Source organism: Callionymus lyra, chromosome 4, assembly GCF_982586985.1.
Source record: "Callionymus lyra chromosome 4, fCalLyr1.hap1.1, whole genome shotgun sequence".
NCBI classification, from domain to species: domain Eukaryota; kingdom Metazoa; phylum Chordata; class Actinopteri; order Syngnathiformes; family Callionymidae; genus Callionymus; species Callionymus lyra.
Window position 1 is genome coordinate 21,385,591 of NC_141821.1, and position 72,089 is coordinate 21,457,679.

At 36.5% G+C, this 72,089-nt stretch overlaps 1 long non-coding RNA gene across 1 annotated transcript; it reads left to right on the plus strand.

The window, feature by feature from the left end:
• Positions 1-27,816: 27,816 nt before the first annotated feature.
• Positions 27,817-34,175, plus strand: LOC148082062 (uncharacterized). Its single transcript, XR_015710909.1, has 3 exons — positions 27,817-29,028; positions 29,866-29,965; positions 30,097-34,175. It is a non-coding gene; the product is annotated as an uncharacterized LOC148082062 (long non-coding RNA).
• The last annotated feature ends 37,914 nt before the right edge of the window (positions 34,176-72,089 follow it).

Sequence of the window (72,089 nt, forward strand, 5' to 3'; positions counted from 1 at the left end):
TCAACATTCCCTCATCTATATATTGATTTCTAAATTCAACCAATCAAATAGAACCGTCCCACGACGACTGACATTGTTTGTTACGAATACTGATCCGCATAGAAACCTCAAAATGGACTTGGCAGAGACAAACCATTGGCAGGGTAACACTAACGCTCAGCATAGAATAAATGAACAAAAACATTTAATTGAACACTTTCATCGTATCAAATACCAAAACTCAATACATAAAAAAAGTGTTTTCAATTAGTTTATATATTTATTATTGTAATATATACAGATAACACAACCTACTGCTTGTAAGTGACTCTTCTCCCCCCGTCTGCGGAAAAAAAAGTGACTCCCTGCACCGCATCCGACTGTACCGAGCTAATTAAAGTGATGTAGCTGTTGAAGAGCAAGAACACAACTCCTGGATATTGCAATTAGAAAAGTCATTAACAAACACTTTGGAACACCGGGGGGTTCTGCATTATTTATTAAGCAGAGGAGAGAAAGGAGAGATTGGCGAAAGATAAGGAGCCAAATTCATTTCTTTATTGTCCTGCTTATATTTTTCTCTTTTGTTGTAGGAGAGTTTTGCTTCCAAATATTTGCTGCTGCTGGTTTTCATCTGTTTGTCCATGAAGGAGAAAAGTTGTGTTGACCATAAAAAGACTGTGGGTCACATCGGCCGTCTTTCTTGGTAAATAAAACATGATGAAACAAAAAAAAACAAGTACAATGCTAGCTGATCCTCCAAAGGGATAGAAGCTGGACCGTTATTTACTTACTTACTTACTTACTTTATTTCACTAATAGCTTGACCTACTTGTTTTCTCAAATATTCATTTGCATGTATTATCTTTTACTTGTAAATTTTCAATTTTATTTAAATCCCCCTAATTTTAGGAATCTGTCTGTCACATGGACAAAGCAGTCGTTGAGAAAACAAAGGCAGGAATAAAACTTGACTTTATTTCGGAGCAGCAAAAATGTTTTCTATTCATATTTATATTGTATTTCTTAGGTTGCAAGGGAAATATACCTTTCATTCCATTTTTCTAAATTTCTTGTTTAGTATATCCAAGACAAGCAAGTAAGATGCACAAATATAGGTATATCTCTTTAATTGTCCTAACCTTTACATTATACAATACATTCTAACATATTTTCCTTTCATCGATATGTTCACTAGCCCTCCAATTCTCCATTTAAAGTTTACATAGGTCCAGTTTTCTTACTTACACTAAATACACTGGTTCGAAATAAAATGCAGTTTCACCTCTTCCACAGGTAAACGATAATCTTTTTCAACTATCATAATATTTTATTTAAATTGATTCTCCAATTAATTACCAAACAAGATTTTTGAATTCTTATCTCAGATAATATTCTTTTATCCCTCAAGCCCCTGTTTCCAAAAGAATGAATTCAACAACATTCAGATGTTGAGATAATATGATTTCCCAGAGGATCTTATATGAATCCATTATAAAAATTTACAAAATAAAAACATGCCCTAAGTTTGTTTTCAGATTTGGCCCACCATTTCCCAGTTGCTAGGATACCCATCTTAAAGACGATTCAGATCGTCTCATAACCGAACAAAATCTGAGGTTTATATTCCCTTGAAGACTGAAGCGACAAAGAAACTAAACACAAAATCAGTCGTTTAGCACAGTTTCATATATTCCTGCCTGAGACAGCAAAGCAGTTAAGATCAGATGGTTGTAAGTTCACATTACACTTCAGGCACTTTTGTGTTCAGTTTGCACGCTCTTTTTTCACCTTTGTGTCTCCCTAGATACGCTCAAATTCTAAAGCTTCTCTAAAATGTTAAATCTGATCGCAGGCGAACGTGAGGTCCAGCGGACTGAGGGAAGGTGTCTCCGGTGGAATTGAAGCTGAACCTTCCGAGGGGATCAAAGCTTTGGTTGGAAAGACAAATATTGGTCAGATGACCTGCATTAAAAATGTATTCAATTAAATTCTTGTGGCCTGAGGCAAGGCGTAATGAAAAAACCTCTCCTGTTTTTTCGAATCGCATCAAGTTTTTTCTATCAAAGATCCTTTTGTTTGAAACTTTATGACAGACGCAAAAAAATATTTTTCAACTTGAAAACTCCGAACAAACATTGTTGTTTGATTTAGTTGATTAAATGGTCAAATTAACCTTAGTAGTGCTAACAGTTGACATGAACTAGCTTTCTGGAAACTTGATTGCGCATCATTCTCTCAGTAGGATTAAAAAATCTGTACTTAAAACACTAACTGTTACTTGGTTTTATAAGATGGACGCAAAAAAATGATCCATATTTTGGGTTGATGAACGGATGATAAATGGATGGATTTGCTTTATTTTATTATGTGAAGGGGCCACAAAGGCATGTGCAGGGTAACAGCCGTGGCAGTGTGTAGAATCAGTTTGACAACCGAGATCTGCAAGGGCTTTTGATGGAAGCGGCTCGGGATAAGCTAATCTCATTGTAATGGTGCTGATAGACTTGTGCATTAACACTGTTACAAATACCGTGAAATATCGGTGTCAGCTCATTTTATGTGGTTATAGGATGGACAACATTATATTCCCACCATTGATGTTGTTATTCCAAGAAGTTATTTATTCAAAATTTTGTTTTTATTATTGAATCCAAATAATTGGATGTATGATGGCTTAATGGATGAATGGATGGTTAAGACAGACAAATGGATTGTTGGATGGATGATGGACAGATGAATGGGTGGATTGGTGGACACACAATCAGATGGTTGGATGGATGATGGACAGATGGAGGAATGAATGAATGGATAGATGGATGGATGGATGGATGGACAGATGGATGATATATGGACAGATGGATGGATGAATGGATTGATGGATATATGGACAGATGGATGGATAAATGGATAGATGGATATATGGACAGATGGATGGGCAAACAGAAATGATTTATGGACTGATGGATGGATGGATGGATGGATGGATGGATGGATGGATGGATGGATGGATGGATGGATGGATGGATGGATGGATGGATGGATGGATGGATGGATGGATGGATGGATGGATGGATGGATGGATGATGGATGGACATTTTTACTTTCTCATTTTAGAAATGGCTTGCATGCAGAAAGTACAGCTGGTCTAGATGAATATATGGATTGAAGACAGTAGGTTCAATTGACGTATTATCTAAGGAAGTTTAAGGGAAGGATTTAAGATGGAAGAATACTAAAATATTGCTGCAAGAATAAAGGAATTTAAGAAAAAAAATGGATAGGTTTTAGAGTACTAATGATGGCCAGAAGTTAACTACTTACTTACTTAGTGGTTTGGGTGACTTGGCTAGTTGATCAAAAGAATGGATGGACATAGAACATGGATTAAGTCATTGAATGTGTTAATGGAAGATGAATATAGGGATGGATTAGCCGAGCTCTTCTAAAATGGGATTATGTATAGCCCTAGGGGTCCTTGAAGGCACTGCGGGAGAAAGGTGAGATTAAAAAAAGGTTAAAAAAAAATCACTCAGCTGTTAAGAAAACGGAGAAGAGAAGAAAAAAAACATAAAAGGTCACTTTATCTCACGTCACAAACTAAATGTAATCTACAGTGGTTTAAGTCCTTCTTGGGACTGAGGTTTACGTGGCTGGAAAAATCACACAGACAACAGGTTGGATGAATTATTGTAACGGTTTATTTTCTTACCGGCTCCAGTAGAGGAACTCACATTTCCCTGATTCTTAAAACTCTGCATTGGCTTCCAGTTTCTTTCAGGATCAATTTTTAAATTCTGGGGCCTCATATATAAGAAGTTCGTAGATCTTCTACTAAATATGTCCGGAAACTGAAATCTAGAAGATGAGACAAAGAGACAAAAATATTTGGATGTATGAATCTGTGTGTGACATGAATTTAGTCACTTTTCCTTCGTACATTCCAATCAACGTAGAATGAATCCCAGACTTGTTCGTCCCTTTCCACGCCCTCTTTTACATATGCAAATCATATTTAAATGAGTGAGAGTCCATTTTTCTGTCCACGATCAGAACAAACTAATAAAAACATGAATATAAATTGGTTTAACCGTTTATATTCGTTCATTTAAACATTTCTGACATGAACCACAATTAAATAGTGAAGAGAGCTCCGGTTTAAATGTTTATATTTTATATACACAGTTATTAACACAAATACTTTATTTACTGACGATCAGGGGCTTATTTTAAACGTATCAAAATGAGTTTAACAAGAATAAAAGTTTAAATCAGTAACTTTAAGTGCTGAGTATTGATGATGAAGATGATGAAGGTGATCTAATCGTCGTATAAATCATGTTCACATGATCGCAACACACACACAAGTTCTTATTACATTCACAAAATAAAAACGTTTTGTGTACAAATGACAAATCATGTCACAGTGTATTTTTAAAAGTGTGTTTATCAAAGAAATCGCTCCGATCACGTGATCACACGGCTTCAGCTGCTTTCATTCTGCAGCTTCACTTTGATCAAACGTTGTTTCAAAAAAATCTTTGTGATATTATTTGACTTGAAGCATCAGACGCAAATCATTTTCTTTGTTATATTATAAAAACAAAATCATATTTCCTTCTTTTTTTTCTGAATAGCGTAAAATAGCAGATAAAAATATTCATTATAAAATGATCGATGTTGTCTTAATAATTACAGATCATCAATTTGGTGAATGAGAACATATTATTAAGTTTGTGAATACTTCCACTCGTGTAACTACAACTACTGTTTGTTAATTTATGATCAATATTGATCTCTAATGTACATCTCTACGTGACTAGTGAGGCTGACATGCATTTAAGCAGCTGATCCAGGCGTATGCGAACCTACAGACCTTGCGGGAATGATGAATTGTTACCGCTCTTTTCAGTATTGATACATATGGACTTTGACATAAAAGGTGGCTCAGCACGTTTTTTTTTAGCGTAAAACCCTTTAGTACATGAGGCCCCTGGTTCTTACTTTCAGATCTATTCATGGTCAGACCTTACATCAGTGATCTGATCCAGCCTTACACCCCAGCTCGGGCTCTGAGGTCTGTGGATCAGAATCTACTGATGGTTCCTGAACACGCTTCTGGACCAGAGGAGAGAAATCCTTCCAGGCTGTTGTTCCTAAGCTTTGGAAGGATCTTCCTCTCCCTCTGTGTTTGATGATCTACTGACTCCTTCAAGAAACATCTAAAGACATTTTTATTTGCTCAGGATTACTCTTAATTATTTTCGGGTTAGTGTGTTTGTCTATTTTTTGTCTTGGCCTTTTAGAGCATGTATTTTAACCGTATATTGTTTTTGATTGTTTAGGCGCCTTGGGACCCTGGTCTGAGAAAGGCGCTTTGCAAACAACTATTACTTACTTACTTAAATAACTCTATCGATTCTAGTTGGGTTTGGGAGAGATGAACAAGTAACTCGTTAAGTCGGGGTGCCAAGATAAATAGAAATTAGTTATTTGAATGATTGAAGGTGAATGCCTTTGGTGATGGTTGATCAAAAAGATGGATGTCTACAATATTGAAAGATGCATAGAAGGGTTGATATAATGTGAATGATGTCACAGCGATGTAAGAACTTTCACCCACACAAAAAAAATATGCTTAAAAACACCCGAACACCTCCATACTGCTCATCTGGAATATCCCTCTTGTATAAACCCAACATTAGAAAATTACATAAGTCATTATTTTACTTTTTATTCTAATGGAAAATGTTTAGACATCAACTCCTGGATTTAACTTTTGAGAACCATTTTTCTTCTTCATAACTAATTTGCCTTTAGTTGTACTAGCCTAGTAAGGACATGAAAGATTTGAAACAACGTGCTCAAATACATTCTGCATGACTGTATACAAGGAAAGTTGGATTGAAAACAGTTGTTTGAATGGATGGATGAAACTGATATGTGCCAATATACACTTGATAGAGAAATAGACCAAAAAAGAGAATTGTAGGAAAGTAGAGATGGATGGGTTTAGATGGATGCAAATAAAGATCACATCAGTGGAGTCGCGCTACATCACAGCCAAGCCAAAGCTAAAAATACACGAGTGGATTATTTGGTCAGAAGGATGGACCGAACAAAAGCTATTTAGTTTGATGGCGGGACAGAAAAATGAATCGATGATACTCAAACAGAGGTATGTTGCATCTGCCAGCAGGTCGCAGCGGCAACAAGCAATCATGACATCTCCATGTTTATCTCACATCTCTTTCCGTTTTCCTCGCTGCAGCACCCCCCCCCCCAAAACAGGAAAAAAATGCCACTATTAAATTAACTGGAGTAGCAAAGCAAAACATCAGTATTTGGGAGAGCCAGAAAACTGTTTTTGTTACCTAGCAACAATAAGTGCTTGAAAGGAAGAAAGGCGGTTGCTGGACTCGCCTGTTGGAAAAGAGCGTGGAGTGGACACAGAGGCTAACAAGCTCGAAGGCTAACCTCACGTAACCCGGCGTTATCGTCGTGACAACATTGCATCATTACTAAACACCAACGCATTGTTGGAGCGTTTGGAAAAAAAAAAACAACCTTCACCAACAACACTTTTTTTCATGAATCCTCAGCTGGTCCTTGATAACACAAGTTTGTTTAATACAGACACATATTCAGATATAGAGACATTTCAGGAGGGCTGAGGATTAGCGATGCCCTTTGTGGAACTGACATTCACCAATTGGACTCAATTAGCAGTGCCGAGGCCGCCGTGACCTTTTGTCATGCCACCTGTCATTGAAAACCTTTCTGTTGACTCGAATAGGAGATGTTTGTAATCAGAGCTCACTGGGCTCAGGCGGCTGCATACATGTATCACTGCAGAGCGTAATGATACACACCTGCGCAGAGAAACACACCAGCGGACAGTCCTCGACAAACACACCCTGAAGCTGTGGTACAAGTCTGCGCATAGCATCAGAATCCAACATTAATCAGTTGCCATTTCGCATCTGTAACATAACCAAAACCAAGCATTACTCATTTTCTGTTCGCCCTCATGTCGATTGAGGGTTGAGATTATTTTCAGAGTAATCTGTTCCTTTTTAGAGTTATAGGAGAATAACTGAAGTCCATTTTAATTCAGATACTAATAAATCTCTGTCCAAAAATACACACTTAATATATAAACATTCAAAATCCATGCAGCTCATCTGTTCCTTGAACCTAAACAAGTCTATATTTAATGTTTGCTAATAGAAGAAGGTTAAACAATAACATGCTGCAACAGAAAGTAGTCCAGGTAAACAAAGCAAGAGCATCCAGTAGAGAGTGATTTTGACATCAGACTGGAAGTGCTTGGGATGTTTACCCAGAGTACTTCATGTCCGTGTAGCACGTTAGTCTTTAAGCTTCTGCTACAAACAAGCATAAAATATAGACTTGTAAGTGTTTTCCCGGGACTATTCCTCTTGTCGAGGTGCGACAACAAAAGGAAAAATTACAAATGAGCAGCATGGAGGTTTTTTTTAGACTTGAACTACCACTTTAAAGTACGCTAGCAAATCCTTCTAATGTAGTCCGCAATGTTCATCCGTGAGTGGATTTTGTAAAACCTTTTCCTGAACTCCAGAGACAGGACACACTGTATTGGTTCACTATATTTCTGAGAATACACCATCAGTCACAATAACTTTGTATTCCAGAACGTTTCACTTCATCTCTTTTCATTAATATTTTCTCCCCCAAACTTTCTTCTCCAAACTCCTGATTTGATGAGAGAAGATGAAGTAAAAAAAAGAATAAGAAGAACTAATAAGAACTGACTTGAGCCTTTTGTCAGTGTGAGTACACACAGAACACTGTTGTGTCTTCAGCATAGCAAGAGGAAACTCTCAAAAGATACTGCAGACAGAATTCTCATATCCTCAGTGCCAGTCGAACACGATAGAAAGAGATGTTGACTTGATGTTCTCTGGACTTAAATGCCTCTCCCTCCTCCCCCTCCAGGTGTAACCCTTTTGTGGACTACTGCTAAACCTATCAGTCGGCTTCCGTCTCCAAATCAATTCTCACCAGCTGGAGTTTCTCATTTTCACAGCCTGAGTAAGTACAGGCTTGGGTGCTCAGCTGCTGTGGCCTTTAAGGTTCGAGTAATATTTCAACATTCTGTCATATATCGAGCGCAGCAAGCCTGTTGCACTCTAGAGCGGGAATTCACTTTGTGTTTATCGGGAATTCGGATAGAGGTTTAGCATACGCCAGAGCGGTGGCAGTGATGGAGAGTTATTATTCTGTCAGTTTGTCACTTGGGCAGGAATGAAAAAGACGGGAGGCAAATGAGCGTTGAACCAGGAAATGATGGGAGTACTGCTCTTCCAGAAGTCACTAGTAAGGATATAAAACAGGTGTTGATGTGTTGTAATCTATTGATTTGAGATTCTTCTCAACCAGTCTTCTGCATGTAGAGGATGCTGTACTGTAGACTGGTAGTCTTTGGACCACGACAATTCAACCAAGTCAATGTTTCGGAAATTGATTTCGAGAGGGTAATAAACTCAAGGTGGTAAGATACTTGACTACACATAGTTGGGTAAAATAAAGAATTAAACTTAAATAAATACAAAACAATCTAGATTACTTCATATTGAAATCACAATTCCACAGCCATGATTGTTCGTAGCTTATTTTCCTACAAAAGATCGTGTTGCTTCTCCAGAGTTGAAGCGGACGATCGACTTCTGTCAAAGTCATTGACTGGTACAATACTTTTGATACCTCTTCATAGGTACTTATATCTGATAATAAGACCATCTTCAATCAAAGAAACGTCAAATTCAAAACGCTTTGCAATCAGCTCGGAGCTCCGAGAGTTTTTTTAAAATAGAATATTAAAGAAATTAACCTCCACATCTGAACAGAGGTGGTTTTTTTTTTCAACTTTTTCTTACTGAAAGTCAAACAGCTTTGAGGGGTTTGATATTAGATATGTATGTGTATATAAACATACAACTACTCTCGCAACGATTCAAAACTATATTTGCCAATGAACAGGTGGAAACTGATATTGGTCAGCCGGCAGGACATCTGGTCATCAATTAACACATTTTCAATCTTCATCGATCTTTAGTTGTTGATCTAATTCAAGAACGCTACCTCTGTTGTTTGCTTCTGTTTCATGGGTCCCTTCTCCATGAGTCTACAGTAGATTAGAACCATGAAAATTGTTTGAGAAAGCTAATTCAAAAAGGACAAATACATCAAGCTCAGTTTACTGTAGATAAAAGTAATATCAAATTAGATTGATTGTAATGTACAACAGTCTTGTTACATTACATTATATTATCAAATGTTATACTTTTATACATTTATTATTTCCTTGTAATTTCTGTGAAATGCAAAAAAAAATGTTCCTGAAGTTTTACTGTCATGATGTTGTGTACTGAGAAAACTGGGTCTTTTTTTAGGGAGATTTAAGATCGACTCTGTTTGGAACCCTTATCATTTTTTGTGTACATCTACTTTTTCCTGTTTTCATTTCAGGGTTCTACTTCCTGTGTGAGGCGCCCAATGAAGTCAAACAGTGAGGCATTGTTACAAGGCCACACAGAAAGGAAAATCATTTTTAAAGTCTATGTTTGTGTAGCCTTGAAAACTATCTAGGTCGGTCTCTCAAAAAGCCAAACATATGACAATATTTGCAAAACCAAAGTTTGTAAAATACCTGAATAAAAGCTTCCAAACCTTTATATTGGGGTAGTCGGCATTGAGTAAAAGGTTTTTGTTGTCCTAGTTTCCTTTGGATCACACCTATGCTTTCTCAGAGTGATACCTTCAAATCTACCTGGTAAGGTGTTCAGTCCAATCTTGGTCAACTCCTCCATCTGGGAAATCGATTTTCATTTTGTATAGGGCAAAACTTCCAGACCAGGTTCCTGTTCCAGAGGAAGGAGATAAATTACCAATTGGCAAAGTTCACAAGAAGACTTCACTTGTTGATATCCACAGAAAAGGATCAGTGCAGCAGACTTTGTAAGGATATGGCGGGGGAAGTGCTAGGTACACGACCTAGTCCATCTATGATTCGACTGTGATCGAAAGGACGCAAGAAAAAATGGTTATCACAGGCTTTTAGAATGGAGCCTTGAAGAAAGACTCAATGTTAATCTGCTGCTTTTCTAAACTGAAGGATCTATGAGTCTCGGTCTCAAAGCCTTGGAATCACCCCGATGTTGGTAGAGGTATCTAGGGAGATGCAAGCATGGCCTCTGTACTTTGCCTTGCCCCACACACACACATTTTGACCCTGGCTACGCGGAACAGAGCAAAAGAATAGATGGAAAATTTGGCAATATAGTTGTGCCTTCGGATTTTTTGCATGGCTCCAATATTCCGCCCACGCATGTGTTTTAGATTTGCTCATTAGCTGTTTAAAATGCCAACATAAAACTGCACATCGCTTCAATGCCCCAAAAACAACAGCAAAAAAACCTAAGAATGTTGTAACCACTACTATAAAGCTTATTTTATTATGTTCAGAGTCTTATATGCAAGACATAAAGCATAGATGAAAGACCCACAATGCAAAACATGAAGTAGACAGTTGAAAGGACATTAAATAAATAAATACAAATAAATGATCAACAAAATGAAATAAATAATCAATAATACTTAAATAATTAACTAATAAACAGAATATCAACAAAATTTACAAAGTTAAGGTTCAAGCTGAAATTAAGAAAGAAAATTCCTAATCATTCCTTTCAAACCAATATTACAGATTTTCTTCCTTGTTTTTCCCGTTCTGGATTGTGATCTTTGAAGCATCCTGCCTAAAGAAATATAAATAGTTTCTAGATCTTGAAGTGAAGCGATCATTAAACAAACCCAGGTAACGTTTTATGACAGAAGCACTTTTGAAAATATTGATCGTCCCTGTCGCTGTCGCCGTGTGACCCTTGACATTTGCAGTTGAAAATGGCTGTGATTCTTCTGCTTCCTGGAGCTCCGTGATGGATGCCTCTGCTCCTCTGACACTGATGTAATGTTGTGAAGGAGCTCGTAGAAACAATCGCACGGACATCTACCATCGTTTGTGTCACAGGATTTGTCTTGTTTATGTTCTGGTTCGAGAAATCTCCCAGACTATGAGACGTGACACACAAACACACATCATCGAAGGATACTGTGTTGCCCTTTTTTTTCTTGGTGGAGCACAGCGGAGTAGAAAAAGACAGCGAGAGGACACGGCACCACAAGACCAAGGCAACTGCTGAGGAAAAACGTGATTAGGTCAAATCATTATAATTTTCTTTCTCTTGTTCCCTTGATGGAGTCACAGTTGTGATAAAGTCCAAAACACAGATCATCTAAACGTTTTCAGTTGTTATATATTTGTATTTCATTTTATTATTTTCATTAATCATTTCGTAGTTATTTGTTTTAAGGACTCATTTCAAGAAGATCAGTGCCATCACAATATTGAATTGTTGAATTCATGATTTTTGGTTTTTAACCCTTGTGTTATCTCAAGGTGACCCAAAGGCCAGAAGACAAATGTGTTTGTGGTATCCCCTGTGTTGTCTCTCGGTCAAGGTGAATGACCTCCACCACTGCATATGTCTTGACCTTGTGATGACACAATGGTTAAATATTAATAATGCTTATATAATTTTTTTGTTTTGAATCATTTCATTTTTTTTTAAATGCATACATATTTTTACACATAGAGTTTTATATACTTGCAATATTTTTGAATTTGAAGCCTTTTTAATTCAATAAAAAAAAAAAGTTTAATATTATCACCAGACAAAACCAGAAAAGGTTTTACAAATACCTAAAAAAGCCAATCTTCATATTATTTTGACATATAATAACATGTATAGATTATTTTGAGATAACGTGATACAACTAGTCTTTGTAATTTCCCTTTTCCCATACCGTCTTCTTCTAATTCATTGCTTTATTTTGAGTCTGACAGCCCTATACCAGTGTGTGTATATAATATTGCCCTAAAGAAAATGTGGCCAACCCACCACCCTGACACGTGGCCAGTCTAGAACAGATCACTGACAACCACACACACACACACAGTTACTTGGAATGTAGGAGGAAACCAGAGTGTTCATAAAAACACAACAGAGAACATAAATTCACTTTAAAGCAAGAAAAAATGGGGCAAAGATTGGACACATTGTTAGTCATTTGGAAACTCATCATTTTGAAATTGTCATATTATTTGAAATACATATTTTTAATCCACATTTCCATTGAAAAGAGCCGGAGACATCAAATCTCTGGGGAGATCTAAATCCTGCGGCTCCCTGCTGTGCAGGGACGGCAGTGGAAACGTGGACTTATCGAGGAAAACAAAGATGTCAGGTGCAGCGTCACCCCGGACTTAAAACACCCAAACTTTGAGCTGTGATATTTGGAGGGAGTCGGGACAAAAGAGCCATTCACATGGGATTAGCATCCCGGGGAGGTGATGCCACGTTCAATGTTCCTCAGTTTCACTCTTCGCTCTGGACAAAGATCCAAAACAATCACTTGACAGAATCAGAGTGACGCACAAGGGAGGCAGCTGTGTGCTAAAAGATGATCTGCCATCCTTCCCATGTGTCAGGAGTTATGTAATCCACCCCCAGATTATTATAAAATTAGCCCGACAAAGCATTTTTCTAAGAAAATATTATTTGAAAAAATGGTTCCATTTGTTAGCATTTTCAAACGTGTCCCTTTATTTTAACATAGAGGAACAAAATTGTCACTATGATATGATGAAAACCCAACCTGCGACAATAAAAACATCATTTATCTAATTAATTAAGACATTTTTAGCCCTTGAAAACTGACATGTTAGATATATCACATGCATTATTAAAAGAACTGTGACATCTAAACTTTTCTTTACATAGTTATGAATAGTATTATTGTTATTATAAATACTGTTGTATTTATTTTTGTTATTATTTATCTCTCTTTCAATGTTGGTGTGTGAATGGGGTGTGTGCTGGAATAGTGGATTGCTTTGTATTTTACTTCATTTTAAATGTTGTCTAATTTTGCTTGGTAATACTACTCAATAAATACATAATAAAATGAAACTTACTTGTTTACTTAACTAAATAACCAGATAAATCGGATTTCAATGTATTTATTTCAAATATAAATCTAGAAAAAAGTTCACGTGTCAAAAAGCATTGAAACTGAGCTAAAGTGCTACTTTACTTTATTATAATCTAAAGTGGATTTACTGGAAATGCATGAAGAGTGATGGACATCGAGGCTCCTGTCTATGGTGGTTTTATTCTTCCAATCCTGAATTAACAAATTCCTTTAGAGGTTGATCACTGCCACCCTCTGGTCTGGAGTGTGATCTGAATATTAACTCATTCATATTATTAAATAATAAAAGACATGGCTTTGATTTTAACTTTATTACGTTTTCTTAAAGTTTCGGGGTTCACATTTCTTTTTCAGAGTGTTAAAAAAAACTATTTCGGACTCTTCCAAAATGGGTTTTAATCCAGTGTGTGATGAATTACAATAGTCTAATAATGTCTTCACATCCTGGCCGTGCAGTTGCAGTTGCAGTGCTGTAATCAAACCCATATGTGATTAGAGCATACATAGTTACACAATTATTTGGTTTTCTTAACTTTTCTTCCACTCATACATAGGGTTGAGGAGCTTCTTGGGGGGCGGACCCTGACCGTCTCTCTGGTCCATCACAGGAAACACTTCACAGACCATGACGTTCTAAGAAACACAATTTTACATCACTCTGATAGTAGGCTACCACAGGTAGTAGGCTGTGAAGTGGTACTTTTTTGTCATAAAGTTGTATACATTAAATTACAAAAGTGTCCACTACAGGGCACCCACAGAAAAGAACATTTCAATAAAAGACTACTGCAGGATGATGGTTGGGATGTTTTATTTTTCTGATGTCGGGGCTTAGTTTCAAACGTAAAAGCTCGTTCAACATTTTATATCTCCATGTCCTTCACTGACGGTTTGGACCTTAAACCATTCAAGTATTTTTTTCTCTTGGATAAGAGCATTGAGTAACTTGTCATGATCTTTATCTTTTCAAAATATTTTTTTTTCGACATTTGCAGAACCTATCAGAAGCTTTTATTGCATTCATCCGATACGTGTGCGCTCCTATACAGATTCTTCTTCAACCTTGACTCGACTCCATTAGTGTGAGGCACAAAACAACACAAGATGGAGAAGAAAAAAAAGGAAGGATTTCTAAAGTCGCTGAAAGACTAAAGAGAGAGCGAGAGCTACTAAAGGCATTGAATTCTGACTAGAGAGTAGAGCATGGTGGAGCAGACAAATATTGACAACACAAAGAGAAGTAGGTTAGTTGAGTGTGTTTTGCCCTCGTGTATATGCCATGAACCTTCTACTGAACCAAGGTTTTTCATTGTTTGAACCAGAAACTGGGGACACCCTGGAAAGGTTGTTGATTGACCCACAAGAATGCAACGACGCACGTTTTAATGGCATCACACTCCAAAGTTTGATCAGGTAGATATTTTCAACAGGGCTTCCCTCCTCTTGAGCAAATCGTGTACTTGTCAAAACATAAGTTCCACCTGGATTCACCGCACCGTCATCCCGCTCTCTTGCTGGCCCAGGACCGACTCCTTCTCTGGGTGATTCTTCACGGGTAAACACGACCTAAATGTGCCTGTAAATAATGAGTGGCGATTATGCTCTGTTACACCACGGAGGGAGAGACGGTGACAGAGAATAAATAAAGAAGAGAACAAGTGGTGGTGGTAGTGGAGGAGGAGGGATGTGGGGGGTAAAGCTTTGACAGTTAATTATCTGGAGGATATGGCAATCAGAGCAGCAAGAGTGTTTCTGAGTGTCTCTGTGATATTCAGTCCTCGGGGATGTGTCATCGAATTCATACAGACAATCTGTTAAAGGCTGAAGGCCTCTCGGCTCGCTCTCCTCGGCTGTGTTGTTGCCAAACTGCTCGGCTTCCTCTGATTATTCACCTTGACAGAAACGTCTCTCCTGCTGCCCCGAGTCAAGCGTTCTTACTAATTAGTTCAGGTTTGAATCAAATACGGGTCTTAAGACGACACGTGCTGCCGGAGCGCCGAGAGAGTAGATGAATATTATGACCGGCAATCAAAGCCGTGTCAGGGTTATTTATACTTTAATCTATTTGTGTTTCTTTCTTTTAACCAAAAACTTTCTTTTATTTCTTTACACATAACACGTTCTCATTCAAATGTCGGGTATAAAGGTGAATAAATTAAAGTCTCCTATACTTTTTATTGTGGACTTTTAATTTTAATCAAAGTTCAAACATGTTTTTTTTTTGATTGGAGAGATTAACATGATACAAAACATTTGTATTTCCTGCGACGTCAACATTTTTTGTTTCCCTACATACAGTGTATGTCCTAAACACACTTTTTTGTTGTTGCTTTGTGTATAATGAGAAACGTATATGTTAGCAACTCATTCATAGCTTCTTCACTTTCTTCTGACTGTGTCCCAAATATTTTACATGTCAGTTTTCAATCATGCTAATGCTAAAAGGTAGGACCAATTTTTCTAGTTTTGTAAGGACTTTTCTATTTTTTGTAGCCCTTATTGGACTTTTTTCCTACTTTTTGTTGGTTTTACTTTTTTTTTAATGGTCAGTTTTTTTGGAATGGTTGTTCAACTTATGCTCCTTTTACATTTAAGTTAATTTACCATTTTTTTCACAGCAAACTTTTACTCATTGTCACCTTTTGTACTGTGTGTCTCTCATTTTCCCTTCAATAATATCTTATATTTTAGTTTATTTTCAAGTTTATTTCTTTTGTGAACAAAACTAAAGTCATGAGGAAAATATAAAAAAAAATAGACCTTGACATTCAACCAAGCTCAAATAAAATGTAAGCTGCCACGCTGAGAGTAAAAAAAAAAAATATCCATTCTCAGCTGAAAGACGTCTCACTTCCTCCACTTTCAGGTACACTGGAGATCAGCCCCCCACAATTACTCCTAGAAAATACCCACATTTGTTTTTTTTTCATTTGCTTTCATCTTTTAAAAAGGGATATTTTCTCGCTCTGACTCGCTGCTGTAACACATTTTTTGTGTGCACGTTCGTCCATGTTTGATCGTTTGTATTTTTGTTGTTATATTATTTTCCAGTGCGGCTGAATATATTACAGGCGTCCTGCAGTGACTTGATTCTTAATCACGCAGTTCAAATTCAGTCAGTTAGCTGCAGGCCTGGCTGCCTCTCCTTAGGCTCGCCCCGGGTCACAGCCCTTCATTTGCTTTTTGGTTTGGAGCCATTGTACACACACACACGTAAGCACACACACACTTTCTGTCAGATATGAATAGAGCCTGTGGCAGTTAGCAGGAGGTCACACTTTGGGTCAATATATGAGTAATTTTGCCCTCAAATCAGTGAGAAACAATCCCCGGCTGTAGCAAGTCAACTTGTACTTTCTTTCCTTGAATGCTGATGTTTAGGACTCGACCTCTTCCGCGGGTTCACATCGAGTCATTTACTTCCTCCGCACACTCGCCTCAGTAAAGGATCACCCTTAAAATATTTCAACCCTTAAACAATCAGGGCCAGTTAAATCAATGCACTTAAATGTGCTTATTCATTTGACACTAGTTTGACCTTCACCGTAAAGAGAATACGCTTCGGTCATTTGTCACATTTTTCTATTTTTCACGCCTGACTTCCTTTTCTTTTTCCTTTCAAAAAGTTGACCTTTTTCCCTAACATTCATTTCCCTCCCTAAAAGATATCTATTTTTTCCTAATGTTCTTTTATTGTCTTTCCCCACAATATTTCCCTCAACTTCATTTATTTTCATCATCTGGTATTAAAAAGTGAATCCATAGCAGACATACAAGGCAGACAGTCACATACACATCCAGCCAAAAAACAAAAAAAAATGACAACATAAAAACATATTCACAGCCTGGTTCACTATACAGACTTGTTTTCTTTCCTATTATTTCACTCACACCCTCATGTTTATATTCCGTGTAACAGTTTCACTCAATTTGCCAAAAAAAAACAACAACAACCCTAAAACGGGTGCTATCGAAATGAAGTATTAGCCTCAACCAATCACAATTTATCTGGTCGAAACTCCGCCTCTTGACTGGAGCCTGGCTCAGCCGGAAAAATGGCTTTTCCAAAAAGGTAGCGTCCACAAATAGTCTTCAAAACCGTGGTTCAGTTACAGACGGGTGACAACAAAGCTACGACGTCCATGTCTTATATGAGATACGACATTCATTAGAGTCTTAACCACTAGGACATCAGTGACGTTGTCTTGGTAGTATTTCGTTTGGTGATATTATCTAGTGATTCCAAAACCATTATGGAATTAACAATAACAACAGAGTTTGTCCCCACAGTCGCATGAGATTTATTGGAGTGATGTGATGGTTCGCTTTGTTTTAATGAAGATGATAGTTCTGGAACAGAGCACATGGGCGTCGTCGTTAGAAGCCGCAAGATTATTCAAGGACTTTTCATTGTCTTTTCCTTCACTAGATGTAGAGTCAATGTGTGAGGCTTTGTGTAGCAAAGCAAACAGAGAAAACAAAGCAATACACATACAAGAAGCACATAATGTGTACAGAACTGCAACCCTGGTTATCAGAGTAGATGCTAAGGAAACACAAAGGTCAAACAATAAGACATGGTCTGGATGAAAAACACATTTTCTCATTGTCTTTTTGAGCCAATTGCCTTTTTCTCAATGTGTTTTCTGTTTAGTATGGAAGGTACAACAAGATCGATTGTTGAACACTTCAAAAGTTATTATATCGACAGATTCACCTGGTATGAGGTCTTCTTGAAGTTGGGCGTTGCTAATGCAAGTGGTTTGCTTTTTCACTCTGTTCTACATCACACTCGTTCTGTGCCTTATCATGACACTTTTAACACGGACGGATGGACAGACACATAGATGGATGGCGAGAAAGATGGATAGAAGTACATAGTGGCTGAGAGGCATGATAGCTAGATTGGCAGATTAAAGGGTGTAGGGGGCGACAGATGGATAGCTAGATACTGTAGCTAGATGACAAGACAAGAGTAAGAAATGGATAGCTAGATCTGTAGGTGAAAATGGAATAGGCAGACGATAGAAAGAGACCAATGGCCTGATAGGCAGGTAGAAGTATGGATGGACAGACGGATAGATAGCTGGACAGGTAGATGGACGTACAAAAATAGAAAGCTAGATTGGTATATAGAAGTATGGATGGATAGATAGATAGATTGCTGGACAGGTAGATGGACATACAAAAATAGAAAGCTAGATTGGTATATAGAAGTATGGACGGATAGATATATAGATAGATAGCTAGACAGGTAGATGGACGGACAAAAATAGAAAGCTAGATTGGTATATAGAAGTATGGACGGATAGATAGATAGATAGCTAGACAGGTAGATGGACGGACACAAATAGAAAGCTAGATTGGTATATAGAAGTATGGACGGATAGATAGATAGATAGCTAGACAGGTAGATGGACAGACAAAAATAGAAAGCTAGATTGGTATATAGAAGTATGGACGGATAGATAGATAGATAGCTAGACAGGTAGATGGACGGACAAAAATAGAAAGCTAGATTGGTATATAGAAGTATGGACGGATAGATAGATAGATAGCTAGACAGGTAGATGGACAGACAAAAATAGAAAGCTAGATTGGTATATAGAAGTATGGACGGATAGATAGATAGATAGATAGATAGATAGATAGATAGATAGATAGATAGATAGATAGATAGATAGATAGATAGATAGATAGATAGATAGATAGATAGATAGATAGATAGATAGATAGATAGATAGATAGATAGATAGATAGATAGATAGATAGATAGATAGATAGATAGATAGATAGATAGATAGATAGATAGATAGATAGATAGATAGATAGATAGATAGATAGATAGATAGATAGATAGATAGATAGATAGATAGATAGATAGATAGATAGATAGATAGATAGATAGATAGATAGATAGATAGATAGATAGATAGATAGATAGATAGATAGATAGATAGATAGATAGATAGATAGATAGATAGATAGATAGATAGATAGATAGATAGATAGATAGATAGATAGATAGATAGATAGATAGATAGATAGATAGATAGATAGATAGATAGATAGATAGATAGATAGATAGATAGATAGATAGATAGATAGATAGATAGATAGATAGATAGATAGATAGATAGATAGATAGATAGATAGATAGATAGATAGATAGATAGATAGATAGATAGATAGATAGATAGATAGATAGATAGATAGATAGATAGATAGATAGATAGATAGATAGATAGATAGATAGATAGATAGATAGATAGATAGATAGATAGATAGATAGATAGATAGATAGATAGATAGATAGATAGATAGATAGATAGATAGATAGATAGATAGATAGATAGATAGATAGATAGATAGATAGATAGATAGATAGATAGATAGATAGATAGATAGATAGATAGATAGATAGATAGATAGATAGATAGATAGATAGATAGATAGATAGATAGATAGATAGATAGATAGATAGATAGATAGATAGATAGATAGATAGATAGATAGATAGATAGATAGATAGATAGATAGATAGATAGATAGATAGATAGATAGATAGATAGATAGATAGATAGATAGATAGATAGATAGATAGATAGATAGATAGATAGATAGATAGATAGATAGATAGATAGATAGATAGATAGATAGATAGATAGATAGATAGATAGATAGATAGATAGATAGATAGATAGATAGATAGATAGATAGATAGATAGATAGATAGATAGATAGATAGATAGATAGATAGATAGATAGATAGATAGATAGATAGATAGATAGATAGATAGATAGATAGATAGATAGATAGATAGATAGATAGATAGATAGATAGATAGATAGATAGATAGATAGATAGATAGATAGATAGATAGATAGATAGATAGATAGATAGATAGATAGATAGATAGATAGATAGATAGATAGATAGATAGATAGATAGATAGATAGATAGATAGATAGATAGATAGATAGATAGATAGATAGATAGATAGATAGATAGATAGATAGATAGATAGATAGATAGATAGATAGATAGATAGATAGATAGATAGATAGATAGATAGATAGATAGATAGATAGATAGATAGATAGATAGATAGATAGATAGATAGATAGATAGATAGATAGATAGATAGATAGATAGATAGATAGATAGATAGATAGATAGATAGATAGATAGATAGATAGATAGATAGATAGATAGATAGATAGATAGATAGATAGATAGATAGATAGATAGATAGATAGATAGATAGATAGATAGATAGATAGATAGATAGATAGATGACAGACGGCTTGGGAGAAGATTAGCTAGATCTGTAGATAGAAGGATAGAGGGACAAAATAAAAAGGTAGATAGATGTACGGATGAACAGATAGATAGACAGGTGGAAATAGAGAGAGATAGCTCGACATGTAGATGGATGGATGAAAAGACCAGTAGTTACACATGTAGATAGATGGACGGCTAAATAGACACACTTTGTTTGTGTCAATGTTGCTGAACATGAGCCACACTATCATGACACTGCTGTACGTGTATCGCCAAAGGAGAGTGTTATTGAATGTGTGGGTAGATTCTTGGCACAGGGTCTTCCGTTTGTTCTGTAGAGTCCACTTGTGGCAGGTCGTATGAATGATTTATAAAATGTATATACAGTATCTACAGTTACATAGTGGCAGATTAACATATCCAATAACAACTCCACAGCCTAATGTTTTGGATTTGAACCGACAACTTTCTCGTATGGGTTTAACACTCCTTTTTTCTTTGTTTTAGTGAAATATTCAATTAATAACTGAACGAGCAAATGAAAAACTCAATATTATATTGGTAAATTCTTAGTGTGTGTGTCTTCGGTCGGTTGACTTTTCAACACTCCTGTGTCGACTGTATTCCAGAGAAGAGTGAGGCTTGATCTGAAACTTCCGCACCATTAAGACGCCGCTGCCTCGGGAAAGCGATTCATCATGTCAACGTTCTGGTGTTCCACTCGTTTAAACACGAACCCCTCTCACCACTAACACAGTTGTCATTAAAACGTCCGCACACGACGGACGTTTGCATTCTTCACATCACAACCCTCTTCTTCATCCTCGCGACCTCCTGACCCCGCAGCATTTCCAGAACCCCCCCGGAGTACCTGCTTGTTAGGCGACACTCCGGGAGATGAGGTCAGAGGTCAGTGACTGACAAGCAGCGGTGGAGATGCTTTAGTTAAAAGGGGCGACCTGCTTCTAAGCGCCCCAGTACGAGCGCCCATCCTCCTTTTGGAGGCAGGAGCGCATAGAAATGCTAATCAAGGCTTCATCTGTGTTCACCTTGTTAGGCTGGAATAGTAAACAGCATATTAGGGCTGATGGTGTCCGGGATGTTTTTAGCAACACATTTCATTTGAGTAATAATAATAAGTCAGAAATCTTTCTTTTGATTGCCAAATACAGAAGCAAATTAAATTACTTTTTAATGTTTCTCTCAAGTCATTGACGCTGCGCTGTGATTTGGTTTTATTTGGAGTTATTTTAATTTATCTGTGAGGTTCCTGAGCGTCAAGATGTTCCTCAGGCTCTTTTCTGTTTGAGATCGTCATACTTAACTCTTGTGTGGTTTTCCGGGGAACTCCAGTTGCTTCTAAACACACAAAGAGATCCATTGATGAATCTAAATGAGTTGTTTTCTCTCTTTAAATGATATTAAACTCATTACAAAACACATCATGACAAGGGGCGCTCAAAACTTTCACTCTCACTACTAGGACTGTAATATTGTTCTCAAGTACGATGTTAAGAAAAAGCATTGTCCTATTTTTCTTATCACATGTATCCCGCCATGTTTGCTCAATGTAATCTGATCATGTGACTAGGTACATCCACCCAATCATTCAGAGAGGTTTGTTATTAACTGTTTCCATTCATGTTTTTTTTAATTGCGTAATTTCAACTCATCAAATGGATTCATGGGAAAAAGAAAAATAAATACACAGATTAATATTGATTGTGTTTCACCAGTATCTGTATCGACTTTATTTGTTTTCACCTTTTTGGTTTATTTAAATTCAATTAAGTGTGTGTAAAAAAATAACTTGTAAAATAAGTGTTTTTATTTACAATAAGTATGCAAATATTTAGGGTGTTTGTACATTTTTGTGTTGCAATTATACCTCCAGCTGCCAGATGGCAGGACGAGACAATACAGTCGGTTCTAAAAACTGTTACTAAAGTTACGTAGGTGTATCGGAATATATTGTATGGAATCGTATCGTAAAATGAATACATCTCATCATCTCATCATCGTATCCTGAGCTCAAAATATCGTATGGAATCATATAGTGAGATTAGTTTTTTGCTACAGTCCTACTGCTGACACCATTTCAAAATCTTCAAATCGACTTTTCAATTTTTTTTTTAATAATAATAATAAGAATAATAATACATTTTATTTAAAACAGCTTTCACGAGACTCAAGGTCGCTGCACAATAAAATCAGGATAAAAACAACAAAGTGCCAGCAGTAGATGAAAGGGGTTAAGAGTTTGTTTCTAGGCCTAAAAACAAATCACAATATTTGCGAGCGTCCGTGTTTCATCAGCTATTCAGGAATATGTCTCTACATAACAAGCTTCAGATAACAAATCTTCTCTTTCTTTAACCCAGCGGCAAGAATATTTCTCTGAATAGTCTAAAATTTTCACTTCTTATCAGACGTTGCTTTTTCTTTCGGGAACAGTTGGTTAAGTTTCATTTTTGTATTACTTTTGAACCAAACCATAACAATAAGGTTGAAAAAAATGATATTTGTAAAGGTTTTCAGTACAAATTGATCTAAGGTTCAACTGTATCTTTTCCACTTGCTTACTGACAACTTACTTAAATGATCCAAACCAGTCTCCTTTAAAATAATCAACATTGAAATGTCACCTTCAATATTATTTCCAGAGAAGATTTTGAGATCTGTCTGCAGACGGACGATGATTATTAAACTTTCGGACACACGTTCTCAGAGAGAAGGGCATCCAGAGGACAGTCGAGGGGGGTTTAGACGGAGGACAAAGTAGTTTTCATAACTTCATATGTCACGACAGGAGACGTAAAGTCAGAGAGTTGCTGCTAGACCAGTGAGTTTCTGGGAGCCGGTAACCTAGCAACTGCACACGCTAGAAATGATATTGGAACTAGTGCACGCTGGCCCTTTAAATCACGTATCAGAGCGGAGACTTTATTTCTGAGCTGCGGTGAACTGAAATTATGACAGAATGATGATATTGAATCAATCATTTTCCTCGGAACATTCTTGTAGTGAAAAACAGAAAATCCCCTCATTGTCTAAAACAATACAATTCATGAAAAACTGACAATATGAATAAATGCATTTGGTTAGAATGTAAATTTGCCACACCACAAGAGATGTCCAGATCTGGAAATTCTGTTATACAAAACCTATTTATGAATCATTTTAAAATCCAATTTATATGAATAAACTCAAACCTAAAGATAAAATAAGAACACGACTACATAAAACAGTGAAATTGAAGATGCTAGTCTCTTCAATCTTTTTTCCTGGACGTGTTTTCAGAGGTATAACATGTAATTTGATTTTATTCATTTTCCTTTCATTAGAGTTTTTTCACTGACCATCTGCAGATGTGTTTGAATGTATAATTTCTCAAATAGCAGTTGCAGAAAACCACATAAATGAAGATAAAATAACAACCATTAAGTGCTAGAAAAGGTCAGAAAAACATTTAACGAAACAAATGCATATCATCATTTTCCGCCGTTTTTTCTCTTTAATGGCATTAGCTGGAGCCTGTCCTGGCTATACCAGGAGAGAAGCTTGGTACAATATATATTCCAGAACAGAGGACATATGGAGACAAATACATTTACTCGTAAATTGATTTTAGCGTAGACATTTATTTAAACCTATTTACAAGGTATGAACATTAAGGATGTCGCCACTCCTTAATCATTGTTGCTGGACGACAGCAAATCCCCATGTATGCTCTGGGACTCAAACCTGCAACCTGGTCGTGGTCATGCAGTTTCATCTGCATGTTACCCAGCATGCCAACTAGTTAGTTACGTGAGAGGAAACTCAATTCACGTTTTTTTAAGCTGCTCTGAGAAATGCTCATAATTTTTTTTTTTTTTTTTTTTGTGATGCTTGTAAAGACTGAAATAATAAAGTTTCATTATCAACAAGACACTAGTGGTCTGAAATGTTTACGCAGCGATAACACCATTTATCAGGATAAATTAATCAGCTTTCCTAATGGGAGTCATTTCTCCTCAGATGAATATACATTTTAATTATTTAGTAGTTGCCTTATCAGCTATTATAAACTTTATTATTTAGGAGCTGCATTATCAGCCGTTATCCATCGAGGCGTGAGACTCTCTCTCATATCTCTGCAGCTCGACCTCCAGACTCCTGCTGGGAGGATGAAGCGAACGTTCCCTCCGCTTCTACTAGGGGGCACTAGACTCCTGTCGACGCAGCGTGGCTCCTTTGTCCTTTTTTTTACATTAACAAGTCCATTCAAGATAAAATGAGACATGTAGATGTGAAACCATGTCAAAGATTTTCATTCCCTTTGACGGACAACATGCAAATATAATGACTTTGTTGCATTTTTTTTTCCCCCTTCTTTTTTTTTTCTTTTTTTTTTTTACGGTGACTCTTGCTCCAGTATGATAAAGAGCTGAAGGAATGAGATGATAACAAACAGAATCATTATGACGCATGGGTTGGTGGTAGCGACAGAACGACTTCCACTGAAGCCAACGTAAAGAAAAAGAGAACATGAAAGCTTGTGTGATGTTTGTGCCATTTCATGTCCTTCCCGCTTTGAAAAATAATGGCACGATATCACAAGTCCCTGCACCACTGATCTCTTCTTGTGTGTGTGTGTGTGTGTGTGTGTGTGTGTGTGTGTGTGTGTGTGTGTGTGTGTGTGATCTCAGCACCTACCAGGAACATGACACAATCCAGCCATTAGCTGGGAAGAGAGTTTCTCCTTCCTCACATTATTTTAAGCATCACTAATTGAAAATGTCATCAGTCAGCGGTGGGACTTGTTGCTGAGACTCCTAATGGCGAGAGGAAATTTAACCTCTTTTCAAATTCTCTTCTCTGTTAAACTTTACTATCTTTTCGGCCTTTTTTTTTTAAGTGACAATGCGTTGAAAAGCGTGTTCCAGGAGCATCTCCATGTGTGCGCATCGATCACGTGATCACAGTTTAGTAGTGTGAACTAAATCTTGCAATATATCATAAACCCTCCAAAAAAAGTAAAGAAAATGGAGAATATTAAGATTAAAATGCATGTTTAAAAGACAAGGTATTTGAGCAATTCAATTTCAACATATACTGTCAGATAAATATATGAAGCAGTGAGGTCAAAGTTTATATTTAGGGATTGAAAGTGGAGGAGGTGTTGCAGGACTCATCCTGGTTTCAACTCAAAAACTTTAAAAAGAGCAATATTTTACCGCAGATCAGCCAAAGACACTGACTAGCTGGCTAGTGTTTATGTGTCAAATATGTGTCGAAAACCCACATTGTTTGAAGAGCACTTTTAATCACCATGGGAAACATATTAGACCACTCTTGTCCATCTCTCTTGTCCATCACTCTTGTCCATCACTCTTGTCCATAACTCTTGTCCATACAACAAAGTAGTAACTTCTGTGTGTATCATGTGATTAACAGAGAAAAAATAATACATGGAAGGCCAAAAAATTTGTCGGTTTAATGTCCTAGACACTACTGTAGGAGCTATCATGGAAAATAAATAAAATATAACTTATTTAATTGACAAGGTTTTTTTTATAGTAATCATTATATTTGTACAGTAAAATGAACCTTTATTCATGCATATTGATGAAAAAACAACAAGAAGAACAAAGCTCTATATTCACGGTACAGCAAGAATTCATGTATCTGATAATGTCTCATTTTATTAATCATTGTAAATAATAACAAAATTTCCCATCAATAGTCTATATGTTACAAATACTTTGAACAGGGTTTAAAATCACATGTATGCATTTGAAACTTAGTAGTTAAACAAGGTCCACTTCCACGTTTTACCAGCACGACACCGAGGTTTTAAGTCACGTGTAGAACTGAAAGTATCTTCCTCTCGTCGCCACAGAATCTGTGGTAAATGCTCTGTTAGCGTGGAAGGCAGATGAGTTACGGTCATTTAAATTATGCATGTCACTTCCTGTCCCCGCTGACATGTTGGCTTCACGTCGGTTAAATGCAGTTGAAGTGTTTTGGATCAAAGTCTGTTTTTTTTTTTTTTACAACCTGTGCTTTGGGAAACACATATTATTTATTTTTGTAACAACCACTAATTTTTTCCTTTTATGCTCCCATTTCCAGTTGATCTCAGGAAGTCTTCAGCATTTCTCACAGAAATATATAAACCATTTAAAGCACATTGTGATGCTATTCATAGACCTCTGCCACAAATGTAGCATTTTTGAGCAAAATAGAAAATATAGGTACGTTTTTAATTGTATATAGTTCAAATATTTGAACATTCGAGACATTCCAAGACTGTTCTTGGAGTCATCAGTTTTAGATGTTTATTTTAATCTCTTCAATTCTTCATTAATTTAATACCTAATTTAAAAAAAAAAAACAGATAACAAGCAGGGGACAATATAATATTAAAAATAATACTCTAGTCGTACGAAACTAATGATGATCATTAAACCTGTTTTATGATGAGAAAAATAAAAGTAATTTTATCTGCAAAACAATAATAATAATGTTGATGATGATAATAAAAAATATTAATAATAATAATAATAATAATAATAATAATAATAATAATAATAATAATAATAATAATAATAATAATAATAACAATAATAATAATAATAACAATAATAATAATAAAAATAATAATAATCATTAGTATTATTATTATAATGTTGGTAATACAAATATTAATATTAATAATAACAAAAATAACAATAGGATGAATCCAGTGATAAAATATTGATTTAAGACAACTACGAAAATAGTTTTTAATAAATATACATTACTTAAGTTAATATTTTAATGGAACAAAAAAATGAAAGAGAATATGAAGGTAATTCAATTTTAAACTATTCATATTAATATTTTTGATAGATTTTTCTCTTTATAACTAAACACAGTCTAATATAAATCATTTTAATATTTATAATTTCAAAAATAAATGTCCTTCATTTTCTTAACCTGTATCATTAAGTTTAACCCTTGTGTGTTGTCTCTGGGTTAAAGGGAACAACCTCCACCATTGGTAATGTATTTCAGGAAGCCAGGAGGCCTTCGGGTCACCTTGACCCTGAGATAACACAAGGGTTAGGTAAGTAAGTAAGTAAGTAATTTATATTTATAGAGCGCTTTTCTAGACCAGGAATAACAACCTGTTGAAATTAAACACGTGTTACCAAATTGTGTGTCGGCCTACAACTGTAGATTAATGTAAATGATTTAAGTCTGTATGCTTTAAAAAAAAAGGCACATTTTTACTGAATAAAATCTTCACAAATGAAATGTTTAAATACTTTATATTAATATATAATTTAGATAAACACATAAATAAAACAGATACATCTTTTTTTTTATGAATGATTGCAACACAGCGGCCTCCGTCTCAATATAGAACCATTTATGTTATATAAATGAATAAACTTGTAAATGTGTCGTTAGATTTGTGTTTTTCTTCATCATCATCAATACAAATTTAGTTCTGGTCATTGTTGACATGATAGCATAACAATGACCACAATAAACAAGTGTTTTTGCTTTTTTTTTTTTTTTCGTTCGATTTGCTGCCTATTTTTCCTCTTACTCTGGATGTTTGTGTGTGTGTGTGTGTGTGTGTGTGTGTGTGTGTGTGTGTGTGTGTGTGTGTGTGTGTGTGTGTGTGTGTGTGTTCGTTGTGAGTTTGTGCCTTATTACGCATCACATAATCATAATTCTGCTGCTGTGTATCATTCTTATCAAGATTTAAGCCACTTCATTCTCATTCATCATCATCATCATCTTCATCATCATCATCATCATCATCATCATCATCATCATCATCATCATCATCATCATCATCATCATCATCATCATCATCATCGTCATCATCTTCATTCGTTTAGTTTCTACTTTTTCCTGAAGGAGTAAATCTCCACAATTAATCTATAATTTCAGTGTGTGTTCATGTTCCTTTTTTTCTCTGTGTGTGTTTGTAGTGTGTGTGTTTGTATGTGTGTGTGTTGCCTGAAGCGTCTCATTGCTGCAATCTCTCTCTCTCTCTCTCTCTCTCTCTCTCTCTCTCTTCTTTACATCTCTCTCCATTTCCTCTTGCTTACTCTCTCTCTCCCTCCCTGTCATCCCTCCTGCATCCTGCCTCACCCAACCTCTGTCTTTCTCCTCCTCCTTTGTCCATCCTCTCGCTCCCCCCCCCCCCCCCCAACCATGTCTACCTCCGTATGCCTCTTCTTCCTCTCCATCACTCTCTCGCAGATGCCATATCACACCACACTCTCCTCCTCCCTCCTCGTTCTCTTCTCCGTCTGCTTCCTGCGCTCTCATTCGCTCTGCCGGTTCATTTGTTTCGACCGAGCCACTAAAGCGGCTGCTGAACGGAGAGGAGGAGGTTTTTTTTTTTTTTCTTTTTTTTTTTTTTCCTTCTCTGTCGAGCATCTCTGCCGCCGCAGCATCAGCACCAGCGTCTCCTGCCGGGATCTGCCTCCTCCTTCTCCTCAGGGAGCTCTTCCTCGAAACCAGGAGGGGGGAGGAAGACCACCACTACCTCTTCCGTGGACCCTTGGGAAGACGTCAGGAAGGAAAAAAAGAATGGTGGAAGGGGAGGGAATTTTAGAGGAAAGGAAGAGGAGCGGCAACACCCTGGGCTACAGCAAAGAGGCGGAGGAGAGAGGAGGGTAAGAGGCCGACACACTGAGTAAACCTGTTGTCTTCTCTTCTTAAGCTGGCGGGAAAATTCTTCTTTTTTTTCCAGGGTTAACATTTTCATAATTTGTGTCTTTTGTCTAAGTTTCCGTGACTTTCCATCCGTCATCAACTTTTCAGTGGGAAAGAATTGTTAGTCGGACAACCTGTGGTGTTCGGAAGTTTTAGGAGAAAAATGTTTGATTTAAGGCTTCTGGCCGTTTTTTTTTTTTTTTTTGCCAACATTTATTAATCGATGTTGGGTGTGTGTGTGAGTGAGGAGCCCCCGGGTCGTCTCTCCACAGATGGCCTGGGTGGGTCAGCGGGCGAGGAGAAGTGTTTGGCTGTGGGTGGTAAATCCCAGCTCTCTCTGCAGCAGGTTGGGCGGGGGTCTTCTCAGATTTTTTTTTGGCTCGGGATGTGCATGTTTGTGTTAGTGTGTGTGCTCATGCGTGAGTCTCTGAGGGCCAAGTGGTTCTGGGCGAAAAAGCAACTTTGCATCTCATTATTCCTTTTCTTTTGTTTCCACGAATTCTCTTTTTTTTTTTGGGGTGTGAGTTTTGATTTATGGCTGAGAAATGATTTATTGCAACTTTATTGAGGAATAAGAAGATGTTTGAGATGGTGATGTAACATGTTGATCGCTGTCAGGGTGTGTAGGGGGGTGATGTGAGGTGTGGGGGGGGGGGGGGTTCGGTAATGGAGTATATGGAGCTACTGTCACACTACAACGCCTCCTGGCCTGACCTCCCTAACCCTGCAACCCTTCATCTCCCCTGTGTACGCTACCCCCCCCCCCCCAACCACCACCACCCAAACCCCACCCTCAGCCCCTCCCCCCTCCCAGTTCCATGCAGAGAAGGAGCGCCGGCGTCAGCGGGGTCCGTCCTCGGCGGCAGGGAGGGGAGACCGAACGGGACCGTGGTCCAGGTAAGAGTCTGGCTGCTTCCCTTCTTCAGCTTTTTTTTTTTTTAATTCCCCCCCCCCTGCCCACCCTCACACACACACTCTCTGCTGGCTCACATTGAAAATGCCACCATTCTCAATTTTCTCATTTGCAGACGAGCCATTGATGGAGCTTTGCCTCGCGCTGCAGCGAGCGGTCTTCAATCAATGCGACCCCCCCACTCTCTCTGTGTGTGTCTGTGTTTGTTTGCCACTGGAGCCTGAAGAGGGGCTGCTTCTGATGGCCTTGCTGAAGCTGGTGATGATGCGTTGGCAGTGGCTCCTCCCCCGTGGTTTCTGGCTTAGCCCCCCTCCTCCCTTCCTTCCTCCTCTTCCCTCCCATGTTCACTGACTCTCTTCGGTGACGGGTATTCTTGGGTGGATAATACGGATCACGTTGTTATTGCTTAAGAATACGCGTAGTCGAGGAGAGTCCTTTCTTCGCCCCCTTTAACACCGGCTCCCCTGGCCCCCCAAACACCCACCCACTCACCTCAACACACTCTGTCTCTTACCCCCCCCTCCAACCCCCACCACCAAAAAAGAGGACTTTCAGATTGGGTGAATCCCACTCTGGCGGGCAGTTGAATGTCTCTTTTGCATCTGTGTTTCTGTCTCCGTGGCGATGGACAGAGTGTGTGTGTCTCTGTGTCTCACATTGCTTCTGTGTGTATCCCGATCGTTTCGTCTCGTCGTTTTGGGGAGTAGTTTGTGCATGAAGAGTCGCTGCGGGTGACGAAAACCAAAAACCTGTCCGCTCTGGATTTACTGTTGGTTTTGCCCAGGTGTGATTGGATGCTGCTTGAGTTGCTCCATCTTTGTCAACCAATTAGGTGCATGTGTACACCAGTCGTGACCCCTGACCTGTTGCTTGCTGTGTTTGAGGCCTTAGATTTCCCAGCAGCCCCTTTGACATGCTACTCATGGCAGGATTACCAAAGTAAAATCCCTTCAGCATGGTGCTGCACAGTCTGCCCTTTGACCCCTGCAGGATGATTGACAGTTGATTCTAATTTCAGTCTTTTAAATGATATCTAATAATAATTAAATTGTATATAAATGTAAAACAATGTTACATTTTTTAAATATATTTTTTATCTATAAAATGTATCTATTTTCAATTTAAATATATAATTATAATCGTAATAAAAAAAATGAATTAAACTCAATTCCATTCGATTTTATTTAAAGTGTCAAATGATAACAGCGTTATCTCAAAACACTTGACAGGTTTTACAGGATCGTTACAAAATAAATCCAGACAATGTTATTGTATCCATTTGTAATGCCTATAGATTAACCCCATTATTAACCTTGATACGTTAATAGAATACTGCTTATGAGGTAACATTTATAAAAATATATTATCGCCTCAACTAATGCTATACTAAAAAGATGTATCTCAAATGAAGTCATTTATTAAACTCATATACTTCTACTTACGTACTTTATATATATTATGGCCACAATTACAATATAAAATATAACATATTTAATTGTTTCATCTCGTCATGGCTAAATTTAGAATACCAGAATAGACATAAAAAATACAATATTTTTCAACATTTTCTTTTTTAAATCCATTTATTTATGTTCATGTACATTGCGTTAAAATAAAATAAATGCACTGCTCAAAATCCACTCGACTCTTCTAATTATTGTGTATTATTGTGTCAAATATGTGCATTTATTGTAGTTGTTATACTACTATTGACTGTGTATTAAATATTCGTATTATTTACTGAATTGATTCGGAAAATAAAGTGATTATTTTTCATTTATGAACTATAGAGTATCTGTGCCATTTGTTTTTTTCAAGTGTAATATACTTTTTAATGATTTAAAAGCCATTTTTGTTACATTATTTAAAACATAGTTTCGAGCAAACAAATAACAGCAAGCAAATAGAAAAATATATTTCATACATTTATTGTGTATTGTCAAAGGAATAAAGGTAAACAAATAGAAAATAATTATCTTTAAATTTATTTTAAATGTGGACAAAGTTTGTTGTGTTTTGGGGCCTCTGTCGTAGGCCTCACAATATTTCCACGGTCTGTTAATGTAAAGCTTTATTAAAAAAAATATCTATATTTGTACTTGAATCTCAATGAATAAAAAAGTGGACTCGTCACATTGTATGATCTTTTCTGGGCCTCCACTCGCCCTCTTCATGCCCCCTTTTATATGCTAATGCTGCTCCAATGACAGTTATCATAGCTCTCTCACACACACACACACACACTGAGAAAACAAAATGTCCACCATGAATGGTGGACAGCTCAATTTATGCATCGAGCAGAGGCGTCTAGATAAACAATTACCTCGGCTCATACGCTTCATAAGCAGCTTTTTTCCTTTTTTTTTTTTTTTTTCCGGTGGCGCATCCCAGCGACGCTCCATGAATATAGATGCCCCGTCCATGTCTGACAGCACACTCGGAACTTAACAGCCATGTAAAATCCATTTTAACAGCTAATAGGATCAACTTGACTCATACAGTGATATCCTCCAGCATGTCACCCTGCACCCCCCACATCTCCCCCCCCACACCCCCCATCCACGCTCGGATAAATGCACCTCGTGAGATGGAAGAGGAAATGATAGACCCGCTCTTCCAAATGGTTTTATTGTCCCGCAATATTCCGCTTCAGGATTACTCACGTCTGTCTGCTCTCAGACGCGCTCTCAGGATGTATTTAGATTTCAGCAACGTCATCTTGGAGCTGGCTTTTTTCTTTTCTGAAGACAAACAGACACAAACGTCAGGGAAAAAAACGAAACATTCAGTCCAGCGTGAGGGTCAGTTTGTTGCTAGAACAAGATGAAACCTTTAGACGTTCAAGTCATTCACGGCCGACGGCGGATAAAGATAAACCCAGATCGAGGCCTGTGTAATATTTTTAAAGAAACCAAGATTTAATCTTGTATTTGTTACATCATCATTTGTATTTTAAAAAAAACTAAACTTTAAATCATTTGAAATTTTTTTCAATTTGTCACAATAAATTAAAGAAATACTTTCTGTTTTTGTTGCTATAATCTTAAAAATAAACACATTCTTTAAATGTGCTACTGACCCTTTGTTTCATAGACTAAAACCAAAACTTTTTTTAGGAAAAGGAAAATAACAAAACATTATTCTGTTTATTCTTTGTCACAAAAGACACATATAATTATAGTGTTGTGCAGAGGGAACTCACTGAGCTAGCATGCTAACAACGACGTGCCAACATTCTTTTCCCCCCCTTTTTACTGGTTAAAATATGTAATTCTTAAAGTAGTACTACTTTATAGAATCATATAAGACAACACTAATAATGCAGGTTAACCTGAGTAGCAACAGACTTTTACAAATTAAACTAAAAACCTGCAGGGCTAAGCTAGCATGCTAACCTGTTTAAGTGTATTTGACCCACAGTTGTTTCATTCTCTAGCAAGTATATAATTAAACTTCAAATATCCTATTTTTAAGGGAAAATATAGATCTTTAAAAAGAAAGAAGCTTCAAGAAAAGTTCTAAATTCCTCCAACAGTATTCATCAAATTAAATAGAATGTTGCATACAATATTGACGAACAATAACAACCAAGATTTCTCACGCCCGGCCTTCTTCTTGAAGCGCTCTCGTCGGCCATCTTTGTTGTGTTGCAGGAGGCCTCGGCAGCTGCCGCGGCGCCCGTTCATGATCAAGCATCCTCATGATCCCCCGGTGTGTCGATGCATCGTGAGCTTGTGCGCCTGGCGAACGTAGCCGCGGTTGATCCTGATTTCGTGGCCCTGAATGGAAGGTTGTTTAATATTGTATGAAGCCATCAGCGACGATTACACCATGTGTCTTGCTTGAGTGTTGTGAAGAGCCGGCATGCTCCGTGTCATCCTCCCTGTTGATCCGGCCAATAAGGAATGCTCGTCGCTAAGTGTTGTCATAGCTGCTAACGGCGGTCGGCCGTCTGCTAATGCGCCCGCCGTTGTTCCAGCCATGCTTCTGAGGACTGTTGGGGAAATGGGACTGATGTTTACTGCTGTGCTCTAATGTGACGCCATCATTACCGCCAGGATGTTGTGAGGCTAACCTGGGATGAATCATTTTAATAACAGCACCGTGTGTCGTTTCCCCTGTAAATGTGCATAATGTCTTTTTTTTTATTGTGGCTCTGATTTTGAATAAACTGAAATGAACATTTTATTAATATCACGTGTCCAGAATTATTTGCACGAGGCCTCGACGCGCTGCCTCTGCTCGGAACAAAATCCAAGACTCAACGGCCTGGACTTGATTTTAATTATTTGTAGGGATTTATGGAAACAAAACATCTATTTATTTTTGTGGCTTGTTCACCAGTTTTAGATTGTAGACTTAAAAAAAAAAAAAAATATATATATATATATATGGTTATTAAAGGTAATTAAAAAAATTTACAGGAAAAATCTTATGCAAATCAAAGTGAAATGTTTTCTTTTTTTCCCAACTTTTCAATTAGGTTGTTTTATTGCATCTTCTTTGGTTCCTAAATTCTAAATGTTTAATTAAATCAGTCACATTTTTAAACCTTTTTATGTCTTTTAAAATGGCCCTTCTAAAAAATAAAAACACTTTTGAAAATTAAGCTCTAATGTCAGTGGATAATGTTTTACTTAATTTGTCTACTATATAAGAAGTTTAGCTGAAAGTATCAACCTCTTCCATGTTGTTTAAATGTTTATTTTATTTTCCTTTATAACAGAATTGATTGCAGCAGATACATAATTAACTAATATATTTACTAAACGTGTTTTTGACTTTAATAAACAAATGATTGCAGCAGATACATAATTAACTTATATATTTACTAAACGTGTTTTTGACTTTATTAAACAAATGATTGCAGCAGATACATAATTAACTAATATATTTATAAAACATGTTTTTGACTTTATTAAACATGTTTTTGACTTTAATAAACACATGATTGCAGCAGATACATAATTAACTAATATATTTACCAAATATGTTTTTGACTTTATTAAACGCATGATTGCAGCAAATACATAATTAACTAATATATTTATTAAACGTGTTTTTGACTTTTATTAAACACATGATTGGAGCAGATATAAAATTAACTAATATATTTATTAAATGTTTTTTTACTTTATTAAACACATGATTGCAGCAAATACATAATTAACTAATATATTTATTAAACGTGTTTTTGACTTTATTAAACGCATGATTGGAGCAGATATAAAATTAACTAATATATTTATTAAATGTTTTTTTACTTTATTAAACACATGATTGCAGCAAATACATAATTAACTAATATATTTATTAAACGTGTTTTTGACTTTATTAAACGCATGATTGGAGCAGATATAAAATTAACTAATATATTTATTAAATGTTTTTTTACTTTATTAAACACATGATTGCAGCAGATACATAATTAACTAATATATTTATTAAACGTGTTTTTGACTTTATTAAACGCATGATTGGAGCAGATATAAAATTAACTAATATATTTATTAAACGTTTTTTGACTTTATTATAGACATGATTGGAGCAGATATAAAATAAACTAATATATTTATTAAACGTGTTTTTGTCTTTCTTAAACACATGATTGGAGCAGATATAAAATTAACTAATATATTTATTAAACATGTTTTTGACTTTATTAAACAAATGACTGCAGCAGATATAAAATTAACTAATATATTTATTAAATGTTTTTTTGACTTTATTAAACACATGATTGCAGCAGATACATAGTTATCTAATATATTTATTAAACATGTTTTTGACTTTATTGAACGCATGATTGGAGCAGATATAAAATTAACTAATATATTTATTAGACGTGTTTTTGACTTTATTAAACAAATGACTGCAGCAGATATAAAATTAACTAATATATTTATTAAACGTGTTTTTGACTTTATTAAACAAATGACTGCAGCAGATATAAAATTAATTAATATATTTATTTAACGTGTTTTTGACTTTATTAAACAAATGATTGAAGCAGATACATAATTAACTAATTTATTTATTAAACGTGTTTTTGTCTTTATTAAACAAATGCTTGCAGCAGATACATAATCAACTAATGTATATAATAAACATGGTTTTGACTTTAATAAACAAATAATTGAGGCACATTAATCTCTAGACCTCATGCTAGGTAATAGGAGCATCTGAGGTGCGATGAGGTTTAGTTTGAAAATCCAAATTGTAGTTTTGTAAGTATTAAAAAATGTAAGTCTCAGATAAAATCCTTAATTGACTCCAGATATTGCAGGAGATTTGTTTGGCCTGATAATTTGACAAACCTTGTGTTTGTTTCCTCTCCTGCTTCTAAACAACACTGAACCAATTTCCAACGACTGCTGAATAAAGAACTCTCCATCTGAGCAGAAACACAATGATTAAATAATTGTTTTTATTCTAATGTTAACTTGCTTTTTGTGTCTGTAAACGAATGAAAAGATAATGTAACTTTGATGTATAAAAAAAAAACCTGAGTTATTTTTACTACATATACAGTTATAAATGTTTCGTAAATACACTGGTGCTATATATTCCTAAATTAATTCCTACTATTTAAATTATATTTATTCACTAGAATGATATAAATGTCAACAACTGTTGTGTTTCTTTTTATTCTTAACAGCAGTAGGTGAGAACTACAAGTAAATCTATATCACAATATTATCATTATTATCGTTAAATTATTATTATACATCATAATGGAGTATACTTTGTTTCTGTTTTAAGTGATAATGACAATAATAAAATAATTTGAGAAAACATTAAACTAATTTGAAAAAAATACAAACTCCTGAAAATGATAATCGATACTCTTATTATGAATGATGAATAAAAACAAAGAATGTTTAAAATTGTATTTAAATAATGAATAGAATCCAGTTTTTGTATTTAATGCTATGTGACATACTAGAGATTAAATGATTAAATTCCACTGATCACAAAATGATAATAATAATGGTTTATCACTACCTTATTTGTTAAGAAAGCTTTTAGTATTTTAAATTTTGAGAAACCTATTTCTGTTGTGAAGCGACCACATACACCAGCTTTATTCTGGCAAACATAATGCTAACATAATTAATAATAAAGTAACTTATCATTGGAAAATTAATCCATTCAGTGCAGAAAGAAAGATGATTTCATTTCACCAGCTAACATTCTCAACAGAACCTGCTTCATGGGCCATTTGCCCATTTTCTGGACACCCTGGGCAGGTGGCCAGTTCAGACAACCACTCATACACACATAAATCTATGACAAAAAGACAACTTTTTAACCTCTGGATTTTGGCCGTGGGAGGAAACCCACCCAGGCGAAGAAAGACCCTCAAAGACTTGAATACGCTCTGACTCTCATCTACACCTTCACGAACGATCAATATATTAATTTTCCGAACCAAATGTGACCTTTTAAACTCATTAAACTTCATTACCCAGCAAACACCTGCAGGGAGAGACCAGGTCGAGGAGGTTTTTTCCACACATGACACCACGAGTTTCTCCAAACCTCTGCTGAGAACCGTTCCTCAATCCTTCAGATTGTATTTTCTCCAACATGACGTCATGGCGTCTGTCAGGGCAGGAAGTGCATGTTCTTGCTCAAAGGCGCTCCATGAAATTGCTTTAAACGACAAATTAAGATTGTTCTCCTCCCAGGCCTCGGAAAGGAAAAAAAAGCCGCCTCCCCATTGGTCCAGCCTGGTGCGGGAGGGGCTTGATGATAATCCGATTGATCCAGTTGTCCATTACAGAGGCCAGAGTAGCTCTCACAGCTGCTGCCGTCAACTTCCTTCAGAGCGAGGTGGATTTCCATGTTCAAAATACGATTAAGAAGATTTCACCAGCAACGTAACTGCTTGTTTTTGATGGTGATCTGTTCGGAGGATTTCGTTTCAACATCACCTGATGATTCTGTTTCTGACCTAAACCTCACAAATGTGTTAGTTATTTGTATTTCCTGGTTGGTGTGTTTAACTGGCTCTCCTTTTAACCTGAACTCTAAACTTTATGTCAATCCCATTTTTAATTCTTGAATGCCAATTCAGCATTAACATTGATCTTTTCTTCTTTTTTTTTCTAAGAACATATTAATTGTCCTTCAACAATATTTCATCTAATATCACAAATAAAAATACTTTTTATAAATTCAATCTCATGTTCATATAGTATTTATTATTAAATTAAAACTCATTTTTTGCTTACTTTTCATGTCAATTTTTGGATATACTCTTTTTTTTTGCAGCCGATCTATTTGTTCTACCGACTTTTTAAATGTAATATTTAGTTTTGTTGTTTTAACTGTCGTTGAATTTTGTCACAACTGTATTATGGTTAGGTGTAATTACAAATATATTGTTGTAAAGATGCGATAATTACCAATTAATTTATCTCTTTTTAAACAACAAGATAACATGTTTTTATTGAAGGGATACATTTATAATCTTTTTTTTTTTAACAATCACTAACATCAATAATGTATTAATATTAACATTACATAACACAAAAGGCACTCATTACTCTTCGATCCATCTGTTCCAGATTAATCATGAACGTCCAAGATCTTCACTTGGAAAACCTCTCTGATGACAAATCTTTAACCTAATCCGAGAGCATCGTTACTTATTGACTCTCTTGAAAATATATTCTTTAGTACATTTTCAAAACCCAATTGCTGCCCATATAAAGAGAGTTGGCAGACATGGTCATGAACTTTGAAAAAAAAAAACATCTGGAAAAAACAAGTGGTCAAAAGGATTTCACTGTTTCTGGACTGTCTCTGAGGGATGAGAGGCTAAGAAGCTGGTCGGGTCAACCAGGCAAGTCCATCTGAACCACCGCCTCCATCAACCAACCTTGGATGAACAGCGGGGACTGGATGGATAGTCGCACAACTGAAACAACCTTTGATGCTCACAGGAACTTGATTTACCATCATTTTTATAAAGAAATTCTAATCTTCTTTTTCAGGTACTCTTTTTTTTTCAGGTCATCCCAGGTACAGAGATCAGGAAGGTAGGTCTGCATGGATGTATTCTACCTTTATATGACATTTGTAGATGTAATTCTAGTAAACTGGACCCTCATTTGTCTGTCACTTCAACTTCTACTTTTATTTTTATTTGGTCACCAAGAGCAGACAACATCACTTAAATACCCTCCAGGAGCCAAGGATTCAAGCAGGCAGGTTCTCAACCACTTTAATACAAGTTATTAATGGTTGTTGGTTTGAGTCTGACTTCACCACCCTTTTAACAGGCAGTTGTTTTTTCAGTTTAATATGAATTAAAATTCCTTTTAACCCGAGTAGTTTACTTGTTAGCGTAGCTGGTTAGTGCTAGCTGCAGTCTGAGGGTACTGGTTCTAAAGCTTACTACTCCACAACACTTATATATCAATATATTCATATTTCTGTATATATTCAAACAAATCCATTATTTCTAACATTAAATTGAGACTGTTTTTTGGCTGCATTGGAATAAAATATGTCTCAAGTGAAGTACATGTTGTTTGTTATGTGGTTAAGTCATCATTTCTTTCTTTCTCAATGTGAAGATGAAATGGTTTCAACCAGGAGGGTTTTGTTTCACATAGAGGATGATGTAAAGCTATTGTGCTGCTGCTGAAGCCACAGATTCCTTCACCACATACCATCCCCGGTTTACTCTGGACCCCGGCTCCTGACGTATGCCTCGCTTTCTTCCGTGCATATTGATCCGTTCGAGTGAATCTGGTTGGAAATCCTTCTCTCCCGGCGTACGAAGGCGTCGACGAGCGCGATGCAGATCTGTGGCTGCAGCTGATGCACAAGTACTTCGACAAACCAACTCTTCACACCAGATAACTGATCTACTGTCGGTTACAATTTACATCCCATTATCACCACGCGGCAGATTACCATATTACAACCGATTACATTTCCCCCGCCCTAATACATTTTATCTCTGGTAATCCTGTTAAAACTGCAGTAATTAGATTCCCAAAAGCATCCCTGCAGGATTAGGCTCTCACTCCGCCGCCAGAGCACATGGTATTGTTCCTCTCCAGTGTGGATTTTTGATATCAACACAGCCTATCCTTCCTTCACCAGACAGAATCTGTGATTTTTTTTTTAATTCTTGAATTCCTCAGTGTACTCAGTTACCTTTAGAAAAAAGAATGTGCTGTTGATTGGCCAGATTGTGGGAGGAGCTTGGATAATGATGCAGCAGGAAAGGCCTTCATTATTAATGACGGTGTTGATGAGTTGGCTGTAGACGCCTGGACGCAACAAAAAAAAAAATAAAAGAGAAAAGAAAACGGCAGTTTTTTGCATTCATAAATTATGTATTGGCTTCATTTCGCCCTCGAAGGTCCTGCGGGAGACAAAGAGGGAGAGGAGGTGCCGACGTGTCCTTGATTTGATTACTTTGTCCGAGTAAAACTGAACCGTGTTGAAAACGTTGAAGACGGAATATATTCAGATGAAAGTGACCTCTCAATTCCTGCCTCTGAACTCGCTGGCTACGATAGATCCAAACTGAAAAGATTTAAAAAGAGTGTTTTATATAAATGAAAGAAAGTTAGAGGATATATGGGAAGATTTAAATTAGAAATTGAAATTAAAGATGGATTTGCTCAACATGTTATTTTGCTATAAAGACAATATTAATGAATTATAATTATTTTTTAAAAACCGGCATCATTCAATTTTTGCAAGTATTTTAACGATGAGCCTTTTTTCTATTTAAATATATAACTCTTGATTTGTATCATTAGAAAGTGCTTTAGAGTACATAGTTATGTTATCTGGTTACAAAATAACCTATACAATGATGAAAGTATTACAATTATATTTTCATAACATAATTAGAAACCGATTAGAAAAATGTGTCCTTGGCCTGTAATCTTTGTGGATTATTACTCTCTGAGGGGATTTTTTAAAAGAGACTTTAAGTCACACTTGCCTGTGACTCTTGATCAGTAATCACACTATTTTCGGGAAATTTTACTCAAACAATAAGATCTTGATCATTTGAAAATGAATAAATCACTATCTTTAAACGGGACCATCTTTTTGCAGTGTTCTCTGCCGTCCGTGCAATTTTAATTTTTGCTGCTACATCTACATTGAACTGGTCTGTGGCGCAAAAAAAGTTAAGGAACTGTTATAGACCAATTTTACTCTTTCCTAATTCACATGTGCTGCAGTCCAGCTCCAGTGAGAAAATAAGCAAATAAAACAACTACCGAATAGAATTTGATGCACTAAAATCTGGAAATGTATTTTTTGATTGTAATGGTTTAGTGTTGCCAGACATACATAATAGAAAGAATAGAAAAATATTTGATCGAATGCTGTCGATGCTTAAGTGCTGTAACTCCCAAAGAGCAGTTTGAATCCCGACCAGGGAATCTATTTATTTCCCTACGAGCAAAATAATTTAAAAAAAAGATGGAATTTCTGTTCTTGACTGTATTCTGTGATTCTTTATTTATGTTTTAATAAAGTCCGTGTGAAATGAGCTTCTTGACAGTTCGGTCTCTGTTCTTTCCTTGCCTTCACACCAGGGTTAATTCTTGATCATAGTCAATCCTCTTCATGTCCTCATGAACCACATCCTTGAAAATCTTTATTGTCTTCCTCTTCTTCCACCTCCATCATTCCTTTTCCCCCGCTGTTTTCTTCACTTCACTTTCGCTCATATTGGGGTAACTAATGTCGGCCACGATGGAAGTGATTGTGCTAAAAATAATTATTTTTAAATCATTAATACATGTTTAAAGAAGGAGAATTAACCCTCAGACTTCATGGGAATGACTCAACATGGGCTCAATATCAACCATCTTGATACTATTAAGACAATCATTGTCACCATCATTTAAAGACAATCAAGTCTATTTTTGGCTTCACAAAACATTTGATAAGTGGCTCAGCATCTGCGCTTGAAGGATAAAAATGTGATCAACCTTCTCTGGACAAAAGAAGGAACTTGTCTGAAACGAAAGAAAAATAAAGAAACTGGTGAATCTGGTCCACCAACGTCCTGCATAAACCGTCGAACAACGCTGACTTTGGATGGGATTTTTTCGGGGGTTGTTTAATTTTCTATCAATCACTGCCTTGTAAATCCACTTTAATTGGCCGCAGGGCTTCGTGGTCCGCTCGCATTAAAAACTCATAACCAACCATGTTGTTGCCATGGGAGACAGTTCCTTAACAAGCGGGAACACATTCGGCGGCACACAGAGGTGAGGTGGTGGTCGAGAACACTTGCTTCACCTCTTTATTTTAACTTTTGCCACCATCTTGAATTCTCTGTTGAAGGGACACTTATGAAAAACTAAGCACATGTTCAAAGTGAGTCTATAATAAGACATAAAAGACATAAAATACAAATGGCATGTTCATAATAATATTCCATCCAAAACTGTAAAATTATTAATTTAAAAATGTATTATTTACTTTAGTAGTGAAAAAATATCATTCAAAGTTGTCATTTAATGTCACTTTTGTAATTATATTATCAGTAAAGTAACAAAAATGTAACTTCATTTATCTTTAAACGTGTGTGTGTACCAGAAATGATCTAAATTATGCAATGTTATATGATTATTATTATTATTATTGTTATTATATTGTTTAATTAAAAATATAAAGACTGAGATACAATACTGTCAAATCTAGAATAAAATAAAATGAAAAAATCACATTTCTGGAGATCATTTTACAAACATTTATTTATTGTTGATATGTTTGTTGACATTCTTTTTACATTACGATTTATTTATCTATTTTTTTTTTTAATCCCTATTTTTTACCTTCTTAAAGGAGCTGACGAGGATCTGACCTGGATTAGTTTGTTGTTTCTCTAAGAAGAGAACCATGAGAATTTCGGAGTCATTGCTATTTCAACTAACCCTCAGCACTGATGCTTGTGGCCGCTACTCTCCACACAGAGAGAAGAGGTAAAGGTATTAAAAGGATTTGCCACGATACTAATATCCAGCCTGACCCACACCACCTTGTGAAGTTTCGGTCTTAAGACGGTTGGTGATCCTTGACATCTATTACATTCCCATTATGTTGAGTTTCAAAGCATCTTTTTTACTTTGTTTCTCTTATGTTTTATTACAAGTTTCAACTTTGTTGCAGTAATATTCACTGAATCCTTCTCTGAATCCTAAAGCTGTAGATTATTAAACCCTAAAGTTCCACTAATGTGTTAAAATAAATGTGTGCTAAATAGATCTTGGAGCTCTATTGTACTCATCAGTGTCTGTTTGTACAAAACTCTCTTTTCATTGAAATACTTACATTAGAAAATGTGCTTAAGCCCCGCCCACTGAAAATGCTGCTTTTTTTTCTGGAGATGAAATCTCGTTTACTATAACCACACCCACTCTGCTGTGACTGTTCAAACATCGAGGTTTGTCAATGCTTGTGATCAATCCAGGAAGTCTCCACCTCCGAGGGACTTGTATAAACAAAGCAGGGCGTGATTACAGCTGGCTGGAGGAGGACTGAAGCCATTATTACATCATAATGGACTTTGCACTCGTAACCTCTAGTTTGTTGAGATTTTAAATGGGGTAGAACTTTATAAATAATAACTTGAACACATCATCAAGATGAGAGACTTTGTTTCAATTCAAATTTAATGTATTTAAAGTATCAGATCATGACAGAGTTGTCTTAAGTTCTCAATTGAACTACACTTTATAAGAGAAGAGAAAAGTAGGTCCCAGAAAGCATTTGGAAAGGTAGCAGAGAAAAAAACTTTTTTTTTTTAACAGAAACCTGGAGCTGATCCAGACTCAGTGTGGACTGCCTCCTGAAGTAATTTAAGGATTACAAATATATATATATATTGACAGCATTGCTTTAGGAAAAGAAAGCTATGTCATATACCATGATTGAGACAAAATACAAATACTCCAGATATAAACACTTCAAACGTCCTTCATAACCAATATATGTTATACACATGATTATGTATAGTCACATGATTATCATCATGTTCCTATATAATATAAGTTACTAAGAGAATACATGTGGATAATTACTAATAATTAACTAGTTTCACACATGCTTAGTATTAAATATGCTTAGTATCATACATGCTTAGTATTATACATGATTAGTATCATACACGCTTAGTATCATACATGATTAGTATCATACATGCTTAGTATTATACATGATTAGTATTATACATGATTAGTATCATACATGCTTAGTATCATACATGCTTAGTATTAAAAATGCTTTGTATTATACATGCTTATTACTATAGTTATAGGCTACCGCTATAAAAGTAAAAACTACTTTAACAGAAGTGTCAGATTTTAAAGTACGGTAAATCCTTTTGTGAGATAAACGGCAATGGATCAACAAAACACCAATATGATCATCTCAAGCAGTTTATGTCATGCTTTGAAAGTGTTTGTGACATAAAGTCATATTTGGCTAAAGGCAAGAGGAAGGTTATCTTCAAGAAGTTGATGGCTCCAAACTGAGATATTTCTCTATCACTTTTAGAAGCATAAACTTTCAGTATTTTATGCTATTTTTCATCCTCCTCCTATGAAGTGGCCACAACTACACCCTCTCTTTATTTGGTGAGGATGACAATCGACCTCTAACAACACAATAAAGATTTCAAATGCAACAAACATGCCTTTCACTCCTTTATCAAGGCCGCTGATGATTCTTTTCCTTTCTTTCTTTGAGAACATGAATACATGTTTGATGAAAGGCCGACACTTGAAGGTAAATAACTGAAGCAGAAATGTGCCATGAAATTATGAGTAGCGTTCGCACAAACCCGTATTGTTGTCGTGTGGTTGGTGAAAGTATCGTCGGTTTGGAATGAAATGCGACGGAGCATTCACACCAAATGCGACAGAGAAGTTTTTATCGAGTCAGTTTGAAAAACTACCAAAATATTCGGATTACAGATATGACAACCTTTGGATAGTTCTGTCCAGCTTCTTACATTTTTATATTTTTGACTTAACAAAACCAACTAAATTCTTAGAATAATCATCTGCTAGAAGATTCTCCTCCAGTGAAAGCTTCTCAATTCTGCTCGTACATTTCTTATTTATTCCAGTAATATACACGACTATCACTGAGAGATTTGCTTATGGCTCAATGCTGAAACTAATTCCAATCTAATTATTTCCCTTTAAAATGTGACGCAGTGTGTTCGGCGTAATGATGAGTGCACTGATGCATAAACCACTTATGTGGAAGTGGATGGTGCGGAGGTGAATAGGGGTGGCGGGCGAGGGGGGAGGAGTGTGGGGGTAAAATTAATATTAACGATTCTGTTGGCAGAATGTCACAATAAGTACTCAAGCTCATTCTAATAACTGTTTTCAAACGATGATTTGCATCAGCATCACTATTTCAGCTGATTTGTTTTTCATATTTTTTCGCAGAGACACACAAAACGAGAGAAACTGTTGAGTCTGAATGCATTTTCGGTGTACTGTTCTAGTTTTTTCGAGCCAAATAAATCTCCACGTGACAAACTGAAGACGGTGAGAGACGTTTAAAAGATCATCATAATTTGTAAAGAAAGGCAGAGATTAAGCATGTCAATCATTAATTGATTCAAAAGTAAATAATAATAATAATCTAATCTATAATACATATGTCAAATATCTGTCAAGGTTTATTTTATTTTACTAAAGATGTTTAATAAAACTCAATCAACATGTGCAAAGACTAATGCGGGCTAAATATCTCAAGAAACATGTTTTACTTCAGCTAATTTTGTCTTATCTTATGCATCAAAAAAACATATTTATCAACGGTCTGAAACTGTCAAAACAAAAAACATTTTGTTCCTCACTGACATCATGAGGGCTAGAGTAGGTTGTTAAATAACAAAAGAGCCATAATTATTTCAGCTTTCTAAGTCGTAGACCGAACAAGATGTATACTTACTGAGCTTTCCACATACTTCTGAGTCTGATTGCGATATTTTCTATTATTGGAGGTACGATATAAATTATTTATTTTATTGTTTGTGTACCTCTCTTAAACACTCCTTTACAATTCTTTTTTTCTTTAAACATATTTTCTTCTATTGGAATAGTTTGTACTATTGTTGACATTTATAAGCTATGTGCTATCCCATCCATCCATCCATCCATCCATCCATCCATCCATCCATCCATCCATCCATCCATCCATCCATCCATCCATCCATCCATCCATCCATCCATCCATCCATCCATCCATCCATCCATCCATCCATCCATCCATCCATCCATCCATCCATCCATCCATCCATCCATCCATCCATCCATCCATCCATCCATCCATCCAGATATAAACACTTCAAACGTCCTTCATAACCAATATATGTTATACACATGATCATGTATAGTCACATGATTGATGTTCCTATATCATATAAGTTACTAAGAGAATACATGTGGATCATTACAAATAATTAACTAGTTTCACATATGCTTAGTATTATACATGTTTAGTATTATACATGCTTAGTATCATACATGATAAGTATCATACATGATTAGTATTATACATGCTTAGTATCATACATGCTTAGTATTATACATGATTAGTATTATACATGATTAGTATCACACATGCTTAGTATCATACATGATTAGTATCATACATGATTAGTATTATACATGCTTAGTATCATACATGCTTAATATTATACATGCTTAGTATCATACATGCTTAATATTATACATGCTTAGTATCATACATGCTTAATATTATACATGCTTAGTATCATACATGCTTAGTACCATACATGATTAGTATCACACATGCTTAGTATCACACATGCTTAGTATCATACATGCTGAGTATCATACATGCTTAGTATCTTACATGATTAGTATCATACATGCTTAGTATCATACATGATCAGTACCATACATGACTAGTATCACACATGCTTAGTATTATACATGCTTAGTATCATAAACGTTTAGTATCATACATGATTAGTATCATACATGATCCATCCACCCATCCATCCATCCATCCATCCATCCATCCATCCATCCATCCATCCATCCATCCATCCATCCATCCATCCATCCATCCATCCATCCATCCATCCATCCATCCATCCATCCATCCATCCATCCATCCATCTTCTACAATCATCTTCGTCTCCTCTTGTTCAACCAGATTAATTTAGTTATAAAGCGAGGCAATGATGGAAAATAGTGATCTGTGCAAAAACGGATGTTTTCTCCTTTCAGTTTCATGGCAAAATAAGCCACAAATGCAGACGCGAGCACATGTTTTACTTCAAAAATATTCTCCCCCAACATCCAAAGTTGATGTTATTTGAGTTCAGCGTCCCTCATTTATATTGTGTGATGTAACAATCAATACCAGAAAGCATGTTGAGCACCACAGCAGCTCCACCTGTCATTGGGCGGCCCGCGGCGCCAAAGAATCTAATTCCACACAGAGCCGGTTCTCCAGCTGCTGCGGGGTCGAGGGTAGAGTCAATTTATATCAGAAATAAATCGCACGGTTAGAATAATCAATGGTGAAAAATGGAAGAATAAAATAAATCGTACACTGTTGTGCGGTTTATTTCTTGAAATAAATCGTCCGAAGGGTTTCTGCACTGGGATGGATTAGTGATTTTCTCCAGAGGACCATTGCACAGGATCCTGCTCCGTGACCCGAGAGGACTGGGATAATGCTGAGGAAAATAAAAGGATGAATTCCCTTCTAGCGAAAAGCAGCGTGCACTTCCGCCTGACAAGCAATTATGACAAATCCATGCCTACGTTTTTGTGATGTCGTGACTCTCTGGGGGTTTTTTCCACCTGTGATGAGGACTCGAGGTCGACCCAGGACATCCCAAAAAGATTTCCTCTCGGGGCTGGAGGTGGTTCATGGGGAGTCTTGGCCTCACTGCCTCAGCGGAAACAATCAAATCAGTAAAACTACTTGATTCAATAATATTGACTTAATACCCTGGATTTCAACACCGCGCCACAGTCAACATTAGTTCTGGAGCATTCTTGAGTCCTTTAATCCTCTATCAAAGCATTTTGCACTAAATTGACTTCAAACTGAGGGAAAAGTTTACTCAAACTAGTCTAACTTTCTAATCACCCTGTAGACAGTCGACACTGGGAGCTCTTACGATGTTTACCTAGAGAGTTTTCTGTCGGTGTAGCATGTTAGCCTTTTAGCTTCTGCGACAAACAAGATTAAAAAAACAGACTTGTTAAAGAAAAAAATTGAACTATTTCACGTATAAAGGCTTTAATACAAGATGAACATTTCAGTCGAGTAGTATGCAGGTATTTGGATTTTTTTAGGTTTGTCTTTTTAGACTAAGATAATTGAGCGGCAATCGCGACAGTGAAATTTCAGTCATTTTGTTTCCTATAATTAAAAAAAAAAAAAAGATTACACTGAAATTAAACCTTAGTCAACATGAGTGTGAAAAGAAAATGAGTGAAATTCCAATTCTGAGGGAACTATCACGGTTAGTTTTATATATTCAAGTTTAACTCTTTACAGAATTTTGATAAAATCACAGCAAAGTTATCATTTTGCCCACAAATCCTGGATGTTAAGTGAAAATCAGTTTACAACATGGCCACTTCTTGAAAGAGGTCGTAATGCCAGCTAAACTCTTAGGAGATTTGATAAGAGTTATCTAACATTTTGGTTTGCTTTTTTCTGTTGTAGTTTTGCGTGCTGGATTATGATTAGCAGATGAAACAACGCACGTTAGTTGATGGTACGGCGGCTATTACGAGTTCACTTGTCAAGTCAACCACAGCCCTTTTGGAAATTCAGGTATAATTTTAATCAAATGAAGTACATTTTTTGAGGAAAAATGCTGTTTTATAAACTAGGCTGTAAATCTGTTTTTTACTGCTGTAAAATTATTTTATTTGGCTTGGTCCGGATGTGACTTCCTGTCTTCCGGCAGCCAGTATCAAGCGGACACTTGATAAACTGCAGATTTTTGCATCGTATTCACATTTTATTGCCCTTTGACGCCAAGTCCCATGACTATTTACTGCCAACCTGGAATGTATCCCCACCTCACCAACAATCCTAGCGTGGATAAACAATGTGTCAGTGAGCAAGCATCAGTGTCACAGCAAGTTCCACCTGCTACTCTGCAGCTTTAATCTGCTATTAAAATATCAAAGGGCCTTCTGTTGCTCCATTTTAGTATCCGTTCTGTCAGACATCCTGACATACTGCTGTTCCCCGTTCAACCATACATCCCTCAGTCCACCTGTTTGATCCTTGCATCCATTAATCCAGTCATCTTTCCGTCCATATGCCTCATGAAAAGTCATGTAATTTCATTCTTCTTTTGCTTACCATCCTTGCATCAAATCAACGACAATCAATCCATCTTGTACCCGATGGTACTCTAAGAGCTAATCTTTAAATCATCCCTACATCTGTCTCTGTAGTCGTCCATGTATCATTTATCCATCAATCTATCAGTCAACTCAGCCATCTATTTTGAATCCATTCACCCATCCGTTCTTGGATCAAACCCTCCATTTAGACCACTCTTGCGTTCCTATATTAAACCAGCCTGTCAATCACAGATCCACACATTGGTTCACGTGTCTATACTTGCATCAGTTCAACCTTGTTCCACTTAGAGCATCTTTAAAAAGTAAAAAAAAAAGAAGCTTTGAATGGGGATTTAAGTGTTTGATGCTCTTCATTCTCATTAGAGTGAAGATCTCATCGTAAAGACGCTCGCTTAACAAACCTTGAGAAATGAGTCACCAATCTGTGATTTACCAAACTGAGGGTGAGATGGATGAAGCACACATTGACTCCATGTATCTTTTGACACTGTACTGGCTTGAGTTGCTCACGCCTACAACCACGTTTAACTACTTACTCTGTGCAACAAAACTGACACTGATACATTTATTTTTTATAAATTTCTAACAAGTTACAATTATCTACATTATCAATAACTTTTCATGAAAAAAATATAATTAGTAAAATCCTGATATAATTTGGTATTAATACTGGCTGACAACAAGCGACGTGTCCTTAATGATGAATCCCGAATCATTACTAAACCTCCTGTTCATTATTTACCTTACTGTACTAAACTGATAACTCATGTTGGTCTAACTTATGTTAGCTGTGGCTAGCATGCTACTGTAGCTTACATTTACATTACATTACAAATTACATTACAGTACAAATGGTAAGTTAGGTTAGGTTAGATAGAACTTTATTAAGGGATCAATAAAGTTCTACCTAACCTAACCTAACCCTAACATTTATTTTGCTGCTCAATAAATGTCGACCTAATTGTTACTTTTTGGGATTATTATAATTGCTGAGGGCAACCTCCACCACTGCATATTTATTTCTGGAGGTCACCTTAACCCAGAGGCAACACAAGGGATACGAGAAACACATTTGTTTTCGGGCCTTTGGGTCATTAAAAATGAGTCGCCATAATTCCTTACCTGATTGATTTGTTTTAAACTTTAAGAATTCTCGACTACTTATTATTTTATTCATCAATAATCTTTATTTTGTTATTTTCATTTAACTAAACATGTTTTTTCAATCAATTTAATTTGTTATATTATATTGTCACATTAATGAAAATGCTATCGAATATCAAATATCTGCCTGGGTATCAATATTGAGTTCTCATATGTTCTATGGTGACAACTGCAGCTGGTGTTACAGATTTCAAGATGAATTCAAATGGATTTTAAAATCAGTATTCAGTTGAATAAGAATTCAGAAATAAAAAAAAGAATCATTAATTATGTAGACCAACTGAGTGACTCCTTAACCTCAAATAAACTGCAACATCTCCACTTGGTGACAAAAATATAGGTGTATATTTAGGTTTATACATTGAACATGAGTTAATAACGTATTTTTCAACAGAAGCTTGCTGTGGGAACATGTTCCACCTCTCTGTCTCTCTCATTCATCACAGCTCCCTATGGACATCCATCCTCCATTCCTCCGACTCAACATTAAACCATGAAGTCACTTGTTGCCCGTGATCCCTAATAATGAACTACAAGCAGGAAGTTCTGCAAGCCGCAGCGTAACCTAGCAACAACAGGAACTGGACAGGCGCATTATTAAAATGATGTTGTTGATGCTGCTAGCGGAAAAAAAAAACATGTTGTCGACAGAAGCCCTTCAAGTTTAATTCAGTCGACATCGCAGGTCTTTACAACACCCCCTGTCTCTCAAAAGCGTTTATTTTGGTGATAGCACAGAGAAAACAAGATGCTTAGATTGGTATGGAACACATGGTTTGACTGCACACAAACTCAATTACTGGTTTCCACTGCTTTGGAAGATAATAATAACCAATGAAACCAGATGCTGTGAGGAATCACGCCTCCTGTAACACATATACTGTACTTATCTGCCCATATTCATCCATCCATCCATCAATTTTTCCATTCATTCATCTATGCATCAATCCATACATCAATTTATCCATTCATTCATCCCCTCATTAACACATCAATCAATTCATCCATGTATCCATTCATCCGTCATATATCCATTCATTCATCCATCCATTCACACGTGCATCAATTCATCCATTTATTCATCCATCCATCAAACATTCATTCATACGTAAACCTGATTTTTCTGGGAGACAAACAAACACACAAATATTGGAATATCAGATTAAAAAGTCTGACATTTACTTAAATCGAATTATGTATAATTCAGCCTTTAAAAAAGGGATTATTTATTCAAGCAAACATGAGCAAGACATCAAGTCCAAATGATCTTTTTAACATCGAAATGTACTGTAGGTCATGTTTCAAAATGATATCTTGAATTGTGATTTATTGTATGTTATTCGCTTCATAAACGATCACTTTTTTTATTTAATTATTATTTTGAACTTAACATTTGTTTTTAACCATTACAAAACATTTAAGTATGTCCCATGTTCATTCATAAATACCTAATATTTTCACTTGTTTTTTTTCAAATAACATTATATCACAGACACTCCTACTAATGATCGGCTACATCATATTCTATATATTATATAAACCTCTTTTTCGTGACAAAAGTACATAATTGACACATTTTCACATTTTACATTTACCAACAGAATCTCCCTCCCCTAACTGTTCTGAGTTCTTTTCTGTTTCCTGGTTGTGTTATATTTTCCAGAGCCAAGTCAAAGGTGTATTCCCGATCGTTCGATTTTTGGGTGTCACATTATTAACAAATGATTCAAATTTTCAGAAAGTATTTTCACTGGACGAACCACAAGATTAAGCTATTAAGCTTGACCCATAATTAAAAAAAAAAGTCATTGAAGCTCATGTCTAGTATCATGTAGTGAGCAACATGTGAGCGAATAATAGCTTTGACCCTGAACTTCACATCCCATAATTAACCAGACACCATGATTTTTTTTTTATATTTCTTGCCTTAATATTTCAATTTGGCCATCGATGCATTGAATTGGAAGCTTCTGAAATCATAGCAATCCCGGCGCCTGACACTCCAGCTCTGATCCACTCTATCTGGAATACCCAGGAGGAGCCACCAAGACGATCAGCAGCCTGTCACTCCTGGATGGGCAGATGAAGGAGCCGAACCAGACACTCTGCAGCTTTGGCTCACTCTGGGTATCAGTTGCACCGTTTGCCAGCAACACTTAGTGATAAAGGATGGCTCTCATTTGGACCTCAGACAGTTATTAAGTCTCAGCTTCTGGAACACAATATGGTCGGCATATTCAATATCTTCATTTAACAATTACGGGGCTGATGTTAAATTGCTCGCTGTGTAATCTTGTTAAGCCGTTTGCCTGAAGACTAATTTCATGGAAGGTGATACAGCAGGAGACGTTACAATCATTCGTTTAGTTTTCATAACCAGAGCCTCGTGCCATTTTTAATAGTACGTATAATTGTGGGGAGGTGATGCTAACAATAACCACGTATTAAAAACAATCGTCTGCGGAGAAATCAGCGGAGTTGGCTCATGTTAAAAAAAAACGCAGAGAATTAGTCTGAGACCTGAATTCTCATAACACCCTCTTCATTAGTGTAACCATTAAACAACACTTTGGAGAATGCAAGAAGGTTTCTATCTTAGCATCCAGGTTCAATTCATACTATATTTGCACTGGAATCCCAAAATGAGACGCCTGGACAGCAGATACAGTCTGTGTGACCTGGACACGAGTTTCTCACAATGGTTTGCATGTCAAAATAAGGCGTTTAAAAGGCATACAAAATGATCATTGGTGTGTGGAAATATTGCATGTGTTCCCCTAGTTACTAGTTTTGGTGCCATGTGGGAAGTTCACACATTGTAGATGAATTAGCATTTTCTCCTCACACGCATTCATCCAGATTTTCCATGTCTATATTTAGCATGTTCTGAAAGTACGTGCAAAAATGCAAACTGAACACGTTAGGTTGAGACTTTAGCAAGTTCACAAAAAAAAAGAAAAAAAAGTGAATAGATAAAAATATAAATGATCACCAAAGATGGAGTGTTCTGGCATACACCAAACAGCACTTGAACTCTCTCGAATTGTACACTAAAGAAAACACTAGAGTTTTGTGCTTTATTTCAATTATAAGAGTCTTATATTTGCAGTGCACAAGATGGTTAAATAATATCATATATAAATACTGTTTCTGTTCTGTGAATACCTGTGTGCAAATCAAGTCATAATGGGTGCGTATCCAACACGAGCTTGATAAATCAGCCACAATCAGTGGGTCAGCCATCTGAGGCCTAATGGAATCATCGGAACTCACCACATGCTGCCGGTTTTTCATCTCATTGTTGCTTTTCTTAATAGAAATTTGATAAATGCAAAATAAATTCATGAAAATAACTTTAAATTGTATGTTTTGCTCTTTGTCAAGTACAAGCCTTTACAATGACTGACATACACAGGGATCATACCGAGGTCACTGAGGTTTTGAAACACATTCGTGGATGGCAAAAAGTCTTAAAAAAAAAAAAAAGGAAGTAGTGATTGTATAAAACACCTTTTTTTTAGGCCGCAATTATGTTTTATGTTACACGAAATTGTCTTCTTCTCATTTGTGTTCTTTTATAACGAGACAACAAGGGGAGTAAAACAGGAAACAACAGGGGGCTGCAAACATAACAAACTCAGGGATTTGAAAAATGGATAATAACCTCAAATTACACTTTTTTTTTGGAGTACATTGAAAAGCTTTGTGAAGTCATTAGAAAACAGAAAATGCTGCCTTGGAAGAAAGAAGGTCTTGAGATCTGGTTGTTGGATGGGTTCTGGTGCTCCAGAAATAAAATACCAAACATAAAAATGGATGACTCTTCAAACCAGGGCTGCTCAACGTCATCTCAAAGAGATCCCACCAGTCAGAATGCACGTTTAGTAATATATTACTTTTATTTTCATTAATATTATTATGGTGTACAGGTAAATCTGCCCGGTGTGTCCTAGGATCTGGACCAATAGACCTGGCATTGAATTTGTGTTACACAAAATATTTTGTTTTAAGCTTTACAAGTAGCTCGACATAATCTTTTTCAATTAGATAAACTAGTTCATGGGGTCAAAGCATACATTCGTTTTTACTGCGCTGCTTTATTTATATATAAATATATGCTTCTATAATTAGAGAGCGAGTGAGTGTGACCTGGATCTCACCAAGCAAGACAGCTTCATGAATGTGAATGAAAATGAGTAGTTTAAGGACAGAGCCTTGAGGCACACCAATGTTAACTGGAAGAAAGATTGACAATTACATCCATGTCTGTCTGGCTGGAGAAAAAAAATAAAAAAAATAGACAAAACAAATTGTCTTGATGTCACAGATTTGTCCAGTTATTTAAAATGTAATCAGCCTGTTAGCTTCATGCCGCGCCCAGACTCAGCACGCGGACATCACGTGATTTATGAGAACAATATCGTTCTCGGGCCCATAACAATTCCAGACACTGCGCCTTTAAATAATCAATCCTTCCACTAAAGTAAGGGAGGAGGGGTCAGGTGTTAACTGCGGCAGGTTTATACTACACAAATCCAGTCCATAAAATGATATTATAGGGCTCTTATAAAGTAGCATGTGTTTTTATGATCAATAGAGTGCTCTAATTATAGCCGCTGCGACTGTCAGTCTCCCGGCTGGAGGAGCGCCGCTCACAGAAAGGGCTAATGAGGATCAGGGAGAAATGTTATTTAGCAGTTTAAGGTGGGACTCTTGATGGAGCGATTGGGCCAGAGAGCAAACATCAAACCTTTCATTAGTGTCTTCATTTGGGGACTGCTGACACCCGTGGCACAGCCTTTGCCGGCTGAACATTGTGCACTTAAGACAGGGGGATGGTGGCAGGAGGAGGAGGTGAGGAGGATGGAGGGGCGGGGGATGAATCCTGGCTGCTGTTGGTAATAGCTTTTGCAATCTTGTAATAATAGCCATCTTTGGTGCAATTAAATCATCCATTCTGCCCTTCACCCCTGTCACATACATGGCTTTAATATATACAGAGAGGGGTGGGGGGGTGGGGGGGGGGTTCATGAACAGATGAGTCTTCAAAATGACTGTGATACAACAGGAGTAGACGTCGGTGCTTATGTGGTTGATTTATAAAATGATACCATCGAGTGTTAATATCGTTCGGCATTGACTGAACTAATACAATATTCTGAGTCACAATTGTTTTCCATTTCCAACAAGGACGGGTCGAGTGGATTAAAAAATAACAATAATGGTCAAATTCAAAGGTTCTTTCACACCTGTTAAATGGATTAATGCAGTAATACAAAGCTAGTAGTTTCTCCTACAGAAAAGGGCTTCAGGAATAACATAAGATTCAGCTCACATTCACATAAATTGTAATTTAAAAACCAGAAATTTACATTTTCAAATGTTTTAACTTGATTAAGAGCATACCAGACAAAGAGATTGTTTCTATAAGCTATTTTTTCAAACTACTACTAGGAAGATAAAGTCTAAAGTCAAAGGAATACAATGTGGAACACTTTCCCTACTTAAATAAAGATAAGAGACATGTATTTGTAAATTAAACTTTTAAAAACATTCTGAGAAGTATATATGAAAGATCATGAATTTGTAAGTATACATAAGGGATATTATGCATTCAGTGAAAAGTCAAAATGGAAGATAAATAAGCTTTAAATTCATTAATGACATGACTATAATAAACATAAGTCAGACTATACAGGAATATAAAACACATAATCTTCATGTGAGACCATACATTATAAAATGACACATGTAACATGCACATGACAATATAAGGTTCATACGAGACACAGAATGATCAAATACACAACAATTATGAAAAGAAAATGGTTAAGTCAGCTTTATGAAACATTAAAAATACATAAAGAACATAATTAAAGTATGAAGTTCAGTCAAATATAAAAGTATTAGGAGGCATGAAAAACAGACGGCAGAGAAGGTACAGTTGAAAATGTTTGATTGTCTGTGATGTTGTATAAATGATGCAGTTAAATCAAATAAAGATTGTTACATGTTCTTCTGAAAACACTCCTTTTTCCTAACACACGGACTGAACAGTACACTTATTTTTTTTACATAATTCTTGGCCCGGTGACTCATGTTTTTCCAGCAGAGTTTACGATCCCACCGCTTTTTTTTTTTCCTTTTTTTTGGGGAAAAAAGGTATATTTTAAATTCTGTGTTATCATTTAATCGTGTTTCTGCTTCTTTACGACGTCTTGTTTTATCTGCAGACTGTGCCAGAGCCAGCGCTGCCCAGAACGACACAAGCATTAGGAGTTTGCATCTTCTCCAGTGAGGTAATTAGATCTCCTGCAGAAACTTGGCCTCTCAGTCTGAGGCAGAAAGAAAGGAAGAGTAAGTCGTGAGGTGAAGACAATGCTTAGAACTGGGTGAGAAAGAACAATGTGGACCAGAATTTTAAAAAAAACTGTCGATTTAGAAAATGTAAGGCTTGTTTCAAGATCTAACAACTCTGAAAGTGACCATAACAAAGTTGAAATCACCCTTTTTTTTCCTTACACATTTTGTTTCTTATCTTATTTAACCCAGATATTTCACACAATATTGTTTCAAAGTTCTTTGTTGTTCAATGTACATCCTGTATAAGCAACAGTAATCATACCTTTCTCTTCGACCCACTGTGGCCAACAGTGTTTTTTGGGGCTTCTGAATCCATTGGCAGCTGAAATCATTTTAAATGTCTCTGTCAATATTTAACCTACTTAAACCGTAGCAGGAGCCAGGGTCACAAGAAGGCCACACAGCTTAATTGATATGCATTAAGATGTTCTGTGGTTAAAATAAAGATTGTGAATCCTTAACCTTAGATCCTTTTGTTAACATTTACTCCCTTTTACCACTCTTGATAAAGGTTTAAATTACTATCCATATCCACATTATCCATCCCATGGTTAGGACACCAAAGGACTTAAAAAGGTGACAAAATCTTAAATACTTTTGGCCTTCATTATTTTATTATTTTAAACATCACGGTTTGTTTGTTTGTACGTTTATGTTGTTGTATGACCGTATAGCCCTGAAGCTAGAGTAAGCTTATCAAAAGAACTTAACCACATATAATAAGATTTTCTCACTGATAGTGTTTACTTTCACTACTTCAGTTTACACTAACAAGGAAGGAAAGTGGTGTTACTTCATGCCAGTTCTCTGAAGGAGTAAACACTATCCGACCTCGAGTATTATAACTCGTTCAAGCTCATGTTTGGTGGAAACCTTTGGATAAGATAAATAACGGCTTGTGAAACTGCAAAGAAGATATAACAGCGAAGTAACAGCTCTGTGCTTCAGAAATGATTCAAAAATACATGTAAACTCTGTTCTACTTTCTGATTGCAAGTAAAACAATTGTGAGTTTGGACTAATTCTGGTGTGTGTTCTTTGAGTTTCAGCTCACCTTCAATGTGAAGGATAATATTAAGGATTACATTAATAGGTATTTTTGTTGATTCATTTATTGTTTGTTTTTTTACATTGCAAGGTATTTAAGTAATTTCTCACGTTTACCAATTAGGAAGATATTTATGTTTAAAGTGGTTTTATATCTTACAGAATGTATATATATTATGGATTTCCCTGCATGGAAAAAGCATAGATAGAAAGATTGACTTCTTGTGAGCAACTCAACCACATGCTGAGTCACAGACACACAATATACACTCGATGTCTTTCTAATTTCACCCTTTATGTCGCAGGATAAAGACAACCTGCATTGCAACTATGAGTCTTTGTTCTTCATTAACCATACTGTGAAGTCAGTACATTTGTTTTTGGTATTGTGGTCTTAGGCAAGAAAAAAAGATAACTATGAGAAAGACGTAATGATTGAGCGGCACTTACACAGCAGCGCCTGCAGCCATCATCTCTCATAAACGCTGACCAGAACCATCACCAATATGTTGGCTTGCAGTCTATTGATTGCTAATGCTCCTTCACAATTCTGTGATAAAGTTGAATTGCTGTTCACACAACAGACACTGCATGTTAGCTCTTGTCACCCAGGAGGCAGCTTAGTTGTTGTCCAGATCGGATTATATCACCGGCAGGTCAGGAAAGCTCTCTGCTGAATGAGATGTCATTAACTCGTACAGTGTCGACTTCCCGGAGGCTAAACACAAAAGCTTCCCAATGAAAAATACAGCCAGACGTAAACTGCGGCATTGTATAAAATAGGAAAACATGGGTAAGAGATGGCCTAAATGACAAGACGTGAATGAGTTTTTGATGAGCTCTAATGAGCACCTACTTCCAAGCCCTTGTATATTCATTTTAAAATGTATTTGGTTTAAGAATACTGCTGTCTCTTCTGTAATAGTCCTCATTTTCTGTCGCCCTGCAGCCTCAGCCATTCAAAAATGCTTTTATTTAAGATGAAAAAGATCTTAAAAAATGGATTAGTTGCAAATTAACGGTCATCATCATTTAAGTTTTGAAAAATATACAATCACCTACTTTTCTTTTGCCTCATTGAATTCTTGAAATTAGAACACTCATTAGGATTTATATATTGGTGAACTCTATGATTTGACGGCAACAGGAGGTGAAGTGAAGTCTAATGTGGGGCGGGGGGGTTATTTAAGTGCAACTAATGTGAAAACCCAACTTTCCTGACTCACTCACATGTTTCAAACGTTCAATTCTTCCTCTTCAAGATGCAGTAAGTCCTTCATCAGGACCATGTTTTGTAGGTATTACTTTATAAAGGTCTCCCCCGTCTGATCATTATGACTTAATAAAGGTCTTCACTCCAGCCCGCCAGGTTTTTTCAATAAGTTCTTCGGAGGAGGAGAATTTTGAGATAGATGACACACAGTGACAAACCTTGATTTCTGACCAATAACAGCAGAGTGGCTGTGGTTAAGCAGATTTTCTAATGTAAATATTTCAATGTAAAGAGAGTTTTGTACAAACAGACACATACTGATGAGTACAATAGAGGTTAAAGATCTATTTAAGACACACTTGAATCAACACATCATGTACCCTTTAAGAAAAAAATGTAGATAGCAATAATAAGAATAAGAAGAATAAGAATTCACCTGAATTCAAAATAATAATCCACTCCCTTAACGAGTAGAAAGGACCCTAAATACAGTGGATGCTGCACTATGCTACACCCTGCTCACACAAGCCATAATGTCTGGGATCTTTGATCTTATTTACTACAAGTATGTCAGTGTTTTGCACACACACACTGGTCGTTGTGTAGTTTGTCTGCTGTGTTAATCTTAGTGACAATAATCAAGAATGAGTTTGATCCTGGAAATCTTGTCTTTTATTTATAAGAGCTAAACATACTAATGCAGCCCATTTTGAAGTGTTTGGCTAAAGCAGATTTAAAGCAATATGTAGTTGGTTGCTATGGTGCAACATTTACTCCAGCTGAAGTTTTAGAGGATTAAGAGAAGGTTTTTTGCCTAGGGCATCTGCAATGTTGATTGGGGTTCTCAAGGCAGATGCTAGAAATCATAGAACTCCATCATCAATTCCTGAAGGGAGTGTCACCGAGCTCAATCTCAGGATAGCCAGACAGTCGTAGAAACCGGAGAGAGAGAGGCTGAATGTCGACAACAGTGAGATGTTAGCACACTTCAATTATAAATCCAGGTGAGATGAAAGCAGCCTGAGTTAAAGACTACAGCAAATGCAAGTTCTGCAAACTGTAATCCTGATACTTTGTTTCAATGCAAGCAAATCTCTTCTACAACCGTTCAGTGAGAAAGAAGTGGACTCCTACTTTAATGACTTTGAATGGGTTGTTACATGTATAAATAAAAAAGCTATGAACTTGTTAAAAGTCACGTTCTTCTTGTGGAATTTGGCTGGGGAAAAAAAGAAATAGTTCTAGCGATGGTGTAAAGCTAGGAATGTGGATGATTTAAAGTCATTGAGAGGTTGATGATCTCAAATGGAAGCATCTTTCTACATTGAGGGAAGCTGCCATTATCGGTGATAAGTATTTACTTAGACATGAACACCTGTTTCAAAGAAGTCTATTTGGTGAAAAGACCCTCGGGTCTCAAGCCTTAGCTGCCTTCAGGTGGCGTTTCTGACTTTGTACACCCTATTATTTGTACTCCATGGGTTCGTTTATCTAAGCGGTGACCAATTGACAAACAGTTAGTTCATTCAGTGAATGGAGCTCAGTGGTCTTCGTCTTTATCGTTCTCTAAAAACATATTCAACTCAAAAACACCCAAATACCATACTCTACTGTAATGTCCATCTTGTAGGGGTGACATTGCGATTAGGGAATAATATTTCTGGTGGAAATGTAAAACCTCTATTGCAGGTTCTGGAACAGCCCAGCATTTCACAGCCAGGTGTGTCGGCTTAGGTTTCTGCTGTGTTCTCAGCATGTGTCGTAACACATTCACAGGTACATAAGTGGATTGAAGCTGTTGATCGGTTGGACACCATGTTGGCGACTGAGTTATCTGAACAGTCTGCTTCCCCAGTTTCATCTGTGTCTCTCATCCGTTGCTGAGTCCAGCGCACTCAGTATCTCAAAACTACGTTTCTAAGAAAGCGCATCTACCGATGACCCGAGGTCATTTGATCGCTTAGAAAGATACAATACGTATCATCACATGTTAGTCAGATGTAATTAGCACTTACTCTCCTCTTTTCTGCCAAACCACTCTAAGAATCCAGAGCCCTCACTGGTTGGGGTAAAATAATCTTATCAAAGTCTAAGAAATCATGAGACATCTTTCGCCCAAATTGTTTTTCTTTACTGTAGATCAACTAACATCTTCCCCTTGGTACCGAAATTGGTATAAACAGTTTGCTGAAAGCAGTGTTTGTAACTGTGTCTGAACTGAATTTCATGTATATTTTGCCAAATTATTTTTAAAAATAAATAAATACAATTTAAAGGATATTTTTCATATGGGAATTGTTTCAAAACTCAATAGTAATTGAAATATAAAGTAAAAAATAAAATAGGGCTCCATTTTGTGCTGTGATGAATAAATAAGAATCTTTAACACACACCAGATTGGATTTTCAGCTGAACCCTTTATTAAATGTATTCCGGGAAAGACATTTAAAGTATTTTTGGCAACCATTTCTTAGGAGGATTCAACACCTCTTGATCAGACTAAAAACCTGGAGTCGTGGCAGAGCTGGAGAAGTTCTGGATTTCAAAGGATTTCAAAGTTAATTAGTTATTTCAAGGTGCTGGTTTCAGTTTAATTATGTGTTTTTTTCCCCCCCTGAAAGAACAATGTGGCTGCTGTTGAAAAGATACTTGTGACGCAAATTAAAACTAGACCTTCATTTCCAAATGTAAGAGGACACTTCAGAGCTGGATCTGCCGTTCTTTCAAAACTTCAAAACATTGTTCGATAAAATCTTTAAGCTACAACGTAAAGATGTCGATGTCTCATGCGACTTAAGAACTTTACAAATCAAGTTCTGTATCATCTTGAGTTTATTGAGGATAGTGAAGCAGAGCATGGATGAGATATATGAAGAATGTGAACAAAAGACAGTTCTGAACAGGTGCCCTTGCAAGGAAACAAAAGAAGGATCCACAATTATAATCCCTTTAATTTTAAAGATAACTTCTTCTAAAAATACTTGAACTTGAACCTGAATTCAGTGAAGTCCCAGATGTGCCTAAAATATTACACTTGAAATAAATTCTATTCACGAACAGGCCTTTACTTGGCACAGTGTTAATCATTGTGTTATTACAGGGTCAAGATTAGTGGAAGACCCAATAACAAATGTGTTTGTGTTATCCCTTGTGTTGTCTCTGGGTCAAGATGAACAACCTCCACCACTGCATATGGATAACACAGGGGTTAAGATGAAATAAGAGTTGAGACAAATCGAAGGTCATTTTTGCCTCTGAATATGGAGTGTGGCTAGCTTGATCCAAATTTTAAAATATAGACATAGAGTGTTTTTTAACAAATTCTCAGTCTGGAAGCTTGCAGATTAATTGTGTAAATCTTTAATTTCCAATTGTTGTGTTGGTGGTTCAATATTTTAACGCATTATGGTGGTGGTCGTTTTTTTTGTGTACTTCAAATTAGTCTACATTTAAATATTGATCCAACGTTATGAATTGAAAGCTCTAAAGGGCCACATAAAATCACTTGGCGGGACAGATTTGGTGTTTGGATCAACACACGAGTTGTTAGTAGTTTTCTAGTTCTGGAGACCATTCTGGTCTCCATGGTCATTGGTCTTCATTCTCTTTAAAGATACCGGCCTCACTCTGGAAAGCCTGGACTGTGAAAGGAATAGCTGATATCTTCAGCATCTTTGGGTTTTGCAGGTTTTAAGCATTCTTTCTTTGTGGAGACTGTTTGTTCTTCTTGTACCTCGATGGGTTACCTCTTGGCTCAGTGGAAACAGATGGTTATTGAAGAGTCTACTGCATCTGTAATTGAAGACTCTAATGCAACCCTCTATCTCTTCCAAGTAGCCCACCGCCACGGGCGATAAAAACTGAACGCTTCTTCTTTGCATTTTCGTCTAAGGAATCTGGCATCGGCTAGAGCAACACGAGAACACATCAACTAGTACGTGGAGCAAACCAACACAAGTAAAAAAAAAAAAAGCAGATACATGGACCACCAGAACCAAGACAGGATGCTCTGAATGCCAATGGTGATGGACGATTTGTGGATATAACAACCTTTGAGTATAATGAGCTGAGAAAACATTTCTTATCAGAAAACGGTTCACATCTGGTTTCGACAATTATCCACACAAGGTGACATTTTTAGTTAATTACACCAGAGAAACATCTCAGTATCCCCCACCCCTCCCTTCGGTGAAGGCTTACGAGGAATGTTCCTCACAGCTCCTTTAACTTGAGTCCCATTTACTTCAGTTCAGGTTTTTGTTTTGTGATCTACCATTAGTTGGAAGAGGAAGAGGACATATACAAAGGCAGACGTTTTACGGGTTATTTCGCAATACATGTCATAAGATATATTCATTTTCAACTATAATAATGCACCAAAAAATTCAGAGTAAGAGGATTAGACAGTGAATTGAACTCAATTTGTTATAAACCTTTTGTTCTGAAAAAACAATGAAGCTGGAAGCACTTCTTTTAAAACAGGACACAAGTAGAATTCAACATCTGCTTAAAGCACAAAAATCTTTCAAATTCATTGTGTATTTTGTTTAAATAACAAAAACTGTTGAAATGTATCCAAAGCAATAAATTATGGGATATGTTGAATTAAATCTTAGACGAGAGCTTTTGATACAGATCAATATATACTTATTAGATAGTATATTTGACTGTAAACAACATTTTTTGAATGTTTTTTTATTTTCTTTATTTAAAAAAAAGGGAACTTAGTAAATCAATTTATATGTAATAATTTTGTTATTTATTTATTTGTTATGAAAAGTAAAGAAAAATTATAGAACACTATATCTTGGAATCTAAGTTCCTTGCCTCCGTGTTGCAGAGAGAACACACATGTACGCCCCACAGCGTTGTGTGCGAACCGTGTCGACAACATTCCACAAGTGCTGTCCCAGCAGGAAGAATGGCCTTTCAGCTGACCAAAGGGACGCTCTATAACGCAGCAGGTCTGGTTGTAGCTCTGCTCGCGCTCTGCTCCACTTGGGGCTTAACATTCAAGTAAATTGGACACGGAACATTTGACGCGACAGTGTTTGCGGATACTTTTACGATGTTGATTTCACTGTTGTACAACGGACGGCGATACTACGAAGGTCCAACCTTTTCGTCACCACAGAGAATAAGCTAAAGATTAGCCTTTAAATTATATTTAAAAAAAAGGCTTAAATTTGCCATCTCAAATTATTTGTCGTTTGTTAACCTTAAACAGGATTGTAGATACAATTTTTTTTTTTTTTTTTTTCTTCAAATGTTATGACAGTTAAGCTTAGCTAGTTGGAAACAGTGCCAACTGAAGTAACTCTGACGGGGAAATTTACGCTTACGTGACATTTTGTTGTGATCCACACATCAAACTAAAATTACAATTTGAACTTAAACTGTTTATTTTGCGCCACTAAAATACCTCATTTAACCCTAAATAGCAAATATAAAGTATAATCTGTGAGGCTTTACTTGAACATATGGAGTCACAACATTTAACAATATTCCCTTAAAGTATCATGTGTTGCCTATTTTGTTGTAGTATTCTGGAAATCCTGATCTTTTATTTATGACAGCAGCTCCCTGTGACATCCACCAGGAGCCAATCATGGCTGCTCATGTATTATTGCAGGTTTTTGGTTCGCAAAGCTAATAGCAAAACAATTCCATCTCAATTTGCCTCCGGCTCGCACACACCATCTTAGTGGGAAAGCAATATTAGGCAAATGGTTTGTGAAAGATATCCGTGTCTTTCAGAGAAATTCAATAAATGTCCGCTACAAGCTGTGTGTACGAGTGAATAATTATCAATTTCCATACCATTAGGTTATATGGTTTGGAATCCAAATAAGAGAAAACAGAACGCCTGAGGATTTGATCAAGAGCGCGGCATTAGGAAGATTCAATTTGAGAATGTGCCGACCTGTGTGTAGTCATCGAATAATCTCATGATGGTGAAGATTATTGGTACATCTTGGATTATTGTGTAAAATGTGGCAACTGTGAAAATGGAGTTGAGAAAATTAAAAACAGCAGTTGGGATTTGGAGTCGTCTGGGACTCTCGAGCCAGCAGATGAAAAAAAAGGTCATGATGTTGGAGGAATAGGTTTTAGAGGGAGGGAGATTATTAAGGAAAAAACATTAAGTGGACTTTACTATTAAGTTTGAAGAGGCGTCTCTTCCTTTGTTTGTCTTCTATGAAGTGTGACATAGAGCAGCAGTGAGATAGAAATGTACCTTTTATGGGAGATTTCTTGTTTACATTTAGAAGATTAAGTTATAGACACTGACAAGAGAGGTGAAGATCAGAAATGATGTATGTTGATGTGTAGAACTCGGAAAGTATAGATGGACAGAAGGAGGAGTAGACGAATGGGAAGAAGGGGAACAAGAACAAAAACAACAACAAGAATACAAACAAGAACAAAAACAAGTACAAAATGAAGAATAACAAGAACAACAAGAACAAAAACAACAAGAAGAAAATCAACAAGAACAACAAGAGTTAGACATACTGATATAAAGAAAAAGAAGAAGAAGAACAAAAAAAAAAAACGAAGAACAGAAAGATCTATAAATAAGATAGATGGATGTCTTTCTTTGTAAATACCCACTGGGATAATTCTTAAATGCCTATCGAGTTAGTGCTTGGCCATTCATATGTTAGTAATATTTGTCCTCTAAAGGACGGGTGACATGTCCAGAATGGCTTCTACCTATTGCCCTATGTAGCTGGGTTGATCCACTGCTGCTCCTTAAAGTGTGCAGAATAATGAACAGTTCATGTAACACTTAGTATCTGTGAGGGAATTATGAATTAATACATTCATGAGTCATAAAAGACATATATTAGACAAAACAACACTATAAACTCAAAACTGTTTCTAATGGACCTAAAATAAGATTCATAAATGAAGGGTTTGAATCTTGCAGATAGCGCAGAAATTGTCAGTTCCGTCACTGAACATCCGCCCTCAATTAAAATGTGAATTCATTATAACAGCAAGAATAACTCATTACAATAATGAGTGTCAGCTTTGTTGTGGTTCCTGCCAGTTTGCTCTCTTGTAATTGAACAAACACCATGGATTGTGTTCACTGTTCCCGGCTCCTGTGTGAGGAGGGGGATATAAAGTCTCCGCACCGCCCGACACACACTATGGACGCTCTGCACTTGTACGTTGTGTGTTTCTGTGTCTCCAGTTAATTTGGCTCTGCCTCGGGTCTTTAGCTGCTCTCACACAAAACCGTGCTTTGCTGTTGCCTCGGGTTGAAGTGGTCAATTTAGAAAAGGCCCGGCGGTGTGTGCGCGCACGCCTTTGTACGTGCGTGTCCGTGTCTGCGTGTTATTAAGGGTAAGAAAGGTGGGCCGTGTGCTGTGCACTTGCTCCAGAGGATTAGAGGCTTGGAGGAGCCGCTGGTCAAACATTCAGGCACATACATCTTGATCACAGAATGCTTATCTGGCTGCTCCTGCTTTTACCGATTCACTCGTGTGCTTTGCTCTTCATCCAGCTCTCTTACCACTCCATATGCAAGTGCCCTCTGCCCCCCACCCCCCTTCCACAGGCTTCTGTTTACTCTCAAATCCAAGTTGGACTAGTTTTATCTTTTATTTCTTTTACCTACGAATGTTTGTCTCTTAATGCCTGCCGTGATCTGTGGCACTTTGACTCAGGCTAGCTATAGAATGTGGTTGACATTGAGTGATCGAATGAAAGCTAAAGAAAAGACCCTTTTAGCAGAAACCGGAGAAGGCTCTTTACCTCCCACTATACATAAACGTCAAGGTCGGAACAAAGTTGTCAAAGGGCCAGAATGTAAAAGCTGTGTCTCATGGTTTCAGTCATGGGAGTCCAAGGTTTGGGGTAAGCGTTCTGAATTGATGTGGTGGAAAATAAATGGAATCCATTTTCCGTTTAAAACACGTGAGGATAAGAGTTCGGATCTATTCAATTGGTCGACAAAAACTACAACTACTCATGTTTCAGGCCACAAAATCAAGTGCTATTGATGGCCCCTCAGCCAGACTTTAGACTTTGTTGTTTCATTTAGAATAAAATGTTTATGTTATTCCAGATTGTTCATAAACATTATATTTTGACTTTAATGGCTCAGATTTTTTTTCCCCCGTACTAATGTTTTTATGTGTATCATTGTATTTACTCACAATTGTGTTTATTTTATTACGATTGACATTTATTATTGAGTTTTGTTATTATGTTCAATATGTGTACTGCATGTACAAATACAAAGTTAGTTCGTTTTTTTCTTGTAAACTTCTAAAACTTAAATTATTATGAATAATAAGAATAAAGACACATCAATCAAACTACGATTAATTCTGAACAAATATAAACATAAACTATAATTTTACTCATTTGTACTGTATATATTTTGAAATCCATGCATAAAAAGTTATTTTATACGTTTTTATATCACCTTCAGATAAAAACACTAATAAATACATTTCAGTTCGTCTTCCAGGAAAAAAAAAAGTTGATTCTTGGCTTCGTGAAAAATGTGCGATGCATATTTATACAAGTTAAAAATGGCATTTCATCACTCAGAAGTCAATCTTAAAGATGTAAAGGTCATCCAAGTGTGTGCACGGACTATCAGATCGCCTTCAGACTTTCCAAACACTCATAATGAGCCTTGGTCCAAAAAACTCTCCAGACGGAACGACAGCTTGCAGTGAATCAACTGTTTGTAACTGAGGGCCGAATTATTTATATAACACTGTGACGTTCTTCATCAACCCACAACGTTCAATCTGCTGTATGTTCAATCTTCTTGTTCTTCTGAGAGTGAAGCCGTGTCATGAGTGTTTCCTTCAGCGAAGGTGTTTGATGGTGGGTTCTTGTCTTTCCCTGACAGAAGCAGCCGTGAGACTGAAGCCTGATCAACAGAATTCTACCTGATCAGGAGCGACAGCTGCTGCTGATATCAAGGTTCCGACTTGATGATCCACATATGTAGATTTTGTTCGAGAAATTGAGCATGTCATGAGAGAAAATGTATTTCTCAGAGCCTGTGGAGCAGTAGAGATTTCTTCTTCATTTTTTCGAACAATTCCCATCACATATATCCACCCCCTTCTCCACCTTAATCTATATTGATCATCCTCCCTTGTCACACCTACAGACATTCGATGATGTGTCGCTCTGTGAAAGTGAAAGTAAAACAAAAAGAAGGGAATTGTGTGGCTAAAAAAGGAAGAGCATGAAAATATGTGTCCAGCAAGTAACAGCAGTCTGTCATTACTGTATAATTGATCAAGTGCTGGAACAAAGAGAGTGAAATCCTCACAGAGAGCTGTCCATGGTGCTGACACCAGAATTAAAGATGACTCAATAGTCACATCGATCTCTGTCATAGATTTCATTATTCTTCTATTAAAGACAAATGGAATCAGATCGGTGAAGGCAACAAAAAGATGACTGGAGACATTGAGAAGCCCACACATCATCAACTTCACTCTAACTTATGTTACAAATGCAGAGTTTGTGCTGGCCAGCAATGTTCCTCAAGTAAACCTGTTGTTTAGACTTTAGACTTTGAACACCACTCTTCCAAAAATATCACACACACTTCATTTTGTACTTCATAAAGCAACCCTATTATATAATACCAGAATAGCTGCAAATTTGATGTAACATTACACTTATCATTTATAATTTCTTTATAGTTGTCCTATTATAATTGCTTTTTTTCTGTTTGCATCTCTAGCTTTTCTGTCACTTTACCCTTTTACTGTGGTTTTATTTTGTATGGTTGTATCATGTTTTCTTCGTTTCTCTCCCACACACATTTTTTTCTTGATCCGTCACATTGGTGCTGATCAGCTGTCTGCGATTGGTTGGGCTCATATGGAGCGAAAGGGAGAAAACAGGAAGTAACCATATAAAATACAACCACAATACAAGGGAAAACATGATATTTAATATATGAAATGTTTTCCTGTTTTCCTTTGCTTGAGCTGTTGTGGTGAAAAACAATGGTCAGTCACATCCCTAATGTGGACATTGATGAATGATAAGTGATGATAATACTTGTTGTTCTTACTTACATCTCTTTATATAGACCTGATAGTTTTAAATGATTAAGACAAAGGAAGACTGCAGAATTCAGCCCTGCTGTTGGAAACCAAAGGTTGAAGTTTCTGAACAATCTTAGGTGAGATAGAATAAAAGCTGCTTTGAATGCTTTTTAAAATAATCTCTTACAATAGATAAAACACAAACATAGTCCGGAATATTTGGAAAGAACTATTGGAAGGTTGTGAATTCAATGTGCGATTTAGAATTTCAGCTCCTCTCGTTAAAGGGGTGCTAAGGAAGATATAAGATCCCCGAAAATCCAAATAGATCCAATTTCAATTGAATCAAAAAACATTTAATACTTATCATATGAAGAATGATTTCCTGAATTTACTCTCTGTAATTGTAAGGCCAATAATCCACCTGAATCCCATGCTCTTCAGAGTTAATTGGATTATTTTGTTTTCAATTTTATTTTCATACACAGGCTACAGCAGAGAGGGGAGGTAGTGTGGGATGAAGAATGTTTTGGGGAATAGAAGAAAAAACAAAGAAATGTGGTTCATGGATGTTGGTGAACGAGAACAGATCTAACTAGGAAGATTGTTTAAGATGAAAAAAGAAGGACTATAAGACCTTCTTATATTTTCATCATTCAGAACCAAAGCTTCATAGAAGTGACCCCTCGGCAGGAAGGTCAAGCTCCCCACTGAAGTCTCACTGATCCCTGCCTCTGAGTAACAGGTGACAAGCCACATCATCCAGGAATAGTCACGAATTTCTCAAGAGCATGTCGTGCTTGAGCAGCAGAGACACTGGACTTGACTAATGGTGAACCTAGCTTGCACTAAAGACTCCCTTCCACCCCCCCATCTCCTGGGACACGCAACCACCTGACTTGAAACAGCCTCTGGGTTAAAAACCAAATACTAAATCGAATGCATGGAATGACAGGCGAGTGGTTTTCCTGTTTCACTTAATTCAATTTTGAACGGATCAATCGACGCTTGATGACAAAACGGTTTGTTTTAGTTTTCACATCAAATGAATGGATGTTAGATTTTAATAGAAAAAAGGGAAATCTCTCTTATTCGACAGTCTCTTTCTTTATTCTTTTGTTCCACTGCCAAAGCACAGGGTTGACTCAGATTCCTCCCCTGTGTGCTGATCATGATGCCTTCCTAAACGCACCCCCGCTGAGCGAGCCAACGCGCTTCTGTGAAAGAGCTAGCATTTTCCTAAAAGCTAATTATATCCGACATCAAAGAACAAGGCTGCTTCCTTGATCAAGACAAATCTGAAGACATGCTGGCCGGTGCCACGGAGGGACAAAGCGCTGCATGTGTGGTGAGGATGCAGGCAAAGTTTATGCTGCAATTACAAGGTTCCAGACTTGTCTGATAAGGCTGTAAAACAACAAAGACTATGTTTAAACGATAAAAGAAAATACACCAGCACGTGATTGTGGCTCAGGGAGATTATAGTCTGTAAAGTCTAAAGGAAAATATCTTGGGAATGGTATTTTGATGAAAGATGGCAAAGTGGACGTATGTTTGTGTTTGAAGTAGGTGAGTTATGAGGAGGAGTGGGAAGAGAAGGAGGACGATTTATGTATTTTGACCACTGAGATATTTTACACTAGAGGTGTGGAGCTCACACAAGATTCCCTGGATTTCATGTCAAAATACATAAATAATCCTCCTTTCCCAAACAACTGTAAACATACCTCCATCATCAAACTCCCTTCGTTCCGCATTAAGGTTTTGTTCAAATCGATTCAAAGCCTGTCCAACGACAACGCTTGGACGCTATAATCTCGGTTGGTTACGATATCAACAGCATTTAAAATGATGTAGTTTAGTAAACAAGGACGCATGAGGCTGACACAAGCTTTGTGGAGAAGTATCCAGTTTTTACATGAAGCCATAGAAGACAGCAAACATGGCACGGTCACGCCGGACCTCAGTTAACACTGTTGCCATGACGACAAGCAAATCAGGACATATGTTGGATATGTCTACATTGCCAATTGTAAAATTATAAAAAAGAAGAAGAAGTCAATCTGTAATAGGGTCCATAATCTAAACTTACCCATAACGTTTTTTTATGGTAACTGAAAATATATGTTTTTTTTAATTCATGACCGTGACCTTGCCGTTTGCCTTAAAAACTGTCGGGAAACTGCTTTGAGTTATTGATTGCCAACTTTACTTCCACTTGCGGTGGACAAAAACCGACAAATAGCAAAGGTTTTCATGGATTCTTGTACTTATTATACCTGTTCATACAAATCATTTTTACTATAGAGACTCATCACAACACAAAGAACGTTTCAAGTCAACGCTCATGCTTTTGATCCTGTCTAGATCCGTGGGTTTACAGTAGGGTGTGATATTATCCCAGAAGCAACTCAGCTAAATACGCAGAAAAGGTTGTAACCAACATAAACAATATTCAGTGAGGAAACAAGTCTTCTAACGCAGCAAAGGAAAACAAAGCCTCACTGGGGTTTTCAGCTGCATCAGCAAGTATTTACCAGAACATGGTTTTCATTGAACAGCTGTTCGATGTCAGCGTCTTCTTTGTTGTAGGACATGTGGCTCTTAAATGGCAGTTCTGCCAGCCAGAGTGAGTACAGAACGAAAAGGATGAAATGTATCCATCCCCCCTTCATATGGAGTAAACAGGCCAAGACTTTCCTCATTTTAAGAAATGTCTTAAAGTTTTCTGGGCAGTGGCAGGCTGTCAGATGGCCTAAACACAATTTTTTTTATTTTAGTATAATTCAATTGTTATTTTATTTTATTTTTTATTGTGTATGTTTCATAAATATGTATTAAATGGTTCCTTAATATTATTTTCTCTTCCTTTCATAGCTTTCCTCTT